The 72,089-nt window shown below is 43.0% G+C and overlaps 1 protein-coding gene and 1 long non-coding RNA gene across 5 annotated transcripts in view; one reads left to right on the plus strand and one right to left on the minus strand.

Annotated features, from left to right (window-relative positions):
• The window catches only part of LOC137371153 (P2Y purinoceptor 8-like), a 15,735-nt gene extending 13,316 nt beyond the window's left edge, over window positions 1-2,419 (plus strand). For all 4 annotated transcript variants that reach the window (XM_068033191.1, XM_068033189.1, XM_068033192.1 and 1 more), the window contains one exon: window positions 1-2,419. This exon is cut by the window's left edge. The gene's annotated coding sequence lies outside the window, so the exon portion shown is untranslated.
• A 26,033-nt stretch (window positions 2,420-28,452) lies between these two features.
• On the minus strand, window positions 28,453-55,629 carry LOC137371155 (uncharacterized). The gene is made up of 3 exons (XR_010975188.1): window positions 55,283-55,629; window positions 40,302-40,471; window positions 28,453-28,521 (listed from the first exon to the last, which is right to left on the minus strand). It is a non-coding gene; the product is annotated as an uncharacterized lncRNA (long non-coding RNA).
• Between the last annotated feature and the right edge of the window lie 16,460 nt (window positions 55,630-72,089).

Consider the following 72,089-nt stretch of genomic DNA (forward strand, 5'->3'; position numbering starts at 1 on the left):
TGGAAAACATTTTGAGGGACAGGATTAATCTCCACTTCGAGAGGCAGGGATTAATCAGGGATAGTCAGCATGGCTTTGTCAGGGGGAGATCATGTCTGACTAACTTGATTAAATTTTTTGAGGCAGTGATGAAATGTGTAGATGAGGGTAAAGCAGTTGATGTAGTCTATATGGACTTCGGTAAGGCTTTTGATAAGGTATACAAAATTATGAGGGGCATTGACAAGTTAAATAGGAAGAAAATTTTTCCCTTAGCAGAGGGGTCAATAACCAGGGGGCATAGATTTAAGGTAAGGGGCAGGAGGTTTAGAGGGATTTGAGGAAAAAAAATTTCACCCAGAGGGTGGTTGGAATCTGGAACACACTGCCTGAAGAGGTGGTAGAGGCAGGAACTCTCACAACATTTAAGAAGTATTTAGATGAACAATTGAAATGCCATAGCATACAAGGCTACGGGCCTTGTGCTGGAAAATGGGATTAGAATAGTTAGGTGCTTGATGGCTGGCACAGGCACGATGGGCCGAAGGGCCTGTTTCTGTGCTGTATAACTCTATGACTGAGCTCAGGACGACTCAGCTTGCAACCTGAGATTGCCAACCTTCTTCCAATCTCAGTGGGAGAATTGTCAGTCAGAAATGATGCACTTTGCTGAAGGAGGAAACAACTCTGAAATAAATGGCCTTAGAGTTGCATCAGTCAAGGTACAGCCACTACCAAGTGGCAATAGAACAGCATTAATGGAGGCCTGAGGGAGCTCACTCAATAACCTCCTAGTCACGGTTTCAAGGGAAGGGATGAGAGACTTAACACAAAGAGCAAAATATTGCACAAGTGAAGGATAAAAACAAGTTTAAAATCAAATATTTTTAAAAATTCATTCATGGGATGTAAGTGTCAAGACTAACATTTATTGCCCATCCCAAAATGTCCTTAATAAGGTGGTGATGAAGCCACCTTTTTGAACTGCTGCAGTCTGTGTGAATGTATCCCCACAGTGCTGTTAGGTAGGGGATTCCAGTTGTAAATTTATTGTGACATTTATGAATATGACACATCCAGTCTTGTAATACCACACGTGTGAGCTGAGCTTATCACTCATGACTACATCGCCCATGCACTGTTACAGGACTCACACAGATATTTATTATCACATGTGTTTTTTTTATTATTTTACCAAGTTTATGAATTTTTTTAAAGGATAAGGAAGTGCTGAGATATTCTGAAACTCATGTTTAGCGTGAGATGGTGCCCTGGACGGATATTGCTGTGGGACACACAGTGCTAAAAAGCCTCAAATAACATCTATTTATTCTGTGATCAACATCAAAGAAGTCAGTGAAAAAAAAATCTTGATGCCAGTGCTGCGGCCACAAGCCAGATACTCTCATACCTTGCTATCCATGGCAATGGTTAGTTGGCGCTATTATCGCCCCTCCATACTGCTACCGCCCCACCCCCTCCCAACCCCCGTTTCACCCCTCAGCTCTCCTTTCTCTGTTCAGCCCCTAATGGTCCTGTATGTGACATCTCGCTTGTAATATTTCACAATTTGTTCTGGAATTGCTTTCTTACATTTTAGCCGCTGGAAGAATCTGTTGGAAGTATTTTGCAAAGTAGATCTAATGGAGGTAAGGTGGCGTAGGATATTGTGGAATTACATAGAATTATCTATAATTACATAGAATTTATGGGACAGAAATAGGCCATTTGACCCAACTGGCCCAAATTTATGCTCCACATATGCCTCTTCCCACACCTTTTCATCAGCATAACCTTCGATTCCTTTTCCCTTCATGTTTTATCTACCTGCCCCTTAAATGCAGCTATGTTATTTACCTGAACTACTGCCTGTGGTAGTGAGTTCTACATCCTAACCACTCTCTAGGTAAATTTGGATTAGCCAATGTGCTGCTTTTAGTGATTAAGACAAGTGATTTGCCATGATGTGGCATCACGTGACATTCTGTGAATTCCTACACTTATTGAAGGTAGCAGGATTTGTGGGATGAATACTGTAAATTTGCATTAAACATTCCAAATCTCAGCTGAATTAAGTCAAGGCTTAGATGAATTTGGGTGTGAGGGCATGGAGCATAAACGCTAGTATATAGACCAGTTGGGCCGAATGGCTTGTTTCTGTGTTGTAAGTTCTTTGTAATTCTATGTAACTTTCCCTTTGATAGTGTAAGCAACTGTTCCATTGCAACCATCTATTGTTAGCCTGAATTACTGTGAAGAACAAATGATTGTGTAACCCTCCGCACTTCCCAGTGCTTACTGTGTCAGCTGTATCTGCATTTGCATGTGTTGTTTATGGATTTCTCTTGCTACTCATTGTAAATGAGTCAGAACCTCTGAGTTTGCAAGTGTTATAAAATAGTCTGCATTAAGATTTGTAAAATAAAAGATTTGATGAAAGTGCAATGCTATATATTATTGTATTGTATAATTCTTGGGCTTCCATATGGTAGTGTTCAATTTTAGTTTTAATGGTGTTTCTAAGCAGTAACATTTATTTAAACAGTGTTCCAAGAAACCGTTGGACTGGAGTTTTCCCACCGAGTGGTGAGGTGAAGAATTCCTCTATGGAGCAACATTGTAAATGTGTTTTTGCTGATTTACTGTTCTCTATTTCTGACAAATGTGAAGGTTACTCTACTCTTAGCCAGGCCTTGCTGGCTGAGGTGCTGTGCAGAGGTGAGATGTTTCCTTGGGAGAACTGGGAATCAGATCAATTAGCTGAAGAAATGCATGGAAAAAACATTGTAAAATTGTCTCAAGAGAGACCTGAGAGCATAAAATAACATCTAGAATAGAATATTAAAATCAACAGTATCAAATAATTAACTAAGGACTCTCAGCCTGTCTAAGGCTGTCACTAATCTGGGAACAAATTATTTCCATGTATCACTCTGACAGTTCCAGTCTTCTAGCTGACAATGACTGCCTTTTCCATAGAAAGAGAGAGAGAGAGAGAAAATGACAACACTTGACCTCTAACCCACATGGAGAAGTGGAACCACTCTTGCCTCTGTGTCAGAATGTTGTAGGTTTAAATGCCACTCCAGCAACTCGAGCTAACCCTCTACTGCAGTACTGAGGGAGTGTTGCAGTGTCAGAGGTGCCATCTTTAGAATGAGATGTTAAACCAAGGCCTTGCCCTCCCTCTCAGGACAAAGAGAGCCCACAACACTATTTTGAAGAAGAGCAGGGAAGTGTTCCCTAGTCTCCTGGTCAATATTTATCTTTCAGCCAACATCATTACAATATATTAACTGGTCATTATCAAATTGTGGCTTGTGGGACCTTGCTGTGTGAAAATTGGTTGTCCTGTTTTCTACATTGTAACTGTGACCAAACTTCAGAAGTACTCCATTGATTGTAAAGCACTTTGAAATGTCCAGGGGTCATAAAAAGCATAATATAAATGCACATTTTCCTTTCTCTCTGTCCCAAGGATTGACGAGCTAAGCTGTCAATGAAGCTTATATTTGAATTATAAATCTTTCCCCCTTGATGTGCAAGCATGGCAATCACATTCTCAGCTTAGTTAGCTTCCCAACTGGGTGCCCTGAATGAAAATTTAGCAACATTAATGTGATATTGACCATCTCCCTCCATTGCCTCCAAAGTAATACGAACAACATTTTTCCATAGAATTTACAGCACAGAAACAGGTCCAACTGGTCTAATTCGGCATTTATGCCTCACATGAGCTTTGTCTCATGCCTCTTCATTGAACCTTATCTGTATATTTTCTATTCCTTTTTCCTCATGTGCTTATCTAACTTCCCTGTAAATGCATATATGCCATTCACCTCAACTACTTCTTGTTCCACATTCCTACCATTCTTGGGTAAAGAAATGTCTCCTGAATTCCCTATTAGATTTATTGGTGACTATTTTGATGGCCCCTAATTTTGGTTTCTCCCCGAAGTGGAAACACCTTCTCTACATTAACTCTATTAAACCCTTCATAATCTTAAAGACCTCAATCTGGTCGCCTCCTAGCCTTATCTCTTACAGAGAAAAGAGCCCCAGCCAGCTCAGCCTTTCCTTTTAGGAATAACCTCAGTTCTGGTGTCATAATTTCAATTGACTAACTCATTTCCTCTCAGGAGAGCACATCAAAATTCCTCACTACTCTTTGTTCAGTGTCTTCAGGCATTTGTCTATCAAATCAGAACAGCATGCCCACATTTCCTACTTCTTTATAAGGAGTGCGCACAGCACCAAAATATACTTCCTTATAAGGAGAACACAGCATGAAAACCTGAGATTGCTAACTCAACTTGAATAAAGTTATTGGCTTCTTCACATATCTCAGCAAATTTTCACAAGTAACAAAAAACAGTATGTGAATAAGTAACAATTTGACCTTGCTGGTCAAAAGAAAGTTTGTTCACTAGATTATTTCATATATATATAGAGGTCCAGTGCCTTTTAGCCTGTACTTTTTGTGCATTCAGTTGTTTAAAGGTGAATCAAATCACTTTCTCCTGATATATTTTGCAGATATACAACACAGAGAGCTTAGTAAACTCGAAACCAATGCAAAGAGGGACAATCAACTGCACTTTTTCAACTGGCCACCTACTTTCTAAATGTGTATGCATGTTCATATTCATCCAAGGCAATATGTAATGTTGCCATATCAATATGTTGACTATGTGACCCATTAAATGTGCGAAGTAATAAGCACTAAGTCGGAATGAAATCAAATTTGCACACTCCCAGAAAGTGTTTGCTTGTCTGGGTGGCACACATCTAATCTCATGTTCTCCTCTTCAACACGTGCTGAACTTTTGCACATTTGCTCCCATGATCTATGGAGATGGGGGAATGCATTCATTCCTGCTACCACCAATAGACATCTGCTATTTTAGGAGGATCTCCTCAGCTCCAAAAATGATCGTTCTCATCATTGTTATTTACTGTGGAAAGACCTCCACGCTGTCTTCAGCAAAGGGGGCAGTTCTTGAAGCTCCTCCAGCCATCTTCTTTGAATAGCAGTCGGCATCATATGGGGGAACTGCACTAAGTGAATTGCTCATTAGAAGAGCTGGTGTAGACATGATGGGCTGAATGGCCTCCATCTGCAATGTAACAGGTCTGTGATTCTGTGAACTAAACAGGGTCCTCCTCACTTTAAACACAGCTGCCCTTTAAGAACTGTTCCTTGCCCCAAATCTGCTGTGAAGCTGGTTTTACCAGCAGACAGGGAAATAGAGTTGAAAGAAGAGGCACCATATGCTGCATTCATGGCGAAATCGAGTGCAAATTTCATAGCATCACTGGCAGAAGTCTGGGAGTTTATCACTTGCTCACCCAATGTTAGTGACACAAGACTCCAGTGATGGGCCTGGGAGGAAAAACTTTAGAGTAAGGAACCAGAACCACTTTTACACTTGTCACTAGCTTAATTTGGACAGTTAGGGTGTGATGCCCACACGCTGGCTCCCACACTTATGTTGTTGCATCCAGCTTCCTCATCCCTGAAGCAGAGGTTTGGACACAGATATTTATGCGTCTATCATTCTGCTATTGTGATGAGAGAATCGGTTTTAGTAATGTAAACACAGAGGGATCGACCGCCAGGACGTTGTGCTGCTGCAATCTGAATTAAACAAGCAGCAAATATGTGTAATTGGCAAATGAATTTCAATGTAGACGAGTGTGAGGTGTTATATTTTGGTAGGAAGTCCATGTACTGCTTGGGAAATAAGAGACTGAATGGGGTAGAGGTGCAAAGGGATCTAGGGGTACAGATACACAATTCACTAAAAGGAGCGACGCAGGCTACTAAGGCCATAAATAAGAACAGGCATTGACGTTCATTTTTAGAGGGATAGAATCGAAAAGCAGACAAGTTTTTTTTTCATTCGGGGGACGTGGGCATCGCTGGCTAGGTTAGCATTTATTGCCCATCCCTAATTGCCCTTGAGAAGGTGGTGGTTAAACCTGTATCGAACTTTGATTAGACCACACTTAAGATTGCTTTGAATATTTCTGGTCTCTATAGTATAAAAAGGAGAGGGTGGAAAAAATTATTCACGAGGACTATACCAGAACATAGAGGATATATGTATCAGGAAAGACAAAGTAGACTGAGGCTCTTTTCTCTAGAAAAGAGGGGGTCTTTAAAATTACGATGGAATTTGAAAGGGTAGGCATAGAGAAAATAATTCTGATTGCGGGGAGACAAAACTTAGTGCCATAAATATAAGATAGTCAGCAATAAATTTGATGGGAATAAAGGAGAAACTGCTTTACCCAAAGAGTGTTTTCATTGCAGCAGCTTATTCGGGAGCAGAGAGTGCGAGCGAGTGAGCAGCTGGGAAGGTCAGTTTCAGCTTAAACTTAATTTCCTTTTGTTTTCGGCGGACCAAGGGGCTGCTGGGTAAGTAAAACCCTATATATTTGGGCCGTTTAAAATAACTTGCCTTTCATTGCAGCAGCTTATTCGGGAGAAGAGAGTGCGAGCGAGTGAGCAGCTGGGAAGGTCAGTTTCAGCTTAAACTTAATTTCCTTTTGTTATCGGCGGACCAAGGAGCTGCTGGGTAAGTAAAACCCTATATATTTGGGCCGTTTCTGAACCCGAGTCACTACACGGGTAGTGTCTCCCACCTGCCCTCCTCCTCTAACCAAAAAAAAAGGACTCGGTGGTGTGTAGATAAGGTAAGGCTTTTTCTACTTTGTTTTTTATCGTGTGATTGGTAAAAACGTTTCGTTCCTTTTTCATTTATCTACGTTTCAGACCAAGTTAAGCTTAAGATTAAAAATGGCAGGAGATCTCAGACCCGTGTTATGCTCCTCTTGCTCAATGTGGGAGCTCAGGGACACGGCTGATGTCCCTGACTCCTTCACGTGCAGGAAGTGTGTCCAGCTGCAGCTCTTGTTAGGCCGCATGACGGCTCTGGAGCTGCGGATGGACTCACTTTGGAGCATCCGCAATGCTGAGGAGGTAGTGGATAGCACGTTTAGCGAATTGGTCACACCGCAGATTAGGATTGCTGAGGGAGAAAGGGAATGGGTGACCAAAAGGCAGAGAAAGAGCAGGAAGGCAGCGCAGGTGTCCCCTGCGGTCATCTCCCTCCACAACAGGTATACCGTTTTGGATACTGTTGAGGGAGATGGCTCACCAGGGGAAGGCAGCAGTAGCCAGGTTCATGGCACCGTGGCTGGCTCTGCTGTTCAGAAGGGCGGGAAAAAGAGTGGAAGGGCGATAGTCATAGGGGATTCGATTGTAAGGGGAGTAGATAGGCGGTTCTCTGGTCGAAAACGAGACTCCCGAATGGTATGTTGCCTCCCAGGTGCACGGGTCAGGGATGTCTCAGATCGGCTGCAGAACATTCTGAAGGGGGACGGTGAACAGCCAGTTGTCATTGTGCACATCGGCACCAATGATATAGGTAAAAAACGGGATGAGGTCCTACAAGCAGAATTTAGGGAGTTAGGAGCCAAGTTAAAAAGTAAGACCTCAGAGGTAGTAATCTCAGGATTGCTACCAGTGCCACGTGATAGTCAGAGTAGAAATGAAAGAATAGTCAGGATGAATAGCGTGGCTTGAGAGATGGTGCAGGAGGGAGGGGTTCAGATTTTTGGGACATCGGGACCGGTTCTGGGGGAGGTGGGACTATTACAAATTGGATGGTCTACATCTGGGCTGGACTGGAACCAATGTCCTTGGGGGTGCTTTTGCTAATGCTGTTGGGGAGGGTTTAAACTAATGTGGCAGGGGGATGGGAACCAAATGAGGTCAGTGGACAGTAAGGAGGTAGTAACTAAAGCCTGTAAGGAACTAGATAATGAAGTCAGCGTGACTAAGGGAAAGAGTAGGCAGGGAGCAGATGATGAAAGCAAAGGGACTGGTGGTCTGAGGTGCATTTATTTTCATGCAAGAAGTGTAGTAGGTAAGGCAGATGAACTTAGGGCTTGGATTAGTACCTGGGAGTATGATGTTATTGCTATTACTGAGACTTGGTTGAGGGAAGGGCATGATTGGCAACTAAATATCCCAGGATACCGATGCTTCAGGCGGGATAGAGAGGGAGGTAAAAGGGGTGGAGGAGTTGCATTACTGGTCAAAGAGGATATCACAGCTGTGCTGAAGGAGGGCACTATGGAGGACTCGAGCTGTGAGGCAATATGGGCAGAACTCAGAAATAGGAAGGGTGCGGTAACAATGTTGGGGCTGTACTACAGGCCTCCCAACAGCGAGCGTGAGATAGAGGTACAAATATATAAACAGATTATGGAAAGATGTAGGAGCAACAGGATGGTGGTGATAGGAGATTTTAATTTTCCCAACATTGACTGGGATTCACTTAGTGTTGGAGGTCTAGATGGAGCAGAATTTGTAAGGAGCATCCAAGAGGGTTTTCGAGAGCAGTATGTAAATAGTCCAACTCGGGAAGGGGCCATACTGGACCTGGTGATGGGGAATGAGCCCGGCCAGGTGGTTGAAGTTTCAGTAGGGGACTACTTTGGGAATAGTGATCACAATTCCGTAAGCTTTAAAATACTCATGGACAAAGACGAGAGTGGTCCTAAAGGAAGAGTGCTAAATTGGGGGAAGGCCAACTATACCAAAATTCGGCAGGAGCTGGGGAATGTAGATTGGGAGCAGCTGTTTGAAGGTAAATCCACATTTGATATGTGGGAGGCTTTTAAAGAGAGGTTGATTAGCGTGCAGGAGAGACATGTTCCTGTGAAAATGAAGGACAGAAATGGCAAGATTAGGGAACCATGGCTGACAGGTGAAATTGTGAGACTAGCTAAGAGGAAAAAGGAAGCATACATAAGGTCTAGGCGGCTGAAGAAAGACGAAGCTTTGAAAGAATATCGGGATTGTAGGCGCAATCTGAAACGAGGAATTAAGAGGGCTAAAAGGGGTCATGAAATATCTTTAGCAAACAGGGTTAAGGAAAATCCCAAAGCCTTTTATTCATATATAAGGAGCAAGAGGGTAACTAGAGAAAGGATTGGCCTACTCAAGGACAAAGGAGGAAAGTTATGCGTGGAGTCAGAGAAAATGGGTGAGATTCTAAACGAGTACTTTGCATCGGTATTCACCAAGGAGAGGGACATGACGGATGTTGAGGTTAGGAACAGATGTTTGATTACTCTAGGTCAAGTCGGCATAAGGAGTGAGGAAGTGTTGGGTATTCTAAAAGGAATTAAGGTGGACAAGTCCCCAGGTCCGGATGGGATCTATCCCAGGTTACTGTGGGAAGCGAGAGAGGAAATAGCTGGGGCCTTAACAGATATCTTTGCAACATCCTTAAACACGGGTGAGGTCCCGGAGGACTGGAGAATTGCTAATGTTGTCCCCTTGTTTAAGAAGGGTAGCAGGGATAAACCAGGTAATTATAGACTGGTGAGCCTGACGTCAGTGGTAGGGAAGCTGCTGGAGAAGATACTGAGGGATAGGATCTATTCCCATTTGGAAGAAAATGGGCTTATCAGTGATAGGCAACATGGTTTTGTGCAGGGAAGGTCATGTCTTACCAACTTAATAGAATTCTTTGAGGAAGTGACAAAGTTGATTGATGAGGGAAGGGCTGTAGATATCATATATATGGACTTCAGTAAGGCGTTTGATAAGGTTCCCCTTGGTAGGCTGATGGAGAAGGTAAAGGCGCATGGGGTCCAAGGTGTACTAGCTAGATGGATAAAGAACTGGCTGGGCAACAGGAGACAGAGAGTAGCAGTGGAAGGGAGTTTCTCAAAATGGAGACGTGTAACCAGTGGTGTTCCACAGGGATCCGTGCTGGGACCACTGTTGTTTGTGATATACATAAATGATTTGGAAGAAAGTATAGGTGGTCTGATTAGCAAGTTTGCAGACGACACTAAGATTGGTGGAGTAGCAGATAGTGAAGGGGACTGTCAGAGAATACAGCAGAATATAGATAGATTGGAGAGTTGGGCAGAGAAATGGCAGATGGAGTTCAATCAGGGCAAATGCGAGGTGATGCATTTTGGAAGATCCAATTCAAGAGTGAACTATACAGTAAATGGAAAAGTCCTGGGGAAAATTGATGTACAGAGAGATTTGGGTGTTCAGGTCCATTGTTCCCTGAAGGTGGCAACGCAGGTCAATAGAGTGGTCAAGAAGGCATACGGCATGCTTTCCTTCATCGAACGGGGTATTGAGTACAAGATTTGGCAGGTCATGTTACAGTTGTATAGGACTTTGGTTCGGCCACATTTGGAATACTGCGTGCAGTTCTGGTCGCCACATTACCAAAAGGATGTGGATGCTTTGGAGAGGGTGCAGAGGAGGTTCACCAGGATGTTGCCTGGTATGGAGGGCGCTAGCTATGAAGAGAGGTTGAGTAGATTAGGATTATTTTAATTAGAAAGATGGAGGTTGAGGGGGGACCTGATTGAGGTGTACAAAATCATGAGAGGTATAGACAGGGTGGATAGCAAGAAGCTTTTTCCCAGAGTGGGGGATTCAATTACTAGGGGACACGAGTTCAAAGTGAAAGGGGAAAAGTTTAGGGGGGATATGCGTGGAAAGTTCTTTACGCACAGGGTGGTGGGTGCTTGGAACGCGTTGCCAGCGGAGGTGGTAGACGCGGGCATGATAGCGTCTTTTAAGATGTATCTAGACAGATACATGAATGGACAGGAAGTAAAGAGATACAGACCCTTCTAAAATAGGCGACAGGTTTAGATAGAGGATCTGGATCGGCGCAGGCTTGGAGGGCCGAAGGGCTTGTTTCCTGTGCTGTAATTTTCTTTGTTCTTTTTTTTTTGTAGTGGTTCGAATATGAAACTCGCTACAATGAGGAGCAGTTAGGGTGAATAGCATAGATGCATTTAAAGGGAAGCTATATAAATAAATGAGGGAGAAAGAAATGGAAGGATATGTTGATAGGGTTGGAGGAAGCAGGGTGGGAGGAAAGAACAAAATTGCATTTCTAGAACGACTTGTACAACCTTAGGATGTCCCAAAGCACTTTCCAGCCAATGAAGTGCTTTTGAAGTGTAGTCACTATTGTAATGCAGGAAATGCAGCAGCCAGGAACCCACAAACGGCAATTTGATCATGAAAAAATAATCTATTTGTCTTTAGTGATGCTGCTCGAGGGATAAATATTGACCAGGACACAGGGGAGAGCTCTCTTGTTTTTCTTCCAATGGGATCATGGTGAATGCCTACAACTTCCCAGCACTGACATATTATCATAAACTAACATTTAGCTTTAGTAGAACCTTTCTTTGTAGTATGGTTAAAGTGGAAAAACATAGGAAATAGGGCACAGTATAGACAAGATTTCAAGATAGAGGGATTCTGGGAGATTATTTCAAGTTTTAAAATGCTTACTTGCAGTAAAAGGGTGAGACCTTGAGAACAGACAGTGAAAACAGCTGCTGCATAGATTTGTCTCGAAGTAGGATAAAGAACATCGAAATGTAAAAGCATTGAGATAAAGTAGTCAACACAAAGGGATATTACTTGTGCAAATCTGAAACTAATCATGACAAAATGAGTCATAGAGTCATAGACTTATACAGCACAGAAACAGGCCCTTCGACCCACCATGTCTGCACCGGCCATCAACCCTATCTATTCTAATCCCATTTTGCAGCACTTGGTCCGTAGCCTTGTATGTTATGGCGTTTGAAGTGCTCATCTAAATACTTCTTAAATGTTGTGAGGGTTCCTACCTCTACCACCTCTTCAGACAGTGTGTTCCCGATTCCAACCATCCTCTGGGTGAAAACTTTTTTCCTCAAATCCCCTCTAAACCTCCTGCCCCTTACCTTAAATATATGCCTCCTGGTTATTGACACCTCTGCTAAGGGAAAAAGTTTTTTCCTATCTACTGTTCGGGAGGGTTTAAACTAGTTTGGGAGGGGGATGGGAACCGGACTTGTAATCCAGGGACCAGTGGGTCCACTCAGAAAGACAAAGAGTGTAGTGAGGTATTGGGGAAGGTAGCACTGTCACAGAGGACAGATGGGCACGGAGAAGGGTTAAAGTGCGTATACTTCAACGCAAGAAGCATCAGGAATAAGGTGAGTGAATTGAAGGCGTGGATGGGCACTTGGGACTACGATGTTGTGGCCATCACTGAAACGTGGATAGGTGAGGGGGAGGAATGGTTTTTGGAGGTACCTGGTTATAGATGTTTTCATAAGATTAGGAATGGTGGTAAAAGAGGTGGGGGGGTGGCATTGTTAGTTAGAAATAGTGTAACAACTGCTGAAAGAATTTTCGAGGAGGATCTGCCGACTGAGGCACTGTGGGTTGAGGTCAGGAACAGGAAAGGAGCAGTCACCTTGATGGGAGTTTTCTATAGGCCCCCCAATAGCAGCAGGGAGGTGGAAGAGCAGATTGGGAAACAGATTTTGGAAAGGAGCAGAAGTCACAGGGTAGTAATTATGGGGGATTTCAACTTCCCAAATATTGATTGGCAACTCTTTAGATCGAATAGTTTGGATGGGGTAGTGTTTGTGCAGTATGTCCAGGAAGCTTTTCTGACTCAGTATGTAGACTGCCCGACCAGAGGGGAGGCAATATTGGATTTGGTACTAGGTAATGAACCAGGGCAAGTGATAGAGCTGTTGGTGGGCGAGCACTTTGGAGATAGTGATCACAATTCTGTAGCATTCACTGTGGTAATGGAGAGGGATAGGTATGTGCAACAGGGCAAGGTTTACAATTGGGGGAAGGGTAGATATGATGCTGTCAGGCAGGAACTGAGGAGCATAAGTTGGGAGCATATGCTGGCAGGGAAGGGCACGGTCGAAATGTGGAACTTTTTCAAGGAGCAGATAGTAGGGGCCATTGATAAGCATGTCCCTGTCAGACAGGGAAGGGATGGTCATGTGAGGGAACCGTGGTTGACAAGAGAGGTTGAGAGTCTTGTTAGGAAGAAGAAGGATGCGTATATAAAGTTGAGGAAAAAGGGCACAGGCATAGCTCTGGAGGGATACAAGATGGCCAGGAAGGATCTGAAGAAAGGGATTAGGAGAGCTAAGAGAGGGCATGAAAAATGCTTGGCGGGTAGGATAAAAGAAAACCCCAAGGCCTTTTACGCGTATGTCAGAAATATGAGGATGACTAGGGGGACCGTAGGTCCGGTCAAGGACAATAGCGGGAGACTGTGTGTTGAGCCGGAAGAGATAAGTGAGGTTTTGAATGAGTACTTCTCTTCGGTATTTACGAATGAGAAGGGGTGTATTACTGAAGAGGACGGTGGGAAGCAGACTGGTAAGCTCGAGGAAGTGCTCGTTAGGAGGGAAGATGTGTTGGGGTTTTTGAATAACTTGAAGATAGACAAGTCTCCCGGGCCTGACGGGGTATATCCAAGGATGTTATGGGAAGCAAGGGATGAAATTGCAGAGCCGCTGGCAATGATCTTTTCATCTTCTCTGCTGACGGGGGTGGTACCAGGTGATTGGAGGGTGGCAAATGTTGTGCCCCTGTTCAAGAAAGGGAATAGGAACAACCCTGGGAATTACAGGCCAGTTAGTCTTACTTCAGTGGTAGGCAAGTTGATGGAAAAGGTGCTGAGGGATAGGATTTCTGAGCATCTGGAAAGACACTGCTTGATTCGGGACAGTCAGCACGGTTTTGTGAGGGGTAGGTCTTGCCTCACAAGCCTGATTGAATTCTTTGAGCAGGTGACCAAGCAAGTGGATGAGGGTAAACCAGTGGATGTGGTGTACATGGATTTTAGTAAGGCATTTGATAAGGTCCCCCATGGTAGACTTATGGAGAAAGTCAGGAGGCATGGGATAGTGGGGAATGTGGCCAATTGGATTAAGAATTGGCTAACTGATAGAAGGCAGAGAGTGGTCTTAGATGGTAAATACTCAGCCTGGAGCCCAGTTACCAGTGGCGTGCCGCAGGGATCAGTTCTGGGTCCTCTCCTGTTTGTGATTTTTATTAACGACTTGGATGAGGAAGTCGAAGGGTGGGTCAGTAAATTTGCAGATGATACAAAGGTTGGTGGAGTTGTGGATACCGAGGAGGGCTATTGTCGTCTGCAAAGGGACTTGGATAGGTTGCAGTGCTGGGCTGAAAAGTGGCAGATGGAGTTTAACCCTGAAAAGTGTGAGGTCGTCCATTTTGGAAGGACAAACATGAATGCAAAATACTGGGTTAACGGTAGGGTTCTTGGGCATGTGGAGGAGCAGAGAGACCTTGGGGTCTATGTGCATAGATCATTGAAAGTTGCAACTCAAGTGGATAGGGCTGTGAAGAAGGCATATGGGGTGTTAGCGTTCATTAGCAGAGGGATTGAATTTAAGAGCCGTGAGGTGATGATGCAGCTGTACAGGACCTTGGTAAGGCCTCATTTGGAGTACTGTGTGCAGTTCTGGTCGCCTCATTTTAGGAAGGATGTGGAAGCCTTGGAGAGGGTGCAGAGGAGATTTACCAGGATGTTGCCTGGAATGGAGAATAAGTCTTACGAGGAAAGGCTGAACATTCTAGGCCTCTTCTCATTAGAAAGGAGAAGGATGAGGGGTGACATGATAGAGGTTTATAAGATGATCAGGGGAATAGATAGGGTAGACAGTCAGAAACTTTTTCCCCGGGTGGAGCAAAGCGTTACAAGGGGTCATAAATTTAAGGTGAAGGGTGGGAGATATAAGGGGGATGTCAGGGGAAGGTTCTTTACCCAGAGAGTGGTCGAGGCATGGAATGCCTTGCCCGGGGAAGTTGTTGAGTCAGAAACTTTAGGGACTTTCAAAAGGCTTTTGGATAGGTATATGGATAAAGGAGAATGATGGGGTATAGATTAAATTGTCCTTGACAGAGGACAAAGGATCGGCACAACATTGTGGGCCGAAGGGCCTGTTCTGTGCTGTATGTTCTATGTTCTATGTTCTATGTACCCTATCTATGCCCCTCATACTTCTGTATACCTCAATCAGGTCCCCGCTTAGCCTTCTCTGCTCGAAGGAAAACAACCTTAGCTTATCCAGTCTCTTTTCATAGCTGAAATGCTCCAGCCCAGGCAACATCCTGGTGAATCTCCTCTGCACCCTCTCCAGTGCAATCACATCCTTCCTATAGTGTGGTGCCCAGAACTGTACACAGTACTCCAGCTGTGGCCTAAATGGCGTTTTATACAGCTCTATCATAACCTCTCTGCTGTTATATTCTATGCCTCGGCTAATAAAGGCAAGTATCCCATATGCCTTCCTAACCACCTTATCTACCGGTGCTGCTGCCTTCAGTGATCTATGGACAAGTACACCAAGGTCCCTCTGACCCTCTGTACATCCTAGGGTCCTACCATCCATTGTATATTCCCTTGCCTTGTTAGTCCTACCAAAATGCATCACCTCACACTTCTCAGGATTAAATTCCATTTGTCACTGCTTTGCCCATTTAGTTTAGTTTGGTTTAGAGATACAGCACTGAAACAGGCCCTTCAGCCCACCGAGTCTGTGCCGACCATCAACTACCCATTTATACTAATCCTACACTAATTCCATATTCCTACCACATCCCCACCCGTCCCTACATTTCCCTACCACCTACCTATACTAGGAACAATTGCTAATTGCCAATTTACCTATCAACCTGCAAGTCTTTGGCATGTGGGAGGAAACCGGAGCACCCGGAGGAAACCCACGCAGACACAGGGAGAACTTGCAAACTCCACACAGGCAGTACCCAGAATTGAACCCGGGTTGCTGGAGCTGTGAGGCTATGGTGCTAACCACTGCGCCACTGTGCCGCCCATCTTACCAGCCCATCTACATTGGCCTGCAACTTAAGGCTTTCCTCCTCACTATTTACGACACCACCAATTTTCGTGTCATCTGTGAACTTACTGATCATACCTCCTATATTCACATCTAAATCATTAATGTATGCTACAAACAGCAAGGGTCCCAGCACCGATCCCTGCGGTACACCACCAGTCACAGGCTTCCAATCGCAAAAACAACCCTCGATCATGGTCCTCCTACATTCAACATAGGATGTTTATTAAGAAGATGGAAGCCTTTGGAATTAAGGGGGAAGTGGTGGTATGACTACAAAATTGGCTCAGTGATTGGGAGCAAAGGGTGGTGGTGGATGTATGTTTTTCAGGCTGGGTGGTGGTTTGCAGTGGAGTTCCCCAATCATAAGTTTTGAGACCATTGCTCGTTTCAATTTTTATCAGCGACCTAGACTCAGGTTTTGGGTGCAGCATTATTAAATTTGCAGATTATACAAAATTTGGCAATGCAGTAGATGTGACAATGATAGTTAGAAGCTTCAGGATGACATAGATAGGATGGTGAAATGGGCAGAAGCATTTCAGATGGAGTTCAAAACAGAGAAGTATGAATTGATGCACTTTCGGAGGACTGGTATGGAAAAACTGTTCATTAAAAATGGCACAATTTTGTAAAGTGTAGATGAACAGAAAGACCTTGGTGACCTTAATGGTAGCAGGGCAAGTTGTTAAGGTAGTTAAAAAAAAGCATATGCGTTAATTAGGTTTAAAAGTCACGGAGTAGAATATGAAAGCAAAGAAATCATGTTACAACTTTTTAAATCAATGGCTCAGTCTCAATTGGAGTACTGTGGACAATTCTGTGCACCACATTTCAGGAATGATGTGAAGACCTTAGGAAAGATACAGAGGAGGTTTACCAGGATGTTATCAGGGATGAGGGACTTCAGTTATCAGAAGAGGTTGGGAAAAAGGTTAAGTAATGACTGATAGAGGTTTTCAAGATGATGAGTGGTTTTGCTAGAGTAGATAAAGGAACATTATTCCCTTTTGTGAGTGGGTCAATAACTAGAGGTCATACTTTTAAAACAATTGGCAAAAGAGGGGAGATGAGGAAAACATTTTTTTTACTCAGAGAGTTGTCGGGATCTGGAATGCTCTACCTGAAAAGGTGATGGAAGAAGATTGCATAAATCATTTTAAAAGGGAGTTGGACAGGTATTTGAGGAGGAAAAACTTACAGGGCTATGGACAAAAAGTGGGACTAGACACAACTGCTCTTTTAAAGAGCCAGAACAGGCAGGATGGGCCAAATGGCCTCCTTCTGTGCTATAAGTTTCTATGATTCTATGATTACCATGGGTTAGTCAGACTAGTATAAGCATGCTAAGGGTTAAATGATAAGCAGCCTGTACATCAAGAGAAGTGGAACTCTGTTGGTGTGAATGATGTAAAGGAACTTTGCAACTCTGAACCGCTTAATGCATCTATAAATAATTGAAAAAATTAGATTGAAAGTTCAGAAGGTCCTGTACACTAAAGTGTGCTACCATCTTGTTAATTTTGTGTTCTTCTAATAACCAGATAAATCAATGCAGCTATGAAAAATAACATTATTAAAATTAGGACTGTCTGTGGTTTGCGAATGACACAAAGCATAACTGAATGGTTAGAACAATGATATGGTTATTTGGCTGAAACAGTCACATCCCATCTGGTACATTTCACCTCATGTGTGGGAAATCACAAAATGTAAATGAATTTACACTTGCTTAATAAATAAAATAGCTATTTTGAACAAGAGCTTCAACTCATACCAGTGGAAAATACTTGACATTGCAAACTGTGAAATGAATGGGCGTTTTACTCTACATATCGTAGGTTTGCATTTGATGACCTAGTTAATTGCATTTCTGGTTAATCTGGTAGATTAGTGAAGACATAAAGAGTAATAGCATCATCTTCTGATGATTCAGGTTCAGTTCAAGCAAAATCAGATATTTTACCATTCAGACACTTCAAATTATTCATCACCTACGATGGCTTATCAGAAGTTTATCTGCAGTTGATCAGTTCTGAAGCTAACTACCAACAATCTCTACCAAGCACAACTCATAACTAACACTCATAGCTTCACCTCACCCTCATGCATTTAGCACCACTGCAAACCTTACACCCATGTCTCACAGCTTTCACACACATATTCAACTATGACAGGCACATCACCCAAACAGATTGCACCACACTTGCTGACACCCTTCCCTTGCTCTTGTAGGACAAGGTGGCACACAACTGCAGGCAACTGCACCCAACGGGCAAAGGGTATGGTTGCATGTCCTCATCCTAATGGAGGGCGTCGTGTTCATCATCATTGGAGTAGCCAGACTGAGGCCATGACCAGTGGCAGGGATTAAACCATCGAAGATGGCGGTATGCTCATAGCCATATCCCAATTCCCCATCATCCCACAATCTCTTCTAATACACAAGCTGAAGATGGTATAAACATGCACTTCTTGCTTTCCTCCCGCTTCTGTCACCACAACCCTACTCTTGTGCCTTTTTCCTTTCCGATACCCAAGAACTGACACCTTGCCAGGCAGTGGTGCAGGAGCATGGGCGTTACACAGCTAAATTTGCTACCATAATCTTTGTTATGCAATGCCCATTTCTGAATACATGCTGTTGTTCATCCAAAATCATAAGGTGATAACTGGGACTGCTATTTACTGGATACTTCACAATATGGGGATCTGCCCATCCCACCTCTGCACTGAACCTAATGCCACATGGCTTTATCGCAACAGTGGCTGTGTATCATGGGATATACACCAGTTTTCCATCAGCGTAAGTCAATAAAGAACAAAGTGATGCTTCTGGCTCACTGCTTAAAATAAATTTACATAAGCTCAGCATCAGTTAATGCGGCATAGAAACAAGACACAGGAAGGGACTTGGTTTATGTATAATTAAGTCACTGATTCACTGAAGACTTTGGGCCCTTGAGCTAATCACCTGATAGACTTGGAGGTAAACCGCTGAGCCTCTATATCCTCTGTGCAAAAAGCAGTTAAAGGAGAGATTTCCTCCTGCCCATCAAAATGCTACAGGCCAAAACAAAGCATTAAAAGTACACTCAATGAGGGGTTTTGATAGAATAAATAGAGAGAAACTGTTTCCACAAGCAGGAGGGTCAGTAACCCAAGGACAGAGCTTTAAGATAATTGGCTAAAGAACCAGAGGGGGAGATGAGGAGAATTTCTTTTTATGCAGAGGTTTTTTTAATGATCTGGAATCCACCGCCTGAAAGAGTGCAGGACACAGATTCAATAGTAACTTTCGACTGGGAAATGTATATAAACTTAAAAAGGAGACATTTGCAAGGCTACAGGAAAAGAGCAAGGGGGTGGGAGTAATTTGATTGCTCTTTCAAAGAGCTGGCACAGGCATGATGAACGAAATGGCCTCCTTCGGTGTTGTATCATTCTATGATTTAGAATTTTTACACATATTGGCAACATATATTGTATCAAATCGCATAATATATACTCAATATATCTGTTAATATTCATGTGACTGATGCACAGGAATCAACAGTGTTATGCCCAGGTGAGAAAGGGGTCACGGGGTTCCCTCTCAGCCTTTGCCTGGTTTGACCATTACAGGGTTTAATTTTTAAAACACGGTGCTTTTAGCTCTCCCTCAGTGAATCCTTGTTCACTGCTCTCCAATTGTGAGGCAAAGAAATCAATCAGACAGGTTTTCTTAGATTTAAACAAGAGAAGTGTAAGTTTATTAACCTTAAAACTCTAATTGGGTTAAAACTACTACGTATACACGATGCGACCATGTTAGCATGCATATGCGATAAACACACGTGCAGATAGCGACAGTAAAGGAAAAGCAATAAAGGGGAAACATTTGAAGCAATAGCTGGAGTTCATTTACTATCTTTTGAGTTCTATGTAGAGTCTTTGATTGTAGTTAAATCTTGCCATTTCGTTGGGGCCCAGTGCACGCTTTCAAACATGTTTCGATGTAGGAGTCTTCTCTCTTGAGGTTTACGTGGCTTCAGTGGTTCTGAAAATTCTTGAGAGAGAGAGAGAGCCGCGGAGAGAAGCTCTTTCTTCAAGTTCAGTTACAGTCTCTGTCTTCAAACTGTCTGTGAACACAATTCAAAAACCCTGGGCCAGCAGGTTCAAAAAACACCCCTGCGTTTTTTGTGGATTCTGCATCTTAGCAGACACCTCAGTGGAGGGGCGGTGGTGGGGGTGGGGTGGGGGGGTGGTGGTGGCGAATGGTGAATGGATGGAATGCTGGCTTGTTACACATTTAATGTCTGGAGATCAAAATCCATTTGGGCTCATAGGATCAGGAAGCAGTTCCATTGTCTCTCCAGGCAACTGTCTCTTAGTGTGCAAATGTTCCCAGCCACTCCTGTTATCTCTTTAGACAAGTCATCTTTTCAGTCCAACAACAGTTTAAAATTAATGTTCATATGACGAAATTAATATGCCTCATTTTTGGCAGGTGGGGTCTTCATAACAACAGCAAATTGTTGTGCTGTATTGTCACTTGAATCGTAGGTGAAAGACAAATGTCCATAGTTTAGGATACCAGCAAGGGTGAAAACAGTGGAAGAGAAAACAAAGTGAATTAGGAAGTAACCTATAGATTGAAGGGAATATCGAGGAGGGTAAAAGGTTTCATAGTTTTGAAATTCAAGCAGAAGACAGAGCAATGAGTACTGGTTTCAACATAAAGTGCAGGGAGGAGGTAAAGCAGAAAAGGTTGGTGTTTTCGCTTAGGAAGTCAAGAACATGACAAACTTCTGCATATCATTTTGCAATGAGTCATTAAACAACATGAATGGTTCTTGTGCAGCACCAGCAAGTAAAAAGTAGGACATTCAGTTGGCAAGCAGTTGGACCCCCATATTGCAGCGAGTTTGTTGCTTTTACACCCAGAGGGGTTCAAAGCAGAAGTTACTAATTTAGCTGCAAAAGCCTCCTCGGAGTCTCAGCATTTTATTGCTTTCAACAGTTTGTGCTGAATGTTTATTGAAATTGGATGTATCTTTTTCGTTGTTTGTGGTATTTTTGTGAGCATGTAGTAAACCGACTAAACCTTCTAAGAAGGTCAAAGTAATAATATTAAGGTAGGGCCATGGTGTATGCGTCCAAAAATTATAAATGTAACCATGATGTAAACGTTACTTAGAAGGACAGAATTTAAGAAAAATCATTTTGAATCATAAGCGAGCGTTTGCAGAGCATGTGTAAAACATAAGATTAGTGAAAATATACGTTCGCAGATTGATTTACACCAAACCTTTGCTAATTCAGTTCAAAATGTAAGATTTCCAAATTTATCAACTATGATCAGAAGTGAAAAAAGCAGATCTGTCACAACGATAATGCATCGATTCAGAGTGGCATTGTTCTTCGTTATTGAATTTTGAAAGAAATTGTTTCAATTTAATCTTTAAATGCAGCAATCTAGTCTGCGCTTTATTTGCCTGCATGCTGGATATATTTGTAATTTTTAGGTTTTGATATGACCAGAAATAGTCATTTTAAATCACACTGATATTCGAGTTTTCATTCGTAGTCTGTTCAGCTGCAAGGCGCTATTTTCAACTCTATTATTATAAATGTAGCATTTCAAGGAAAGGTGGCTCGTAATTCTTCTAAGACAGCTCAGTTAGATTTATTTATGATATTTAATAAAAAATATTCAAAAAACCGTTTACCTTTGTTTTGTTGCGCTTTTAAATCTTTGAGGGGTTTTGTTTAAATCGAAGTGTGATGGGCTCGACCTTTCATGATTGACCTAAAAATAGCAAGTTTAAAATAAAAGTGCCTCTCTTCCCTGGTTTGGTAGCACTCTGTTCTCCTCATTTTGACACCGCATCTGTTACTTTATCTTGCAAGCACCTCTGTAACCTTCCTTGTGAACATTGTATCCCGCAGCAATCTGCGTCCTCCAAGTGCTCCAGATCGATCAGTGAGATCGTGTATATGATTCATAGCTATACTGTTGGCATCTTGTCTGTTAAACTTTTAACTGCTTTCATACTGGATGTAACTTATCTGTAATGTCTGGGTTTTCGACATCTGTGTTGTTTGCCGTTTAATTCATGTTACATTCTTATAAATAGTTTAAGAAAAGACATAAAAGATAAAAAGGAATCAATGGAAATTTGATATGCTTCTGAGAAGTGGCACAAAACTACAAACAATACGTGAAAGAAGGGCTGATGGAAGGGTTAAATGTTGGATTAAAAAATACAAATGATGGCAAACTGAAATTTTAAAAATGCACATGAGGGCAATCGGAAATAAAAACGGAAAATGCTGGAGATACACACAGTAGCATTCTCAGTCATTGTCAAAAGACAGGTTAACATTTTGACAGGCTATTAATCAGAACCAGAAACTGGGACTGTTACAGGACTAAACAAAGCTGAGAAAAGCAACGGGAAAGAGAACATGTAGAGTTAAGCACATTGATTTCATGTCATCAAGTAACAGTTAACAGATCTAATAACGTGTGCAAGTTTTCAAAAAGCAGTAAAGTAGTGCAAAATGCTGGATTATGAATTACATCGTCAGAATAAGCGGGTGGACTGTTCCTCAGCGGAAATGACAGTGTATGATGATAAAGCTAATTAGATTCAGATGTGGAAAATATTTACATTGAAAATATGTATCACATAGCATTTACAGCATAGGAGCAGGCCATTCGGCCCAACTGCTTCATGTCAGTGTTTATGCTCCAAACAAGTCTTCCCCCACCTTATTTCATTTAACTCCATCAGCATAACCTTCTATTCCTTTCTCCCACATGTTTATCTGCTTCCCCTGAAATGCATCATGTGACTCACCTCAGCTACTCCATCATGTGACTCACCTCAGCTACTCCTTGTTCTAGCACAAGGAGTTCCACATTCTAATCATTCTTTGGTAAAGATGCTTCTCCTGAGTTCCCTGTTGAATGTATTAGTGGCTATCATATATTTAATGGCCTCTAGTTATGGTCTCCCCTGTAGTTGGAAACATCTTCTCTATGCCTATCTTATTAAACCCTTTCATAATCTTGACATCTATCAGGTCACTTTTCTCTTAGTCTTTTCTTTTCTACAGAAAAGAGCCCACATGTAAGTGTGTAAGTTAGGCTTTATTGAAATTTGTAATATCCTTTAACCCACCACAATCATGATTGAGTTCCCGACAACTGAAGAGACTACTTCAAAGTGCTGAAGAGTTTAACCAACTTAAAAAGCACGGCATGTTGTTGCAGCATGTCACACTATTGCTCATTTTAAGAAAATATGCAACAGTAATATTTTCTGATCTCTTCCACTATTATAGAAACACACAAAGAGCTTTATGCATCCAATGAAGCAGTGCAGTACTTTGTCAGCACTGAAATATCTCGATGGTTGGTGGTAATTACCATCATTCAGTTTTCTTCCTGAGAGACATAGATGAAAACAAAGGATGTTCAATTACTAGGGGTTTTTTTCAGTCAAAACTAAAAGCAAATTTCCAGGAGATTTAAAAAAAAATATTTTGCACAAACTGATTTGACAAGTGCGCCACTATTCTAATAAATGAAACCACATTTCAGCTTGGATAAGATTGGGCTGTAAACATTCTCCAAATATCATTGTAGATTTCAAAACGTCATGCAAAGCTTGTGGCTCACACAATTTATGTTACTGAATCTGTATATTTTTATACTCTACACTGAAATGCATATATTTTTAGAATGTAGGGTACATGTCAGTGTATATGTTGGGTTGCATGATACAATTTCTCCTTTTTTGTATATGCATGATTCATCAGTTTGCATGTGTATGTTTTTGTACTGTACAAGTCATCTTTCTGAATGTGCTTTTCAATACTGTACTGTTTATATTTCTGAACTTGTATATTTATCTTGTATAATTCATGTTTCCAAACATGTATTTTACAATATGCAATTTGTGTTCCTGAATGTATATTTTTAGACTATACAGTTCATGTGTGTGCATGTATTTATAATGGATTGCATGATTTTCATTTATGGTTGATCCAATACTGCACAATGTCTCTTTTTGAATGTGTTTTTAAATACTGCGCAATTTATGATCCTGATAAGGTATTTTAAGAAGTACAATTTGTGCTGCTGAATACATACATTACAATCTACAAGTCATGCTTCTGAATGTGCATATTTTTATCATGTAGTTTATTTCCATTTGTCTATTTATATTGCATTGCATAATGCACATTTCTGTTTTGAACTGCAACATTTAAGTTTCTATGTCTGTATATTCATATACTGTGGAAGTTGTCTTTCTGAATGTGTATTTTTATACAGTACATGTTTCTGAATATGTTTCTGTACAATGCATATTTGGGAATTGTATTTACATATTGCACAGTTTCTGTTTCTCAATTTGTATGTTTATACTGTACACTTTATGTTTCTAAATGTGTATTTTGATATTGTACGCGTATTTATACTTTATTATTTCTATGTGTTTCTAACCCTTACTGAATGATAGATGTTTCTGTATTAGTTTTGCTTTACTGTACTGGAAACAGGGGAAGTCCTGTTACTAGTCATGATGTGTGGAAAAGAGATGTGTGGGCTTCCTATGTTCTAAAATAACAAAGATTAAACTGTTCAATTCACGATTGCAAACTGGGATTTGCAATGTCTCAAAAAAGGTGTCAAGGTGTATATAGCAAACAAATTGATTTAAAACAAATGTGTTTTCTGCCATTTGTATTTTCTTTTGATAATTGGAAAAAGCACCATTATTATTACTGAAAGAAAATTTTGTTTGTATGAATTTACTAAGTCATTATCTGCTGTTCATGCACACATTTATAATAACTCAGGTTTATAAACACTGAGAAATGAATTTATGATTTTTATTTTAAAGGTATTTATGAAGTATAAGCACCAAATAATAAAAATAAATCCTGGTACGGTGTGACTTTTTTAAATGCTTAAATTCTTCCCAAAAATTCAGTGAAAGAAATGATATTCAAGTTTGATGTGCTTTTATTATCCTCATAACACTGTGTCAGCTTGGCTCAGTTAACACTCTTATCCAGGATTGGGCACATATTCTATGTTGACCCCACTCTAATACTAAGCTGAGGGAAAGTTACCTTATTGCACTTTGGATGAGATGTTAAACCATGGACTGTGTTCAGATGGATATTATGGATCCATGGGAAAATTTTAGGAAGAGCAGGGGATTCACCTGGAGCCCTGCCAATATTCCTCCCTGAGCGAAGACTATCAAAAACAATTATCTGATCATTTGTTCCATTGGTGCTTGCAAATTCTTGCCCTGCAAAAAATGACTGTTGTGTTTTTCTACCCAACAATGTTCAAAGAAAATCATTTGGTAGCAGTCAGTGGTCAGGGTGATTCATGTCTCTAAATCAGAAGGCGTGAGTTCATAATCTAGGCTGGAACTCCGATGCAGTTGTGAGGGAGTGCTGAACTGACAGAGGAGCTGTCTTTTGAATGAGGCATTAAACTGAAGCCCTGTCTGCCTTCTGAGGTGAACAAACAAGATCCCATGGCACCATTTCGAAGAGCAGGGAAACTATCACCCATATAGTGGTCAATATTTAACCCTCAAACCAATATCGCTAAAGCAGATAATCTGGTCATTATCACATTACTGTTTGTGGGATTTGGCTATATGCATATTGGCTGCATTTTTCCTACCCTAGAACAGTGGCTACGCTTTAAAACTACTTCATCGGCTGTAAGCACTTGGAATGTCCTGAGGTTGTGAAAGGCGCTATATAAATGTAAGTTCTTTATTTTATGTGAAATGCTTTGAGATGTTCCTGAGAGGTGTCTCAATATAAATGCAACTATGTTTCTTTTTTAACCTTTTTAAAGTTTTGAAGCTGTGGGCTCAGATGATTCCCTTTTGATTATATGTGTTATAGTAAATAATTTCTGTCTCCTCCTTCTTTCCTCCTTTGTCTTGATGGCCTGCATCACTCATTTAATAAGTGCTTGAGACACTTACATTAACATGAGAAGTGCCTTAAAATGTAGGCTGTTGCTATCAGCCAAGAGGTTTTTGCTCCCCCTTTACCACATATCAGCAGAGTTGAGCAGTGTCACAACTAACTAGGACAGCACATGTAGTCAGAAAGGAGGTTTTAGTGAAGAATAGAGAATTTGATTGCAGGCTGCAGCAACCACAGTGGTACAATAATGCAGCCGCTGAGAGACCGCACCTATGAGGTTATCGTGTAATCGAGACTGACTGAGGCTCTCCACTAGAGAATAGTGTAGGGCTGCTATGCAATATGCACCTAAAACATGTTTGTTCCATTGGTACAAATATCCACTGGGATAAATAAAACCGAAAATGTTGGAAATACTCAGCAGGTCAGGCAATATCTGTGGGAGCATTCAGGTGGATGACCTTTCATTAGACTCTTGACAAATGCTGTCTGTCCTGCTGAGTATTACCAGCATCTTCTGATTTTATTTTAGATTTCCAGCATCTGCAGTAATTTGCTTTTCCTCGGGAAGTAAGCTTAGCTTACATAATATATTTGCAGCAGTGGATTAATCTATTACGTGAGCCACACTTTCTCCATTCAGGCAACAAGCCACTGTTATAGTTCAAACATTTTTCCCAACACCTTTATTCCTGTTCATGCCTAGATAATAGTTTCCATAAGCAGATCAAGTTTTGAATAACAGAAATCTGTGACTCTAATCTCTGTATGGGTAAGTACACCCTGAGTTTACACTAAACCCCCACATTTTTTTATTCTTTCATGGGATGTGGGCATCACTGGCAAGGCCAACAGTTGTTGCCCATCCCTGATTGCCCTTGAACTGAGTGGCTTGCTATGCTATTTCAGAGGGTATATAAGATTCAACCGCATTGCTGTAGGTCTGGAATCACATGAAGGCAGACCAGGTAAGGATGGCAGATTTCCTTCCGCAAAAGACATTAGTGAACCAGATGGGTTTTTAGGACAATCGATGATAGTTTCATGGTCACCATTACTAAGACTAGCTTTCAATTCCGCAGGCTCGAGTAGATGAATGGCATACTCCTGCTCCTATTCCTTATGATCAGTTGGTAGCACTCTCCCCTCTGAGTCATATGGTTGTGGTTTCAAGTCCCACTCTAGAGACTGAAAAAAGTGTGAAACCTTGGTTGACACTTCAGTGCAGTGCTAAAGGAATGCTGAACTGTTGTAGCTGGTGTCCTTCGGATGAGCCGTTAAAGCAAGCCTGCATCTGCCTTCTTGGGTGGATGTAACAGATCTCATGGCACTTGTCACAAAAGGTTTTATTTTTGTATTAAACTCTTGGACTTCTGTGTTTCAATAAAAAACTGAAAAAAGGAGTTTGCTCAGTGAAAGACACCTGCAAAAATAATTGGAATTCCTGCAATGTTTTGAAAGGAAGTTAATCTTGTAAAAGGACATGAAGGCCAGCAGCTTCAAGAAAACCCGAAGGGTTTGACCTTTCTTCAGAGCTGCTTTTGAAGTGGGGGAGACACTGTGTCTGCAGATGTGACCATGTTCAGAAAGGTTCTTTGTTCACTTTGGACCCTTTAAAAAGCCTGTGAATTGGACAAAGGGCAGGCATTTGAAATCTTTGCTTGACCTGCCTGGAGCAAGAGAGAAAAGACCCAGAAAAGTGCTACCTCTCTCTCTGTAAAGGAAACTCGCATCTCTTGAAAAGGAATCCTGCATTTGAAAGGTGGCCGATTCCTGTTGCCTCCGGTGTCTGAAGAATTTCTGCATCCAGTGAGATTCCTGCTGCCTCCTGTTTCTAAGAAATCCTGAAATCTGAAGAATTCTTCCAGTGCTAGACTGCTGCTTCAACACCCCAATAAGACCTGTTGCTACACTTCCAATGGAAGACCTGTATGATGCCTGCTACAGTTAAATTGCCGTAAACACCTACCCATCACAGACTGTTAATCAACCTCGCCTGGAAAGACTTTGAGTGTGAACTTACTATTCAACTCTGGGACACCTCACCATACTGAAAACATCCCACCAGAACACGAACCTCAATTTTTTTTAATTGTTATTCCTTCTATTCCTAAGAAACAACTGTACCAAAAATCCTTTTCCCCAGTTAACCGGTTTCTTTTTGCATGTATCTGCGTGTGCATGAGGATTAAGGGAATAAGGGTTTTTGTTCACGTATAGATTTATCTCGTTTTTAGTTAAGACCTATTACTACTTTTCTAATAAACAGTTAATTTTGTTGTTGTTTAATGAAACCTGGTTTGGTGTGCTTTATTCTGGGGGAAAAATACAGTGTTTAATTTGGCTAGTCTTTGGTAGGTGGGAAACTTTATTTGATATGCTATGACCTGTGGAGTAATGGGACTGAAATAACAGTGCATTACTCCCGCCTTGGTCATAACGCATTATTTTGAGGAACAGCAGGGAAGTTCACCTCAGTGTCCTGGCCAATATTTATCCCTCAACCAACACCATTAAAACAGATTACATGGTCATTATCCCATTGCTGTTTGTGAGATCTTGCTGTGTGAAAATTGGCTGCTGTGTTTCCTATGTTTCAAAAATTCATCATTGGCTTTAAGTCACATTGGGATATCCTGAGGGCATGAAAGGTGCTATATAGATACAAGTTCTTTCCTAAAGGTAGCATCAAACGTACATTGCCTGCAGTTCTCACTCTTCTACCCATCATGGTTACCATGCCTGGCACAACGACTGGAATCAACTGAAGAGCAGTGCCTTAGGAGATTGCCATTCAGCAGTGAGGTTGTACAATGAGAAGACCTGTAATCCAAGAGCACACCTAACGCATTAAAAGTCAACGTTTATGTTTCAAATTCTTTCCAAACTAATGCTGGGAACATCAACAGTGTTACCAATCTTGATACTCCATGCATCAGGAAAATAACTTGCTTTATTCAGGAATGTCAAAGAGTTCACCCTTCATCACTCACCAACAGCAGCAACGTGAGATATAATGGTATGATTTTCCATGGGCAAAGGGAATGCCTGATTGCACCGATGTAACCCTTTAAATCCCTGTTCAGAACAGTCCAACCTCCACAAGCAGAATGCTGCCCTACTCACTAATTGTCCAGCGAGTCAAATAGCCACTCGACTATTCCAATGCTTTTCTGGATGGCCTCCCATTTCCCACTCTTAATAAACTTCCAAAACTCATCCAAAACTCTGCTGCCCGTATCTTAACCCTTCGCAGTTGGGTTTCTATAATAATCAGCAGCTTTCATGGTCATTTCTTTCCTGGTACTAGCCCACCCATTATCCGATTCATTGATTTCATGATGGAATCTGATCTCCCAAACTCTGGGTTGCTTGACCAGGTATCATAACCACGAGGCTACCATGCAGAAAATATGTTTTTATTTATTTACATGTAATATACGAGAATTGGTTCCAGATTCACATAATCATTTTATGATAGTAAATCAAACTGCATAAACATGAGGTTAGGAAATGATTATCTTAAACAGGCTAAAATCTCAGTTAAAATAGTGGACAAAAGAATTTAGTCTAACAGATAAAACATTTGTATGGTAACATTTGCAAAACATAACTTGTAAGTTTGCATGTTAGCATTGTAATAAGATTAGAAGGTTTTATATTATTTACCCACTTAAGAGTTTGGATAAGACGTAAAAGAGCCCGTGGCACTATTCGAAAAAGAGCGGGGAGGGGGGTGGGGAGCGGTTTGATCAATATTTATCCCACAACCAGCATCAAAAACAAATGGTCTAGCCATTATCTCAGTGCTGTTTGTGGGAACTTGCTACGTGAAAATTGGCTTCTGCTTTTCCTACATTACGGGAGTGATTACACTTCAAAAGTACTTCATTGGTTCTAAAGCATCTTGGGATGTCCTGAGGTCATGAAAGGTATTATGTAAATGTACGTCTTTTTTTCTTTAAGATTTGTATCCTGAAGCACATTAGCCTTATTGATTGGACACTGAGATAGTGATACCTTTGCGCAGCAATCTCCCAAATTTTGAATTGCAACTTCTTGTACCATTTCTTCTCCGTATGCTATATGCTGATTTGCAAGGCAGAGGACTATTTCAATGAGTTTACATGAGTGCATTAAAATCATGACATCATAACGTCCAGTTCTGGTCACCACACTTTAGGAAGGATATGAGCGTCCTTGAGAGGATGCAGAGGAGATTTACCAGAATGATTGCAGGAATTTTAGTTACAAACTTAGGTTGGAGAAGCTGGGGTTGTTCTCCTTGGAGCAAAGGAGATTGAGGGGGATTTGATAGAAGTGAACAAGATTTTGACAGGTTTGGATAGGGTAGAAAAAGAAAAACTATTCCCATAAACTGATGGCACAAGGACTAGGGAACACAGATTTAAGGTTTTGGGCAAGAGATGTAGGGGGAATGTGAGGAAGAACTTTTTTATCCAGGGAGTGGTAATGACCTGAAACTTGCTGCCTACGAGGATGGTGGAAGGGGAGACGATAAATGATTTCAAAAGGAAATTGGATGGGCACTTGAGGGAAATAAACTCACAGGGCTATGGGTTTAGAGCTGGGGAATTGAATTGCTCTACAGAGAGCTGATATGGCCTCCTTCTATGACTCTGTGACATATCACTGCAGTCTAGAAACATTAACATAAATTACCTAAAGATAAAAATTTCCCCAACTAGCAGTTTGAGGTTTTAAACACAGCCAGCCTCTAAAAATACCTTACATTTCTTTAGAAATGGAATCTTACAGGCCGGTAACATGGCTTTGTATGTCTATGTGATCTTATCACACAAAGGGTTGTTTGGCAGGAGATGGCACAATGATAATGTCACTAGACGAGTAACGCAGAGCCCCAGGCTAATACGCTGGGGACATGGGTTTGAATCCCACCGTGGCAGATGAGCCAGCAAAGGGAGCCGAAAGAGAAAGTGAAAGTAAAGCAGAATAAAAAAGACTGCATTATGTTCCACACATGCTGCTTCTGTCTCAGTCTTTGCCTCATATTTCTTACTAAACTCAACTAAACCCCACTCCAGTCCTGAGAATATCAAAATGGCAACGAGGTAAAAAAGAAAACGGATGGCGAAAAACCAGAAACATTGGCCGGGATCTTCTTCTCTCCCAACGTCGGGCTCCGTGGCGAGGGGGGCCATAAGATCGGAGCAGTAGTGGCTCACCGTGGACCCTGATGTTAGGATTGCTAGCTCCGACCTTCCTGGCAGTGAGGGAAGCTCCATGGTGGATCCTCTGCCACTCTGCGATGGGACCTGACTACATATTTAAATTACCTGTATGCATAAATTAAAATGTAATCCACAGCGATCTTACCTGCAGTTCCGGATCTTCATTACGATGTGCAGCACTCACACGCCTTCATTTTCCTGTCCAGGGAAAGCTGGTGCCACCGAGGTGCAGAAGGGGAGAACTCTGCATTTGTTGGACAGTGGGGGAGAAAGGGGTCAACTCTGCATTGGTAGTGTAGTTGACGGGTGGGACCGGGGCAACTCTGCAGCTTCTTTACGGTGCTGGCAATCCTTTAAAAATGGCGCCAGTGCCCATGTAGAAACAGCTGATGTTGTTCACGGCCACATGATTGGGGGAGACCTCCGTCCTGCATATGATAATGAGCCGCCGGGCTCAAGATCGTGGCCGTGCATAGCCCATGTGTGCCAGGCACCATTTTTTATGCCTGCCACAGCTCCCAGCGGAAGGATGGCAAGATGCAGCCCGTTGCATTCAGGTATGGGTTGTTTGGAAGGTTTTTGTCTGCTTTTCTGAAGAGAGTATTTTAAATTGGAAACTGTTTGATTGACACACAGGAAGCTTATACAGTGTATATATACACACACACTGATCTCTCAAAAATAACCATCCAATCAAAACAAAAAATATAATCTTGGATCATTGCAGAGAGGTTTTCTCTGAAAAGGAACACAATCCTGGATCCCTGATCACATATTATCGCTGCGTTGCTGATCAGTATGGTGTTGTCTATGCCCAACCTACCACATTTTGACGTGCATTCAGAGCCGTCATCTGTATCCCCAAATTGGCAAAAGTGGCTGCAACGTTTCAAAGGCGTGATGGCAGGTTTCACAATCACAGATGAGGTAAGAAAAGAGGCCCTACTTCTACAGTATGGAGATGAAGAATTTGAAGATATCTTTGAGACACTTACGCTTGAGCAAAATGATTACAAATCAGCAGAAAATGTGCTAATAACCTACTTCACATCTCAGAAAAGCACCACATACAAAACCATTGTCTTCAGATGCATTAAGTAAGAAGCAAATGAGTCATAGAGTCATAGAGTTATACAGCACAGAAACAGGCCCTTTGGCCCGTTGTGTCCATGCCGGCCATAAAGCACCTATCTATTCTAATCCCATTTTACAGCACTTGGCCTGTAGCTATGGCATTTCAAATGCTCATCTAAATACTTCTTAAATGTTGTGAGGGTTCCTGCCTCTACCACCTCTTCAGGCAGTACGTTCCAGATTCCAACCACCCTCTGGATGAAAATGTTTTTCCTCAAATCCCCTCTAAACCTCCTGCCCCTTACCTTAAATCTATGCCCCCTGGTTATTGATGCCTCCCGCTAAGGGAAAAAAATTCTTCCTATCCACCTCATCTATGCCCCTCATAATTTTGTATACCTCAATCAGGTTCCTCCTCGGCTTTCTCTGTTCTAAGCAAAACAACCTCAGCCTATACAGTCTCGCTTCATAGCTGAAATGCTCTAGCCCAGGCAACATCCTGGTGAATCTTCTCTGCACCCTCTCCAGTGCAACCGCATCCTTCCTATAGTGTGGTGCCCAGAACTGTACACAGTACTCCAGCTGTGGTCTAACTAGCATTTTATACAGCTCCATCATAACCTCCCTTGCTAATAAAGGCAAGTGTCCCACATGCCTTCCCAACCACCTTATCTACCTGTGCTGCTGCCTTCAGTGATCCATGGACAAGTACACCAAGGTCCCTCTGACCTCTGTACTTCCGAGGGTTCTACCATCCATTGTATATTCCCTTGCCTTGTTAGTTCATCCAAAATGCATCACCTCACACTTCTCAGGATTAATTCCATTTGCCACTGCTCTGCCCATCTTACCAGCCCATCTATGTCGTCCCATAATCTAATGTTTTCCTCCTCACTATTTATGACACCACCAATTTTCGTATCATCTGCGATCTTACTCATCATACCTCCTATATTCACATCTAAATCGTTAATGGACACTACAAACAGCAAGGATCCCAGCACCAATCCCTGCGGTACATCACTGGTCTCAGGTTTCCACTCACAAAAACAACCCTCGAACATTACCCTCTGCCTCCTGCCACTAAGCCAATTTTGGATCCAATTTGCCAAATTGCCCTGGATCCCATGGGCTCTTACCTTCTTAACCAATCTCCCATGTGGGACCTTATCAAAAGCCTTACTGAAGTCCATATAGACTATAACAACTGCTTCACCCTCATCTACACATCTAGTCACCTCCTCGAAAAATTCAATCAAGTTTGTTAGACATGATCTCCCCCTGACAAAGCCATGCTGACTATCCCTGATTAATCCCTGCCTCTCTAAGTGGAGATTAATCCTGTCCCTCAGAATTGTTTTCAATAGTTTCCCTACCACTGATCTTAGACTCACTGGCCTGTAATTACCTGGTTTATCCCTGCTACCCTTCTTGAATAATGGTACCACATTCGCTGTCCTCCAATCCTCTGGTACCTCTCCTGAGGTCAGAGAGGATATGAAAATTTATGTCAAAGCCCCTGCTATCTCCTCCCTTGCCTCACATAACAGTTTGGGATACATCTCATCCTTGCCTGGGGATTTATCCACTTTTAAGCCCGCTAAAACAGCAAATATTTCCTCCCTTTCAATGCTAATATGTTCAAGTATATCACAATCCCCCTCCCTGATCTCTACACCTACATCGTTCTTCTCCATAGTGAACAGTGATGAAAAGTAATCATTTAAAACCTCACTTATGTCCTCCGGCTCCACACACAGATTGCCCCTTTTGTCCCTAATGGACCCTTCTCTTTCCCTGGTTATCCTCTTGCCCTTAATATACTTATAAAATGCCTTGGGATTTTCCTTTATCTTGCACACAATTGAGAGAACTAGCAACCAAAAGTGACCTCAGTGATGTTTTAACATGTCAAATGGGAAATCAAAGCAAATAGTCGAAGAATTCTTTGCATTCCTTTGGATTCCTTTGCATGACAAAAACATTTTTGGACTGTATGCTGATTGCTTCACTGTGTTACATCCAGAGGAGCAATGTGTCTAGGGGTCTTTTGTTATCTTTACCTGGTATTGTAACAGGGTTTAATTTTTAAACACATTGTATTTTGAGCTCCCCTTTGTGTGAATCCTTGTTCACAGTTTCCAATTATAAGGCAAAGAACTGAGCACAAACAGGCTTTCTTTGGTTTAAAGCAGAAAAATGAAATTTATTAAACCTTAAACTTAAACCCTACTATGGTTCACACCTAAGGACATACGATGCGCTCATGCTAGCAGGCCCATGCGATATAAACATGAAAAATAGGGACAGAAAAGAGCAGAAGAAAAGATAAATAGAATAGTTTGAGGCAAAATCTTGTAACTGTTTCTCGAGCTCACTGTAGTCCTTGATTGAAGATATAGTCTTGCGTTTCGTTGAGGCCCAGTAATCTTCTTAAAACTTTATTCATGTGGCAAACCTTTCTCTCTTTGAGTTTCACATATTTTCACAAGATTCAGTTCCGTGCGAAGAGATGAAGGCAGGCAGACAGACAGACAGACAAGCAGAGAAGATCTTTTCAGTCCATGAGCACGCGGCACTCTCTGAGTTCAAATCCCTTTGATGGGAGTTCAAATTACAAAAAAACTGCCAGGTTGCCCTGCAGGTTTGTCATCTGACTAGTTCCTTATATGGATTGATGGAAAGATGAAGCTATTGCAAATGCTGCAGATCCTACAAACGTACAAGAAGTCTGAAGTCTGCTAGGATTTGTCACGTATTGTAGTCAGTTCATTCTTGGCCTTGCTACGCTATCTGCTCCCATATGCAATCTGACACCAATTGGGAATGGACTAAATCACACCAACAGGCACTGCACCAGATCAAATGATGTTTGTCAGCAAGTTGCAGAAGTGCCCATTTTGACCCTGAGAAAACCATCCTGCTAGTCATGGATGGAAGCCCGGTTAGCTTAGGTGCAGTTCTCATACAGAAAGACAAGACAGGTAACCCATCAATTGTTGCGATGGCAGGCAGATCGTTAACACCTTGTACAGCAATGCTATTTGCAAACAGAGAGAAAAACGCTCTCAATCACATGGGGTATCTTACATTTTCATCTTTACTTGTATGGAAGCAAGTTTAAAGTAATAACTGATCATAGACCACTAGCTTGTTCAACAATCCACATAACACACCCATTTGAATAGAACGTTCAATACTCAAACTACAAGAGTATGGGTTCCATGTTGAGTGTCAGCCAGGCAAGCTCAACCCAGCAGATTATCTTTCACGACATCTGTTACCAATAGTCAGTCCTACTAGCCACGAGGAAAAGGTTGCTACGTAAAAATAAATGCGGTGCCAAAGTCGCTAAAATTAGCCAACATGAAAGTAGCAAAAAAACAAGATGAAGCTTTTCAATTATGTATGAAGGCTATATGGAATCCCAAAACTGGGAAGACATGATTGAGAAAGCCAACAAATGAAATTGCTCACACACCACAAGGTCTTCACAATGTTCAAAATGAGCTCACTGCTATCACCATATCTGATCTCATATTACGCAACAACTGAATTGTCATAAATAAAAACAAGAAATGCTGGAAATACTCAGTAGATCTGGCAGCATCTGTGGAGAGAGAAGCAGAGTTAACGTTTCAGGTCAGTGACCCTTCTTCAGAACTGACAAATGAACTGTAAAAGGCTTTAAGCAAGCATGGGTGGCACAGTGGTTAGCACTGCAGCCTCACAGCTCCAGCAACCCAGGTTCAGTTCTGGGTGCTACCTGTGTGGAGGTTGTAAGTTCTTCCTGTGACTGTGGGGGTTTCTGCTAGGTGTGCTGGTTTTCCCCCACAGCCAAAGACTTGCAGGTTGATAGGTAAATTGGCCATTGTAAATTGCCCCTAGTGCAGGTAGGTGATAGGAGAATTGTGGGGATGTGGTAGGGAATATGGGATTAATGTAGGATTAGTATAAATGGGTGGTTGATTGTAAGCACAGATTTAGTGGGTCAAAGGGCCTGTTTCAATGGAGTATCTCTCTATGACTAAGTAAAGTGGGGCACAAGATAACAAAAGAGGTGTTGATAGGACAAGATCATGGAACAAAGGCAAATGGTATGTTAATAGTGTGCTGAAAGACAAAGCATTAATGCACTGAAGGTGTGAATTGACTGCAAAGCACAAACATTAAAATTTTTTTGAAAAAACAGAAGCAGTGGGGTCGGCACAGTAGAAACAAAGTAACAAACCAAAAAAAAACTAAAATAAAATAACCAAACAAAAAAGAAAAAAAGAAAAAATAACACCATAAAAAGGGGTGGCCCCGTCATGCTCTGAAATTATTGAACTCAACGTTCAGTCCGGCAGGCTGTAGTGTGCCTAATCGGTAAATCAGATGCTGTTCCTCGAGCTTGCGTTGATGTTCGCTGGAACACTGCAGCAATCCCAGGACAGAGATGTGAGCATGAGAGCGGGGGAGGAGTGGGATGGGGGCCAGAAACCGGAAGCTCAGGGTCATGCTTACGGACTGAGCGCAAAGCGGTCACCCAATCTGCGTTTGGTCTCCCCAATGTAGAGGAGACCACATTGTGAGCCTCGAATACAGTATACTAAATTGAAAGAAGTACAAATAAATCGCTGCTTCACCTGAAAGGAGTGTTTGGGGCCTGGGATAGTGAGGAAAGAGGAGGTAAATGGGGAGGTATTACACCTCCTGCAATTGCAGGGGAAGGTGCCGTGGGAAGGGGATGAGGTGGTGGGGTAATGGAGGAGTGGACGAGGATGTTGTGGAGGAACGATCCCTTCAGAATGCTGTCAGGGGAAGGGAGGAGAAGATGCATTTGGTAGTGGCATCACGCTGAATGTAGCGGAAGTGGCAGAGGATGATCCTTTGGATCTGGAGGTTGGTGAGGTGGAAAGTGAGGACAAGGGGAACCCTGTCGCGGTTCTGGGAGGGAGGGGAAGGGGTGAGGGTAGAGGTGCAGGAAATGGGCCGGACACGATTGAGGGCCCTGTCAACCACAGTGGGGGGAATCCTCGATTGAATAAAGGAAGACAAATCAGAAGCACTGTCGTGGAAGGTAGCATCATCAGAGCAGATGCGTCGGAGACGGAGAAACTGGGAGAATGGAATGGAGTCCTTACAAGAGGCAGGGTATGAAGAAGTGTAGTCGAGGTAGCTGTGGGAGTCGGTGGGCTTATAATGGATATTAGTAAACAGCCTATCCCCAGAGATGGAGATAGAGAAGTCGAGGAAGGGAAGGGAAGTGTCAGAGATGGACCACGTGAAGATGAGAGAAGGGTGGAAATTGGAAGCAAAGTTGATCAAGTTTTCCAGTTCGGGGCGGGAGCAGGAAACGGCACCGATACAGTCATCAATGTACCAGAAAAAGAGTTGGGGGAGGCCTGAGTAGGACTGGAACAAGGAATGTTCGACATATCCCACAAAAAGATAGGCATAACTAGGACCCATGCAGGTACCCATAGCAACACTTTTTTCTTGAAGGAAGTGAGTGGAGTTGAAGGAGAAGTTGCTCAATGTGAGAACAAGTTCAGCCAGGCGGAGGAGGGTGGTGGTGGATGGGGACTTGTTGGGCCTCTGTTCAGGGAAGAAGCTGAGAGGCCTCAAATCGTCCTGGTGGGGGATGGAGGTGTAGAGAGATTGGATGTCCATACTGACGAGGATGCAGTTAGGGCCGGGAAACTGGAAATTGTCAAAATGACGTAGGGCATCAGAAGAGTCACGGATATAATTGGGAATAGATTAGACCAGGGGAGAAAAGATCGAGTCAAGATAGGAAGAAATAAGTTCAGTGGGGCAGGAACAGGCCGACACAATGGGTCTGCTGAGACAGTCCTGTTTGTAGATTATGGGAAGGAAGTAGAAGTGGACTGTCCAGGGTTGCGGGACTATGAGGTTGGAAGCTGTAGAGGGAAGATCTCCAGAGGAGATGAGATCAGTGACAGTCCTGTGGACAGTAGCTTGATGTTCGGTGGTGGGGTCATGGTCCAGGGGGAGGTAGGAAGAAGTGTCTGAGAATTGGCACTGAGCCTCTGCAAGGTATAGGTCAGTACGCCAGACAACAACAGCACCACCCTTATCTGCAGGTTTGATGACAATGTTGGGGTTCGACCTGAGAGAACGGAGTGCGGCAAGTTCAGAGGAGAGCAGGTTAGAGTGAGTGAGGGGGGCAGAGAAAATGAGACAGCCGATGTCTCGCCAACAGTTTTCAATGAAAAGATCAAGAGCAGGTAAGAGGCCAGAGGGAGGGGTCCAGGTAGAGGAAGAATGCTGGAGGCAGGTGAATGGATCTGCTGGTTGGGGGGAGGACTCCTGGTCAAAGGCTCATTGAGGGAATATGTTGCTGATATAGCACATGAAGGACACCAGGGAATAGTCAAAACCAAACAACTCCTTAGGGAAAAGGCATGGGTCCCAGCAACTGACAGGATGATAGAGCACAAAATCAATCAGTGTTTGCCATGTTAAGCAACCACAATGTCAAATCTTCATGATCCTCTCAAGATGTCCGAACTATCTGCAGGACCATGGATTGAAGTTAGCGTTGACTTTGCAGATTTGCCTACAGATGAACACCTGTTTGTTGTCACTGATGACTACAGCAGATTCCCAATCGTGAATAGTTACGTCAACTTCAACAAAAGCAGTCATCCCAAAGCGTGACTAGATCTTCGCCTTGTTTGGAATCCCTCAAACGGTAAGAAGTGACAATGGATCCCCATTCAATAGCGATGAGTTCAGTAAATTTGTAAACTACCTAGGGTTTGCTTATAGGAAAATCACACCCTATTGGTCAAGAGCTAATGGAGAAGTCAAATGATTTATGCAAACCTTGAAAAAAAGCAAAAAGTACAGCTACAGCTGGGAACAAATCAGGGAAGCAAGAGCTATATCACTCCTCACTCGACTACTGGAAAACCTCCAGCTACACATCTTTGTACATCCTATGCACGCATGTCTTCCTGAGGTACCCTGCGGAGCTAATGATCGCGGCACAGTGGCGCAGTGGTTAGCACTGCAGCCTCACAGCTCCAGGGACCCGGGTTCGATTCTGGGTACTGCCTGTGTGGAGTTTGCAAGTTCTCCCTGTGTCTGCGTGGGTTTTCTCCGGGTGCTCCGGTTTCCTCCCACAAGCCAAAAGACTTGCAGGTTGATAGGTAAATTGGCCATTATAAATTGTCACTAGTATAGGTAGGTGGTAGGGAAATATAGGGACAGGTGGGGATGTTTGGTAGGAATATGGGATTAGTGTAGGATTAGTATAAATGGGTGGTTGATGGTCGGCACAGACTCGGTGGGCCGAAGGGCCTGTTTCAGTGCTGTATCTCTAATCTAATCTAATATACATGAACACGATTGGGAACAAAAGGATCGAATGGAGGTAAATGTAGAGCGAAATATGAAATTTAGAGCTACACTGCTAAAGCCAGGAGATAAAGTACTTGTGAAGTACTTGATGGTCATGTTATAAAACATACAACCCCTTATGACATCCAACCATTTGTTGTGACCAACGCAAAGGATCAATGGTCACTGCTTAGCACGGTTCACAAATCATCACATGAAACGCATCATTCTTCAAAGCACTGAAAACACCACTCGTAAGCATTGAATCCGATTGCAACATCGACATCTCAGATGAAGAATGAGACTACACCTAATGTCAGACGATATCCTACTTGTGAGAGAAAACATCCTCCATACTTAAGTGTCAGTGTTCTGAAGTGAAATATTTATGTTTAAGTTTATTGTTCACACTTTTGGAAACAAACCATTGAAACACACTATGGCTCTCATTTACTAAGAAGGGGAGAGATGTCGTGTTTTGAGAATTGCATTGTACATATTGTTCACTTGAGGCTACCATGCACACATGAGCCAACAGAGGGAGCTGAAAGAGAAAGTGAATGTAAAACAGAATAAAGAAGACTCCATTATGCTGCTTCTGTCTCAGTTTTTGCCTTATATTTCTGACTAAACTCAGCTAAACCTCACTCCAGGCTCAAGAACATCAGAATAACCTATTCTTAAATGTTGATACAGTCTCTGCTTCTACTGTTCTCTGTGTTAAAAGTTTCTTCTGCTCGCCAGCCAAATCTTGTATGCTAAGTCTTATTTCTATACCTTCTCTTTCTGGGTCTCTCAATTACTTAAGATAGTTGTGTTGCTATCTACTCTGTCCAATCCTTTCATCATTTTAAACACCTTTATCAAAGAAACCTTGTAACCACCTCAGTTCTCATAAAAAGAGCCCCTTTTAAAAAATTAGTTCTTGCGAGTGAGCAAAGTTAGCAAAATTGCATTCCTATTTACCCTGAGAAGCTCTGCACTGTTGTTGTGATGGTGTTCCCAGGATTTTGAGCCAGCAACAATATATCCAAGACAGGATGGTGTGTGACGTGATAAGGAACTTGGAGGTGATGGGATTCCCATGATACTGCTGCCCTTATCCTCAGCATTAGAGGTCATGAGGCTTGAAGCTCCTGTCAAAATAAATTTGATGAGTGTTTTAGTGCATCCTGTAGATAACATATTGCAGTTACAACAACTCCGTTAATTAATCATAGTAAAAGAAGCACATAAAAAAAGCTACTTGGAAATCAGGCTTAAAATTTTCATTTCTGTTCGATCAGGGATTATGGTGATCCATTTGTGAATTTTAAACTAATCTACTTCCTCCCAGCTGAACTGCTCAAGCACGGAAAGTCCCATCTATTACCACAACTTTATGACCTTCTCCTTCTCTGCTGGAAAGTAGGCTCTGTTCCACAGGAGATACCTGATGCAAAAATCATCGCACGATACAAAAATAAAGGTGACAGAGGAGACTGCAAGAACTACAGGGACATTTCACTCTTTAGCGTCACAGGGAAGGCCTTTGCCAGGGTCATACTTAAAAGACTCCATTTACAAGATTTTGGTAAAAATTGGCTGTCCATGAAGCTCTCCAGTCTCATCCACTCGTTCCATGACAACATGCACTGCACTGTACAGTTTCATGGCTCCACTTCCAACAGTTTCAGAGTAAAGAATGGAGTGAAACAGAGTTGTCTCCTGATCCCCACCCTGTTTGGCATCTTCTTCTCCATACTGCTGACCTTTGCCTTCCTTGAAGATATGGAAGGAGTCTACTTACACACGAGGTCAGATGGCAAGCCCTACAAACTATCAAGGCTGAAAGTGAAGACAAAAACACATCACTTCCTGATCAGTGAACCCCTCTACGCTAATAATTGTGCGCTAGTCTCTCACACAGAAACTCAGCTGCAAAGACTCATGGACTTTCTCTCCCGTGCCTGTAACTTGCTCTCCTTGACTATAAGTGTCAAGAAAACCGTGGTCATGGGACAAAGTGTTGCATCTCTGTTCACTAAATAACACCCCACTGTAAGTGGTTAGCAAATTCTGCTACCTTGAATCCAGTGTGACTGACAATTTGTCCCTTGATGCAGATACACACTTAGAGAAAGCAGTTACCACCTTTGGCCCCCTTGCGAAAGGTGCTTGGGATAACACCAAGCTGACCCTTCGGACCAAGCTGATTTTTTATAAGGCCTGTGTTCTTAGCACTTTGCTGTATGGCTGTGATACATGGATGATTTATAGCTACCAGGAAAAGAAGCTCAACAATTTCCCTCTTCGCTGTCTGCGGCACATTATGGGTATATCCTGGCAGGACAAAATCATAAATGTGGCAGCCATCTCAAAGGCAGAGCTTCCAATTATATTGGCACCAATCAAATGGAGACAGCTTTGGTGGATCAGACATGTCCACAAGATGGAAGACAGTCAACTACCCAAGGAGCTTCTGTATGGTGAGGTAGCCGGCGCCAGATGGCCAGTGGGCGCCCAAAGTTCCACTTCAAGAATGCTTGCAAACGTAACATGAAGGCCCTAAATGTCGACTATTGCACCTGGGAGTCAATAGCAGGCGAAGGAGGGAAATGGCGACACATCCTGTGGACTGGTGTGCACTACAACGATAACCAGTTGCTACAGCAGCTTGGCAACAGGCGTCAAGGTCAAAAACAACAACTCGCAGGGTCACTTGGCAGCTTCATGTGCAGCACTTGTGGGAGAACCTGCCTCTCAAAAATTGGTCTTCACAGCAATCAGCAAAGGTGCGCCAAGAGAAGACACCCCATCTAAATGGATTGTTTGCTGTGTGCCCATCATCTTTCATAGATGGAAGGATGCCAACCCTGAAACCCTACTAAAATCGACTGACAGGCTGTGTAGCCTAATGATTGCATTGTTACACCAAGTACCAGCTAATCGCTATGGAACATCTTCTATAATAATCTTATTCAAATCTTAGAACCTTATGTATTCTTTACAGTATTGATTTTTGCCCTTCCCCGTTCTCTCCCTTCATGAAGGTGCTGAGGGGCTAAGCAATCCCAAAACCAATGGGTCAAATCTAAGCTCTGCAGTCCTGCCACGTTCAGTCATGAATGGTGGAGGACAATTAAACAACTGACAGGAGGAGAAGAATCCACAAATATCCCCATCCTCAATGATGGGGGAGCCCAGCACATTAGTGCAAAAGGGAAGGCTGAAGCATTTGCATCCATCTGCAGCCAGAAGTGCTGAGTGGATGATCCATCTCGGCCTCCTCCTGAGTCCCCAGCATCACAGAAGCCAGTCTTCAACCAATTCAATTCACTCCACGTGATATCAAGAAATAGCTGAAGGCACTAGCTACTGCAAAGGCTATGGGCCCTAATAACATTCTGGCAATAGTACTGAAGACTTGTGCTCCAGAACTAGTCGTGCCCCTAGCCAAGCTGTTCCAGTACGGCTACAACACCGGCATCTACCTGGCAATGTGGAAAATTGCCCAGGTATATCCTGTACACAAAAAGCAGGACAAATTCAACCTGGCCAATTACCGCCCCATCAGTCTACTCTTGATCATCAGTCAAGTGATAGAAGGTGTCATCAACAATGCCATCAAGCAGGACTTGCTCAGCAATAACCTGCTCACTGACACTCAGTTTGGGTTCTGCCAGGGCCATTCAACTCCTGACCTCATGACAGCCTTGGTTCAAACAGAGACAAAAGAGCTGAACTCCAGAGGTGAGGTGAAAGTGACTGCTTGATATCAAAGCAGCATTTGACCAAGTATGGTATCAAGGAGCCCTAGCAAAATTGGAGTCAGTGGGAATCAGGGGGAAAACTCTCCACTGTTTTAGTTTTAGAGATACAGCACTGAAACAGGCCCTTCGGCCCACCGAGTCTGTGCCGACCATCAACCACCCATTTATACTAATCCTACACTAATCCCATATTCCTACCACATCCCCACCTGTCCCTATATTTCCCTACCATCTACCTATACTAGGGGCAATTTATAATGGCCAATTTACCTACCAACCTGCAAGTCTTTTGGCTTGTGGGAGGAAACCGGAGCACCCGGAGAAAACCCACGCAGACACAGGGAGAACTTGCAAACTCCACACAGGCAGTACCCAGAATTGAACCCGGGTCGCTGGAGCTGTGAGGCTGCGGTGCTAACCACTGCGCCCACTGGTTGGAGTCATACCTAGCACAAAGGAAGATGGTTGTGGTTGTTGGAGGTCAATCATCTCAGTCCCAGGACATCACTGCAGGAGTTCCTCAGGGTAATGTCCAAGACCCAACCATCTTCAGCTGCTTCATCAATGACCTTCCTTCAATCATAAGGTCAGAAGTGGGGATGTTCGCTGATGATTGCACAATCTTCAGCACCATTCATGACTCCTCAGATACTGAAGCAGCCCATGCCCATATACAGTAAGACCTGGACAACATCCAGGCTTGGGCTGATAAGTGACCACCCACCACCGGCGCAAAGTGGCCGCAGTGTGTACCATCTACAAGATGCCCTGCAGCAACTCACCAAGGTTCCTTCAACAGCATCTTCCAAACCTGTGACCTCTACCACCTAGAAGGGCAAGGGCAGCAGTTGCATGGGAACACCTGCAAGTTCTCCTCCAAGCTACACACCATCCTGACTTGGGACTATATTGCCGGTTCTTCACTGTTGCTGGGTCAAACTACTGGAAATTCTTTCTTAACAGCACTGTGGATATGCCTACACTCCAAAAACTGCAGAGGTTCAAGAAGGCAGCTCACTACCACCTTCTCAAGGGGAAATTAGAGATGGGCAATAAATGCTGGCTGAGCCACATCCCACGAACAAATAAAAAAATACACCACAGTGGAGGTCAGCTCTCGGCATCAAATGAAGCTTTATGGGTGGAGTTTAGGAATACAAAAGGGACAGCCACATTGCTAGGTGTTTATTATAGACCCCCAGACAGTCAGCGGGAAATTGAGGAGCAAATATGTGCGCAATTCGCAGAGGTGTGTAAAAATAATAATAGGGTAATTGTATTAGGTGATTTCAACTTTCCCAACATTAATTGGGATAGTCATCATGTTAAGGGCTTAGATAGAGTGGAGTTCTTAAAATGTGTACAGGAGAACTTTTTAGCTCAATATGTAGAGGATCCAACAAGGGAGAGTGCAGTGCTGCACCTAATTCTGGGGAATGAAGCCAGATAGGTGGTTGATGTGTTGGTGGGGGCGCATTTTGGTGATAGTGACCACAACATGGTACAATTTAAGCTTGTTATGGAGAAAGAAATAGACAAGTTACAAAAAAAGGTTTTGGATTGGGGGAGAGCGAATTTTAGTAAAATAAGACAGGATCTGACCATGGTAGACTGGAAAGAGTTACTTGTCGGGAAATCTACAGAAGAGCAGTGGGGGGCATTCAAAAAGGAAATGGGGAGGGTACAGGCCCAACATGTTTCCTCTAGGGTGATAGGTCAGAACAACAAGCCCAGAGAACCATGGATGACCAGAAACATTCAGGGTACGATGAGAAGGAAAAGAGAGGCTTTTAGCAAATACAAAGAGAGCAAATCAATGGAAGCATTAGTGGAGTACAGAAAGTGTAGGATGGAGCTTACGAAAGCAATTAGGAGAGCAAATCTAAAAAATCAAAGAGGGGACATGAGAACGCTCTGGCTGGTAAAAGTAGGGAAAATCCCAAGATATTCTATAATTACATCAATGGGAAGAGGATAACCAGGGAAGGAGTAGGACCCTTTAGGGACCAAGGGGGAAATCTGTGGGTGGAGCCAGAGGACATTGGTAGGGTGTTGAATGAATACTTCACATCTGTCTTCACCCAAGAGAATGAGGAAGTAGATACGGAACTCAGAGAGAGAGACTGTGAGGTTCTTGAGCAAATTGTCACAGGGAGTGTCAAAGTATTGGAGGTATTTGGCAGGCTTAAAGGTAGACAAATCTCCAGTTCCGGATGATTTGTGTCCCAGGATTCTGTGGGAGGCGTGGGTGGAGATTGCAGGGGCGCTGACCCCAATTTTTAATTCCTCTCTGGCCACCGGGGAGGGGTCAGAGGACTGGAGAACAGCCAATGTGGTCCCACTATTTAAGAAAGGTTGTAGAGATAAGCCAGGGAACTATGAACCAGTGAGTCTCACATCAGTGGTTGGGAAACTATTGGAGAAAATTCTGAAGGAGAGAATCTATCTCCACTCGGAGAGGCAAAATTTGATTAGGAATAGTCAGCATGGCTTTGTCAGAGGGAGGTCATGCCTAACAAATTTGATTGATTTTTTTGAGCATGTGACCAGGTGTGAAGATGAGGGTAGTGCAGTTGATGTAGTTTACATGGATTTCAGCAAAGTCTTTGACAAGGTCCCACATGGGAGACTTATCAAGAAAGCAAATGCACATGTGATACAGGGTAACTTGATAAGGTGGATTCAAAATTGGCTTAGCTGTAGGAGACAGAGAGTGATGACAGACAGCTGTTTTAGTGACTGGAAGCCAGTGTCCAGTGGCGTACCACAGGGATCTGTGCTGGGTCCCCTATCGTTTGTCATTTATATAAATGACATAGATGACTATGTGGGGGGTAGGATCAGTAAGTTCGCGGATGACACAAAGATTGGCCGAGTGGTTAACAGTGAGGTTGAGTGTCTTGGGTTACAGGAAGATACAGACGGGATGGTCAAATGGGCAGAAAAGTGGCAGATGGAATTTAACCCTGAAAAGTGTGAGGTGATACACTTTGGAAGAAGTAATATGACATGGAAGTATTCAATGAATGGCCTGGCACTAGGACGTTCCGAGTAACAAAGGGACCTTGGCGTGTTTGTCCATAGATCCCTGAAGGCAGAAGGGCAGGTTAATAGGGTGGTGAAAAAGGCATATGGGACACTTGCCTTTATCAATCGAGGCATAGATTACAAAAGCAGGGAGGTCATGTTGGAGTTGTATAGAACTTTGGTAAGGCCACAGCTGGAGTACTGTGTGCAATTCTGGTCACCACATTATAGGAAGGATGTGATTGCACTGGAGGGGGTGCAGAGGCGATTCACCAGGATGGTGCCTGTGATGGAACATTTAAGCTATGAAGAGAGGTTGTATAGGCTTGGGTTGTTTTCGCTGGAGCAGAGAAGATTGAGGGGTGACATGATCGAGGTGTACAAGATTATGAGGGGCATGGACAGGGTGGATAGGGAGCAGCTGTTCCCCTTAGTTGAAGGGTCAGTTACTAGGGGACACAAGTTTAAGGTGAGGGGCAGGAGGTTTAAGGGGGATTTGAGGAAGAACTTTTTTACCCAGAGGGTGGTGACGGTCTGGAATGCACTGCCTGGGAGGGTGGGAGAGGCGGGTTGCCTCACATCCATTAAAAAGTACCTGGATGAGCACTTGGCATGTCATAACATTCAAGGCTATGGGCCAAGTGCTGGCAAATGGGATTAGGTAGACAGGTCAGGTGTCTTTAATGCATCAGTGCAGACCCTATGGGCCGAAGGGCCTCTTCCGCGCTGTGTTATTCTGTGATTCTATGATAAATACTTGTCGCATCCTCCAGTATCTTGCCCCAAGTAACTGTCTTTCGTGAGAGTGAAAGTCAATCGAAAAAGAAAATCAGGTGGACTATAAAACCTAGCTGCCAATGTGCTATTATCTGTTTGGTGTTGCACCCAAGACAAATTTCAGGACCCAGACGTTACCTGTGACAGAGGCTGTTCGCCAGTGAATTACAACAGAATCAAAACTGAGCTTGATTTGGACTACTTTGATGGTTGCAGCAATATGCACTTCCAATGCAGGGATCACTATTTACCAATTAGTGAGAGCCATGGCTAATCTCCCCATTGCTAACCCAGAGTCACTCCATTCAGTGGGTAACATACCTATTGCCGATATATTAATAAGATTAGCTGACTCAGTACAGACCAGGGATGAAACCTGGGTCATTCCTGGTCTGTATTGCTCAGCCACTCACTGGAGAAATGTGCTGAACTGTAATTTAGCTTTCGGACAAGCTGAATCTTTCTGTCTATCAAGTTGGCAATATCAGCACGAGGGAATGGAAGATCTTTCCATTTTGTGTGCTCAGTGTAACTATCAAACATTGTCATGTCAGCCATAGTGCAATTCAATGCTCTTTCTATTTTGCTTGCCCCAAACAATTTATCTTATCCCCATCTTATATGAATGATGGTCACATTGACGTCAGTGGAACAGAAATTTGTGTGAGATGTGAAATAGCCTGCCAATACACTGTAGTCCGTTTCACGCTACCAATTTCATATCCAGTGAGCATAATGTTATTCAATCTAGCATTACATGACTGTCAATCAACTGAGCTCAAAGGGGAAGAAATCGTACATTGTTACACCCGTTTTGTGGACAGAAGATCAATGTTGGAGGACAAATTTTGCGACAAAATGTCTGATCTTCCATGTCAATGTGGTGGCTGCCAAATTGAACCTCACGCACTATGCCGAGTAGTTCCAGGAATTTGGTGGCCTTATCAGCAACTAAAAGGACCACAGAGGGCTGCCTATGAAAAGCTAAAATAACATTTTTATAGCTTCATTAAGGACCTATCTACAGGCTTGCTCAGCACAGAAATTCCTAAGCCCCCAACTGACAAGTTGCTTTGGGATATATGATTGGCATACACAGTTCACTAGTGTAATTGAAATGCTTAATTTGGCTCAACCCTCTTGACAATGTCTTTGAGTGCATGTTCGGATCGCGCTCCCCATCTTCTGCTGGTAACTGCCTATTGTATTTACTGCTATGATCACTGCTGCTCTAAAGTTCCCTCCCTTACTCCCAGTAAACTGTTAATAAGTCGTGCTATGCAGTCTTCTGCCTCCCTACATTTTCAACGTATTGAAGGCTCATTAGTTTGCCGAACTTATTCTGTGGTTTCTTTACTTTCCTTAGTCTTTCCTTCCTCAACAACAACAACTATAATTTATACAGCACCTTTAATGTAGTAAAAAGTTCCAAGGTTCCTCACAGGAGCCTTATCAAACAAGGTTTGACACTGAACCAAGGAGCTATTAGGGCAGATGACTAAAAGCTTAGTTAAAGAGGTAGGTTTTAAGGAGCGTCTTAAAGGAAGAAAGAGTGGTAGAGAGGTGGAGTGATTTAGGGAGGGAATTCCAGAGCTTAGGGCTCAGGCAGCTGAAGGCAAGGCTGCCAATGTTGGATCAATTAAAATCAAGGATACTCAAGAGGCTAGAGTTAGAGGAGCACAGATAACTCAGACTATTGTAGGGTTGAAGGATGTTACAGAGATAAGTGTGATTCATAAGTTCTAAAAACACAATTTGGACATCATGGTAAGATTTATTTCCTCTTTTATTTCCAAAGTTTTCAGTTACCTTGGCCCTTCTCTCTGGAATTCCTTCTTTAAAAGCCCTTCATCTCTCCATTTCTCTGTTTTGTTTTCAAAAACAACTTTGTTTAAATCCACTTTTTGATTTTTCCTTCAGTCCCCTTGCCTACACTCTCTCACATGGCTTTGACTCTGTTTGCTTAATTATACCGTTGTAATGTGCCTCGCAATGTCTAGTATGTTAAAGAGGCTACATAAATACAGGTTATCATTGTAGATCCATTGCATCAAGACCTGGAGGTGATTAATTTTTCAACTGTCTCAAAAGTTCGAACTGATTCTTTCAGAGATTTCAGGCTGCACTCCCTGGCAACTGTTTGAGGCAGAACCAAACTGTTCAGAAACTTGCTGTCATATTTCACCCCAAGTTGAGCTTCTGACCACACAGCTGCACCATCACGAAAACTGCCTATTTTCACCTCTGTAATATCACCCGACTTTGCTCCTGCCTCAGCGTATCTGCTGCTGAAACCCTCATCCATACCTTTGTTACCGATAGACTTGTTATTCCAATGCACTCCTGGCTGGTCTCCCACATTCAACCCTCCATAAACTTGAGGCCATCCAAAACTCTGCTGCCCGAGTCTTTACTTGCACCAAGTCGTGATCACCTGTTATCCCTGTGCTTGCTGACTTATATCAGCTCTCGATCAAGCAATGTCCCAATTTTAAAATTCTCATCCTTGTTTTCAAATCCTTTCATGGCCTCACCATTCCTATCTCTGTAATCTCCACCAGCCCCACAGCCCTCCGAGATATCTGCGCTCCTCTAATTCTGGCCTCTTGAACAATCCCGATTTTAATTGCTCCATCATTGGTGACCATGATTTTAGCTGCCAAGGACCAAAGCTCTGGAATTCCCTCCCTAAATCTCTCCACCTTGCTACCTCTCTTTCCTCCTTTAAGACGTTCCTTAAAACCTACCTCTATGAGCAAGCTTTTGGTCGTCTGACCTAATATCTCCTTTTGTGGTTCAGTGTCAAGTTTTGCTTTATAATGATCCTGTGAAGTGCCTTGGGATGTTTTAAAAGTTAAAGGTGCCACAGTTGTAGAGACTAAACTAAAAAGTTGAAGTTTCTAGTAAGTGAAAAAGTTACCTAGGAGTTCAGGAAAATACTGCTCACCAAATACCATACAAGGTATTTTTTTTTATCACTAAAACATCTTCAGATTCATTGGATTTTACAGAATTCTAAGAGAATCATTCTTTTTATGTAAGTTATTGCAGCTTCACCAAATCTACATACTCATAACTGGATGAATATGATAGTGATTGCTACGTCAAGAGTGACTATTATTTCCATGACTGAAGCTTATCACATGCACAGGAAAAACCTTTACTTCAAATTACCAGAGTTTTATCAGACAACAGTTATTCAACTTAGAGAAGTTCGTAACAATCATCAGTTTTATATCCTGTTCACAAGATAAGCCTGGGTCTGAAAGACCATTTCCCAATCTTAGCTCACTCTATGTCCACTAGAAACCATTCACTAGCCACAGGTGCAGCTGTGGTGACACTATTTTAGCCACATGCACCAATATTAGTGGAAAATGTGTTGCACACAATACAGGGAAATATATTTCATGTGTTTATTTCTTGAAGAAACGTCTTATAGAGTCATGGAGTCATTACAGCACAGAAGGAGGCCATTCAGTCCTTCGAGTCCATGCCCACTCTCTGTAGAGCAATCCAGTCAGTCCCATTCTTTCGCTTTATCTTCAAAGCCTGAAAGTATATTTCCCCCAAATGCCTATCTAATTTCCTTTTGAAATTATTGATTGTCTCCACTTCCACCATCCTCATAAGCAGCAAGTTCTTGGTCATTACCACTCACAGTGTAAAAAAGTTCTTCCTCACATCCCCACTATATCGTTTGTCCAAAACATTAACTCTGTGTTCCCTCGTCCTTGTGCCATCAGTTAACAGGAACAGCTTTTCTTTGTCTACCTTATCGAAACCTGTTATCATCTTGTACACCTCTATCAGATCTCTCCTCAATCTCCATTGCTGCAAGGAGAACAACCCCAGTTTCTCCAACCTAACCTTATAGCTAAATTCCATCATCCCTGGCACCATTCTGGTAAATCTCTCCTGCACCCTCTCAAGGACCTTTACATCCTTACTAAAGTGTGGGGACCAGAAATGGACATAATACTTTACTTGTGGCCGAACCAGAACTTTATAAAGGTTCAGCATTACGACCCTGTTTTTGTACTCAATATCTCTACTTATGAAGACGAAGATCCCATACGCTTTGCTAACCACTCTCTCAATATGTCCTGCCATCTTTAAAGATCTGTGCACATGGAGCCCAGGTCCCTCTGTCCCTGTACACTCTCTAAAACTGTGCTATTTAATCTATATTGTCTTTCTTTATCCCTTCTGTCAAAATGCTCCACCTCACACTTATAGAGTCACAGAGTTATAGAGTCGTACAGCATAGAAACAGGCCCTTCGGCCCACCACGTCCATGCTGACCATAATGCCTATCTACACTAATCCCACCTGCCTGCATTAATTCCATATTCCTCTATGCCTTGCTCATTCAAGTACCTGTCCAGATGCCTCTTAAATGTTGCTACTGTTCCTGCCTCCACCACCTCCTCTGGCAGCTCATTCCAGATACCCACTATTATTTGTGTGAAAAATTTACCCCTTTAATCCCCTTTAAACCTCCTCCCTCTCACTTTAAATCTATGCCCTCTACTTTTAGTCACCTCTACCATGGGAAACAGACTCTGGCTATCTACGCTTCTCATAATTTTATATACCTCTATCATGTCCCCTCTCAGTCTCCTTCGCTCCAGGGTAAACTTACCCAGCCTATCCAATCTCTCTTTATAACTCAAGCCCTCCAAACCAGGCAACATCCTTGTGAATCTTTTCTGCACCCTCTCTAGTTTAATCACATCTTTCCTGTAGTGCGGCGATCAGAACTGCACACAGTACTCCAAATGTGGCCTAACCAACGTTAGGTACAACTGCAACATGACGTCCCAACTCTTGTACTCAGTGCCTTGGCCGATGAAGGCAGGCATGCCATACGCCTTCTTCACCACCCTGTCTACCTGTGTTGCCACTTTCAGGGAACTATGTACTTGCACCCCAAGGTCTCTCTGCTCAACAACACTCCCCAGGGCCCTGCCATTCACTGTATATGTCCTGCCCTGGTTTAACTTCCCAAAATGCATCACTTCACACTTGTCTACATTAAATTCCATTTGCCATTCCCTTGCCTACTTTCCCAGTTGATCTAGATCCTGTTATAACCTTAGACAACCTTCTTCACTGTCCACTATATCACCAATTTTGGTGTCATCTGCAAACTTACTAATCATGCCCCTTACATTCACATCCAAGTCATTAATATATATGACAAACAACAGAGGGCCCAGCACCGATCCCTGCGGCACACTACTGGTCACCGGCCTCCAATCTGAAAAACAACCATCCACTATCACCCTTTGCCTCCTATCACCAAGCCAATATTGTATCCAGTTTGCTAGCTCACCCTGGATCCCATGTGTTCGAACTTTCTGGACCAGCCTACCATGCGGGACCTTGTCAAAGGCCTTGCTAAAGTTCATGTAGACAACGTCCATCGCCCTGCCCTCGTCAATCCTCTCGGTCACCTCCTCGAAAAACTCAATTAAATTCGTGAGACATGATTTCCCACGCACAAAGCCATGCTGACTATCCCTAATCAGACCATGCCTTTCCGGATGCAGATAAATCCTGTCTTTCAGAATCCCTTCCAATAACTTTCCCACCACTGATGTAAGGCTCACCAGCCTGTAGTTCCCTGGCTTATCCTTGCTGCCCTTCTGAATAAAGGCACAACATAAGCTATCCTCCAGTCTTCCGGTACCTCACCCATGGCTAATGATGATACAAAAATCTCTGCCAGGGCCCCAGCAATCTCCTCCCTTGCTTCCCATAGCATCCTAGGATACACCTGGTCATGCCCTGGGGATTCATCCACCTTGATGTGCTTCAATACCTCCAACACCTCCTCCTTTGTAATGTTGATATGCTGCAGGATATCGGTGTTCCCTCCCTTGAACTCACTAGCTTCCATGACCTTCTCCACGGTAAATACGGACAAGAAATATTCATTTAAGACCTCGCCCATTTCCCCTGGCTCCACCAATAGATTGCCACACTGATCCTTAAGGGAACCTACTCTCTCCCTAGCTACCCTTTAACTCTTAATATACTTATAGAATCTTTTAGGATTCTCCTTTATCTTATCTGCCAGGGAAATCTCATGGCCTCTTTTCATCCTCCTAATTTCCTTCTTAAGTGTAGTCCTACATCCCCTATACTCCTCGAGGGACTCGCTCGATCCTAGCTGCCTATACCTGACATATGCCTCCTTCTTTGTCCTGACCAGACCCTCAATATCCCTCGTCAACCAAGGTTCCCTAAACTTGCCAGCCTTGCCCTTCCATCTAACAGGAACATGCCGGTCCTGAACTCTTCCTATCTCACTTTTAAAAGCCTCCCACTTGCCAGAGGTCCCTTTGCCGTAAGCAGCCTCTCCCATTCAACTTTTGAGAGTTCCTGTCTGATGCCATCGAAATTAGCATTCCCCCAATTTAGGACTTCAGCCTGAGGACCAGTCCTATCCTTTTCCATAACTATCTTGAAGCTAATAGAGTTATGGTCACTGGTCCCAAAGTGCTCCCCCACTGACACATCAACCACCTGCCCATCCTCATTTCCTAAGAGGAGGTCGAGTGTAGCCCCTTCTCTAGTAGGGCCATCCACAGACTGCTTCAGAAAACTATCCTGGACACACTTAACTTATTCTTCCCCATCTGATTCCTTAGCAATAAGGCAGTCCCAGTCAATATTAGGAAAGTTAAAATCACCTACTATTACAACCCGATAATTCCTACACCTATCTGTGATTTCCCGACATATATGCTCCTTCACTTCCCTCTGACTATTGGGGGGCCTATAGTATAATCCCATCAAAGTGATCACCACTTTCTTATTTCTAAGTTCTACCCATATGGCCTCGCTGGACATTCCCCCCAGGATATCCTCTCTCAGTACTGCTGTGATGTTCTCCCTAATCAATAGTACAACTCCCCCTCCTCTCTTACCTCCACCTCTGTCACGCCGGAAGGATAGGTACCCCGGAACATTGAGCTGCCAGTCCTGCCCATCCCTCAACCACGTTTCCATAATAGCTATAATATCACAATCCCGTGTACCGATCCATGCTCTTGAGTTCATCTGCCTTACCTGTAAGGCTTCTTGCATTAAAGTAAATGCAGTTTAGCCTACCACGCTCCCTGTCCTGCCCCTGCACGGCCTGCCTACTGGACTTGCTTGCTTTAACCTCTACATTTGCCTCAACTATCTCCTCTGAGAGACTACTACTTTGGGTCCCACCCCCCTGCAAGACTAGTTTAAACCCTCCTGAGTGGTACTAGCAAACCTCCCCGCAATGATATTGGTCCCCCTCCAGTTTAGATGCAACCCGTCCTTCTTGTACAGCTCACCTCTGCACCAGAAGAGATTCCAATGATCAAAGCAGCTGAAGCCCTCCCGCCGACACCAGCTCTTCAGCCACGCATTCATTTGCCTAATCCTCCTATTCCTACCCTCACTAGCACATGGCACAGGGAGTAATCCTGAGATTACAACCCTCGAGGTCCTGCTTTTTAACCTTCTACCTAACTCCTTATATTCACTTTGCAGGACCTCATCTCTCTTCCTGCCGATGTCGTTAGTACCAATATGGACCACGACCTCTGGCTGCTCACCCTCCCCTTTCAGAATGTCCTGCAGCCGCTCCGAGACATCCTTGACCCTAGCACCAGGGAGGCAACATACCATCCTGGACTCTCGTTTGTGGCCACAGAAACGCCTTTCTGAACCCCTTACGATAGAGTCCCTCTCACTATAGCTCTTCCAACCCTTTTCCTCCCCTGCTGTGCAGCAGAGCCCTCCGTGGTGCCACGAACTTGGCTGTTGCTGCTTTCCCCTGTGAGGTCACCCCCCCCCAACAGTATCCAAAGCGGTATATCTGTCTAAGAGGGGCATGGCCACAGGGGACTCCTGCACTACCTATCTGCGCCTACTACTCCGTCTGGTGGTCACCCATCTCTTTTCTGCCAGTGCCGCCATTACCTGCGGTGTGGCCACCTCACTAAACGTGCTATCCATGACTTCCTCAGCATCGCGGATGCTCCACAGTGAATCCACCCACAGCTCCAGCTCCGTAATGAGGGTAGTCAGTAGCTGCAGCTGGATACACTTCCTGCACACATGGTCGGCAGGGACACTGGAAGCGTCCCTGATTTCCCACATAGCGCAGGAGTAGCATATCACGGGGCTGAACTCTCCTGCCATGACTTACCCTTAGGTTAATTAGTTACTCCCTTAATTAAAAAATACTAATTATACTAGGGGCCTTGTTCTGCCCACTACAATCTAAAGTCCTTAAAAAAAATACTTTAGTAGTACTCACCTTAACACCAGAGGTTTTTTTTCCAACAAAAAAAAACAACTTCCCCTTCTTTTTAAGATATTCTAACAGCTGCTACTCACCAACCAATCAGTATGCAGCTCTCCTCTGACGATACTGTTTGCCTTTTTTTTTCAAAACTCCGGTGCGCTGGAAGATCCGCTCCGCTCCCGGAAGGTAAGAGACTGGGCCTCGATCCTCGGGGTCGATTTCTCTGTATTAAATTCCATCTGTTACTTGTCTGCCCAATCTGCTAGCCTATCTATATCCTGTTGCAATTGATCGGTATCATCCTCACTGTCTGCCACACCTCCAAGTTTGGTATCACCAGCAAATTTTGAAATTTTACTCTGTATTCCAATATCCCAGTCATTTATACATATGTTTCTTTATCACCAAAGTTTGGAAATCTGATTTGAATTTATCAGGCACAGCACATTAGAAGCTTCGAGGAGTTTGTCCAGAAGTCGTGCGCAGTGCGCTGACTTCAGCAAAGTGATGGCTGACGATACTGACTTGTACAATGAGTGGTGCCAGGCTGCAAGCACCACCCCCACACCCCCCAACCTCCACTCTCCATCTAGACCCATCCTTTATGCATGGTGATCAAAAAGTTAAAAATACCTCCAATTTTTCAATGAACACAATCAGTGAGAATCAGACTAAAACTGTAAAAGAAGTAGGATGTAAGCGAAACCAATAGCTGCTTCATTTTGCTTGAATGCAAAGCTCTTTACAACAATGACAAATTTAGATGTTATCACATTTAATATTGGGTTATAGGGGATTCTAAAATAATATGTCACATACAAGGCACTGCCTCAAGCTATTAGAAATGTTAATTTGTTCTGCCTATCACCTGAAAAAGAGCTCCCTATGGCTCAAAAGATTATGTGAATTGTACTGTCACTGTGAAAATTACTTCCTGTGCACAATTCAAGGAAAGGCAAGTTCTTGAGTATTTTTAATTAACTAGGCTCCCCCATTTTAAGGGACATAGCTAGAATCAGAATCTGGCAGATTTCAATAAGCTTGCTTATTTCCCATAAAAAATGGAGCAGTAGTTTGGAATAAAAGTGACTGCCCTAAGACTGAATTTTCCCTTTAACGCTTTCTATGTTAATGTTCTTATTCTACAACTACTGTGTACAAAGAACAAAGAACAAAGAACAGTACAGCACAGGAACAGGCCATTCAGCCCTCCAAGCCTGCGCCGATCTTGATGCCTGCCTAAACTAAAACCTTCTGAACTTCCAGGGACCGTATCCCTCTATTCCCATCCTATCCATGTATTTGTCAAGATGCCTCTTAAATGTCGCTACCGTACCTGCTTCCACCACCTCCACCGGCAGCAAGTTCCAGGCACTCACCACCCTCTGAGTAAAGAACTTGCCTCGCACATCCCCTCTAAACTTTGCCCCTCTCACCTTAAATCTATGTCCCCTAGTAACTGACTCTTCCACCCTGGGAAAAAGCTTCTGACTATCCACTCTGTCCATGACACTCATAACTTTGTAAACCTCTATCATGTCGCCCCTCCACCTCCGTCGTTGCAGTGAAAACAATCCGAGTTTATCCAACCTCTCCTCATAGCTAATGCCCTCCAGACCAGGCAACATCCTGGTAAACCTCTTCTGTACCCTCTCCAAAGCCTCCACGTCCTTCTGATAGTGTGGCGACCAGAATTGCATGCAATATTCTAAGTGTGGCCTAACTAAAGTTCTGTACAGCTGCAGCATGACTTGCCAATTTTTATACTCTATGCCCCGACCGATGAAGGCAAGCATGCCATATGCCTTCTTGACTACCTTATCCACCTGCGTTGCAACTTTCAATGACCTGCGGACCTGTACGCCCAGATCTCTCTGCCTGTCAATACTCCTAAGGGTTCTGCCATTTACTGTATACTTCCCACCTGCATTAGACCTTCCAAAATGAATTACCTCACATTTATTTATTTATTTTTTATTTATTTTTTTATTTTTACTTATTTAGAGATACAGCACTGAAACAGGCCCTTCGGCCCACCGAGTCTGTGCCGACCATCGACCACCCATTTACACTAATCCTACACTAATCCCATATTCCTACCATGTCTGGATTAAACTCCATCTGCCATTTCTCCACCCAAGTCTCCAACCGATCTATATCCTGGTGTATCCTCTGACAATCCTCATCACTATCCACAATTCCTCCAACCTGTGTCGTCCGCAAACTTACTAATCAGACCAGCTACATTTTCCTCCAAATCATTTATATATACTACAAACAGCAAAGGTCCCAGCACTGATCCCTGCGGAACACCTCCATTCAGAAAAGCACCCTTCCACTGCTACCCTCTGTCTTCTATGACTGAGCCAGTTCTGTATCCATCTTGCCAGCTCACCTCTGATCCTGTGTGACTTCACCTTTTGTACCAGTCTGCCATGAGGGACCTTGTCAAAGGCTTTACTGAAGTCCATATAGATAACATCCACTGCCCTTCCTTCATCAATCATCTTCGTCACTTCCTCAAAAAACTCAATCAAATTAGTGAGACACGACCTCCCCCACACAAAACCATGCTGCCTCTCGCTAATAAGTTTGTTTGTTTCCAAATGGGAGTAAATCCTGTCCCAAAGAATCCTCTCTAATAATTTCACTACCACTGGCTCACCGGCTTATAATTTCCTGGATTATCCTTGCTACCCTTCTTAAACAAAGAACAACATTGGCTATTCTCCAGTCCTCTGGGACCTCACCTGTAGCCAATGAGGATGCAAAGATTTCTGTCAAGGCCCCAGCAATTTCTTCCCTTGCCTCCCTTAGTATTCTGGGGTAGATCCCATCAGGCCCTGGGGACTTATCTACCTTAATGCTTTGCAAGACACCCAACACCTCCTCCTTTTCGATAATGAGATGACTGAGACTATCTACACTCCCTTCCCTAGGCTCATCATCCACCAAGTCCTTCTCTTTGGTGAATACTGATGCAAAGTACTCATTTAGTACCTCACCTATTTCCTCTGGCTCCATGCATAGATTCCCTCCTCTGTCCTTGAGTGGGCCAACCCTTTCCCTGGCTATCCTCTTGCTCTTTATATATGTATAAAAAGCCTTGGGATTCTCCTTAATCCTGTTTGCCAATGACTTTTCATGACCCCTTTTAGCCCTCCTGACGCCTTGCTTAAGTTCCTTCCTACTGTCTTTATATTCCTCAAGGGACTCGTCTGTTCCTAGCCTTCCAGCCCTTACGAATGCTTCCTTTTTCTTTTTGGCAAGGCTCACAATATCCCGTGTTATCCAAGGTTCCTGAAACTTGCCAAACTTATCCTTCTTCCTCACCGGAACATACTGGTCCTGGATTGTAATCAACTGACATTTGAAATGACATTTGAAATTTGTAAATGATTAAAATATATTTTTTGTCATAAAGTTTGCTAACCACTCAAAGTACACATCCTACCACTGCCACAATCCATGTAGACAAGAAAGACAGCTGCTCGTTTACCAGGTTATGACTTCATTCTAACTTTCAATAACAGGAAGAAATGCCCTTTTGCATTGTATAGCAACTACACACACTGCTGACAGTTCCTGAACCAAATAACATTTGTGGTCGTTTCCCCACCAGTGTTCTGGTGCTTAGATTTCAGCATGAGTTTTGTATGATATCCCTCTGTCCTCTATTTTAACAAATAGTGAACAAACAAATTTAATGCAAACATAACAACACTATTCCTAATAATATTGCTTATATTAACTTGTTTATAACCTATTACGTTTAAAATATTTGTCAGTTCTGAAGAAGGGTCACTGACCTGAAACGTTAACTCTGCTTCTCTCTCCACAGATGTTGCCAGACCTGCTGAGTATTTCCAGCATTTCTTGTTTTTATTTCAGATTTCCAGCATCCGCAGTATTTTGCTTTTATTTAGTGTTTCATTCACTGCCACTTCTCTTCCAGGAATGCCTACCTTGAAGAAGTTCTGCTCTTCTCTCTGACGGGATTTTCATTTGTCTTTTTTACCTTGTTCACCTTCATTGCTTTCTATTTCCCTCCTCGTGTTTGATAAAGTGTCTACCAAAACTCATTTTCACAGCCACATCTCCTTCCTCAGTGACTGTCTCCGGCTCCGACTTATTCGATGTGGATTCCAACTGCAGTTTCACCCATCATGTTTCGAATCCACCTAGGATTACAGGTATCTCCGAGAAATACAACGTTCCTCGGACTGCTATTCTTGCCGCATCATGAGATCCACACTCAGTGCTATGCGCCGCCACATGCACACACTGGACCACTCTCTCCAGCAGCACCGCCTCACCTTATCTCAAAGCTGTTCTACTCCACAGTTTCATTTCATCTTTTGTCTTATCCGATGCATTAACAAAAAACTTTTTTTCTTCCTTTCAGGTGTCAAGGAACGCAAGCTCCAGCAGATGATGGGGACTAATGCCCCTCCAGATCCTTCTTCCACTTCACTTCCCTCTGACCTCACCCTTTCTGATCTGACCCCTTACCGTGTATTCATTATACCCTCTGACCTTCCCCTCTCTGACGTTGAACGTTCTGTACTCAGCAAAGGACTCAGTTTTATCCCCTTACGTCCCCACCTCAATGAATTTCTCGCACGGCATGACATTGAGCTCTTCCTCCGTCAGCTCCACCTCCAGGCTCACTTCTTTGACCAGGAGTCCTTCCCCCAATCAGTAGACCCATTCATCCGCCTCCAGTATTCTCCCTCTACCTGGACTCCTTCCCCTGCCCTCTTACCCACTCTTGGTCTTTTCATTGAAAAGTGTTGGCGAGATATTGGTCATCTCAATTTCTCTGCCCCCTCACTCACTCTAACCTGTTCCCCATTGAACTTGAGGCATTCCATTCTCTCAGGTCTAACCCCGACATGGTCATCAAACCTGCAGACAAGGATGGTGCTGTTGTTGTCTGGCGTACCGACCTCTACCTTGTGGAGGCTCAGCACCAACTCTCAGACACTTCTTTCTACCTCCCTCTGGACCATGACCCCACCACCGAACATCCACAGGTCTGTCACTGGCCTCATCTTCTCTGGAGATCTTCCCTGTACAGCTTCCAACCTCAGAGACCCACAACACCAGACAGCCCGCTTCTACCTCCTTCCCAAAATCCACAAACAGGACTGTCCCGGCAAACCCATTGTGTCAGCCTGCTCCTGCCCCACTGAACTTATTTCTTCCTCTGGTGAATCTATCTTTTCTCCCCTGGTCCAGTCTCTTCCCACCTACATCCGTGACTCTTCTGCTCTTCTGATGCCTTACGTTATTTTGACAATTTCCAGTTTCCTGGCCCCAACCGCCTCCTCTTCACTATGGACGTCCAATCACTCTACACCTCCATCCCCCACCAGGAAGGTTTGAGGGCTCTCCGCTTCTTCCTGGAACAGAGGCCCAACCAGTCCCCATCCACCACCACCCTCCTCCGCCTGGCTGAATTGTTCTTAAATTGAACAACTTCTCCTTCAACTCCACTCACTTCCTTCAAGTAAAAGGTGTCGCTATGGGTACCTGCATGGGTCCTAGTTATGCCTGTCTTTTTGAGGAATATGTCGAACATTCCTTGTTCCAGTCCTACTCAGGCCCCCTCCCCAAACTCTTTCTCCGGTCCATTGATGACTGTATCAGTGCCATTTCCTGCTCCCGCCCGGAACTGGAAAACTTTATCAACTTTGCTTCTAATTTCCACCCTTCTCTCACCTTTACATGGTCCATCTCCGACACTTCCCTTCTTTTCCTCGACCTCTCTATCTCCATCTCTGGGGAAAGGCTGTCCACTAATATCCATTATAAGCCCACTGACTCCCACAGCTACCTCGACTACACTTCTTCACACACTGCCTCCTGTAAGGACTCCATTCCATTCTCCCAGTTTCTCCGTCTCTGACACATCTGCTCTGATGATGCTACCTTCCACAACAGCGCATGTGATATGTCTTCCTTTTTCCTCAATCGAGGATTCCCCCCCCATTGTGGTTGACAGGGCCCTCAACTGTGTCCGGCCCATTTCCCGCACCTCTACCCTCACCCTTTTCCCTCCCTCCAAGAACCGCAACAGGGTTCCCCTTGTCCTCACTTTCCACCCCATCAGCCTCCATAGCCAAAGGATTATCCCCCGCCATTTCCGCCACCTCCAGCGTGATGCCACTACCAAATGCATCTACCCCTCCCTTCCCCTGTCAGCATTCCGAAGGGGTCATTCCCACCGTGACACCCTGGTCCACTCCACCATTACCCCCAACACCTCGTCCCCTTCCCATGGTACCTTCCCATGCAATCGCAGGATGTGTAATACCTACCCATTTACTTCCTCTCTCCTCACTATCCCAGGCCCCAAACACTCCTTTCAGGTGAAGCAGTGATTTACTTGTACCTCTTTCAATGTCGTATACTGTATTTGCTGCTCACAATGTGGTCTCCTCTACATTGGGGAGACCAAACACAGACTGAGTGACTGCTTTGCGGAACACCTCCGCTCAGTCCGCAAGCAGGATCCCGAGCTTTCGGTTGCTTGCCATTTCTAACACTCCCCCCTGCTCTCATGCTCACATCTCTGTACTGGGATTGCTGCAGTGTTCCAGTGAACATCAACACAAGCTCGAGGAACAGCATCTCATTTACCGATTAGGCACACTGCAGCCTGCCGGACTGAACATTGAGTTCAATAATTTCAGAGCATGACGGGCCCCCCATTTTACTTTTATTTTTAATTATTTTTTCCTTTTCCTTTTTTTATATATTTGTTGTGTTTATTTTATTTTATTTCATCTTAGTTTGTTCAGTTTGCTTACCCACTGTTTTTTTCATGTTTGTACTTGCGGCTGTTCAATTTTCAGTCTGTTAACACCCTATCTGCACTAATGCTTTTTCTTTCAACATACTATGAACATATTATTTGCCTTTGCTCCATGACCTTCTGACCAGCTATTCTGTGACCTTGTCCTATCTACACCTTCTCCTTTGTTATCTCTTGCCCCACCCCCGCTTTACTTGCTTATTACCTTTTATATTTCTAATATTTGCCAGTTCTGATGAAGGGTCACTGACCTGAAACATTAACTCTGCTTCTCCCTGCACAGATGCTGCCAGACCTGCTGAGTATTTCCAGCATTTCTTGTTTTTATTTCAGATTTCCAGCATCCGCAGTATTTTGTTTTTATTTTCCTATTCCTATTAACATGGTCGCCAGAAAGGGGTAAGTCGGTTTGATGAAGGGTATATTATAGAGTACTGGCTCTGTTGCTCAAGAGATCAAATGGCTTGTGTTAGCTTGGCCCAGTTGGCATATCTCTCACCTCTGCATTAGATGCCTCTGGGTTCCAGCTCCACTCCAGAATTTGAGAACATAATCTCGACTGATACTCCAATGCTAGTACTGGGTACTGCTTGAAGTGCATCTTTTGGATGAGTTGTTAAGCTGAAGCCTGCCTAACTGCTGTGAAGAATGGTAGAGTTTGAAGAGGAGCCTGTTCAACATTCATCCTAAAAATACCAGCCAATATTAACTGAACATTCATATTATTGTTATTTGTAGGATTTATGTACCATGAACTTTGCCTATGTAACAGTGACTGCAATTTGGAAATAATAGGCTTGTAATTTTTGGGATGTTTCTAAAGCACTGGGAATTTTATCTCTTTTTAATCTTAATCTGATGGTCTGGCAGAACATAGTAACTTTGGAACTCCATCCAGGCATTGACGTTCAACAAATTTAGGTATCCCCTAAATCAAGAGCACTTTGGGCAAAGGCTATTGACAATCGGACAAGTGGAAGCTGAGAAATGATCCCAGTTGTGAATGTACAGAGTTTAGACAAACAGTTGAACAAAGAGGTTGAGAGGAAAGAAGAGGAATAATGCACTGTCCTACTCCCACCATCACTGTCCAGGAGAATATTATTTGTATCTTGGATTTTCCCAACTTTCTTATTAAACAAATTCCTGTTTTCAATTATCTTCATATATTATTTTCAAAAAGCAATCTGTCTCCCTTCTGGTATTGATATGGAAGTCTATAAAACACCCCGAGTGTTTGCCTAGATTTTTCTTATTGGAATTATCTCACCAGTATGGCTTGTTTTATAGCTTTCTACCTTACACAGGAATAATTATATACGTATGACAGGTGAGCCCGACATATGGCAACCAAATATCCTTTTTGCTCTCTTTTGTTAGACTGGATACTGCAGAAAGTATCCTCTGATTCCAAATTACAGCTCACTTCCCATTCCCTCTGCTCCATCATCAACTGCTGCTCTGCCCTATGGAATTCTCTCCCAAAATCTCTTCTTGCTACCTCCTGGTTTGCTTAAAAAAACACTTTTTAAATCAGCTTTCCGCTGCCCCCTTGCCAACTTCTTTCCTCACCCTTTTCGCTGCTGTTCTGCAGCCTTCGCTTGCTTATAAAGCACTCTTGAACAGTTGCCTTAACTTGAGCAGCATGTGGAACTTTAAACGTTGTCGATCCTTGACACATTTGCAGGTTATGTACAGACTGCGGATTTATTCCAGACTAACTATCATAGATGTCAACAGCCAATGAGGAACCTATTTATCCCAATGTGCCCATGCTGGCTCTTTGCTAAAGTAATTCAAAACTAAACCCACTGTAACAATCTCTTTCCTTTGCCCAGTGTCTTGCACGACTTCAAATATCTATCCTAGCATGCAATGGTCTCAAACCACTCCCTATGGTAAAGTATTCCATGTGTCACCAACCCTCTGTGAAACAAATTTCTTGCAATGGGCAATCAATATCAGCCTTGCCTATGACACCCATATTCTGAGAACGATGTTACGATCAGGTGAGGAGGGGTTGAAAGGTTCTCGTCTTGTCCCTCTCCTTGTTGACAGCAACAGAGTTTCTTTATGTGCTTACCAATTCAGTGAGTGTTTAACCCTTTTAGGTGCTATGATCATAAAAGAACCAATTGGACAGGTTTTCTTAAACAAGAAAGAGGTTTGTTTATTGTACCTAAACCCAAAACCCCATCTAAGTAAAATAATAAGCTCCAACTTTCACGCGCATACACACACACACGAGACACACAAACACACACACGCGAATCACACATACACAAATAGGTTACAAAGTGAAGAAGGATAGATGGGTTGGATTAGAGTCCAGAACAAATAAAATAATATACAGTTTGTGGAGTCCGATAATTTAGTTGTCTTCCGGTTGAATTCATGGTCTTGAGGTTTCTGGCTGGTACAGGTGGCCACCTGGTTTAGGGTTTTCTTGAAGACAGTGATGTAGATGGTTTTCTTCCTGGAGACTCTGTCTGAAGAAATGGGAGACTTGGATGTTTTGCAGCCTGCAGACAGGGTTTGAAACTTACACTGGTACCTGCAGAGAGAGAGAGAGGCAGACCCACTTGGGCCCTGCACTGATTAAAACTCAGATGCTTGTCTGATGCAGTCAAAAGAAACTCCAAGTTTTCACACAGATGGAGAGACTGTCACATGATTGTCCTAGTGTATTGTCGTTTGCGCTTTAATGAGATCCAAGTCTAAGAATTCCAATCTCTCTCAGGTCTCATTGTTTCAGTGTTTACTCTCTAAGGTTCGTCTCCACTAGTGTTAATGTTCCAAGATGGCTTTGAATGTCTTGCTAATGAAAGCGATACCAGGGAGCTCATTTAAACTGCTCATGCCATTGTTCTGGATGAGGGCTCTTCAGGCATGCATCTCCACCTCAATACCTTGGAATGGGAAGTATTTCAATGCAAATTGTGGTAGCCATCTTAGCTTCTTTCTTTTTAAAAGCAGTATTTAGGTTTCCATCTTTCTTTTTAACATTTTAATTTAGATTTCCAATCGATGAATTGAAAATCATAATTCAGCATAACACATTCATGACAATGAATAAAAACAAACATGGACTTTGTTACTTGAATATTGACATTCGCCCCTCTTGTCCCCCAAGACTAGTAGTTGTTTTGATACTGTAAGATTGTAATTACTGTCATCGAGTCATAATCGCAGAGAAGAAGGACTTTTGGATCATCGAGTACATGATGGCTGTCTGTACTGTATGGTATTGTACTGAACGTTCACAACATCACCATCTTCTGACAGAGAAATAGTACTGCATTAATAAGCTATAAAATTAGAGTTGTACTAGTTACTGCTTATTATAGATTTAAAGTGGTTCAGAACAAAATGAAAAATTCATGCGAAGGAATACATTCATTATATTTTCACACTTTACCGATATTAGTTTTGAAAATTATCATGGTAATTGGAACACCTATTGTATATTAAATTTGGTCCATGGGGTGTGTGTTTCATTAAAAAAAAAACCCTTGTTACATCCTTCGACAATCCCTTAATCCTGCATGAAAGAATATTGAAACCATTCATATTTCCATATCAATGTCAATGCGAACTCAGATCGTTCGATGCGCTAGCTCACTGCATCAGACTGTACTTCTAAAGATGGTATGTTTAAGCCCAAACAAACATGATCCAAATTTGTATTTACTAACTCTGTAAAGTTGCTAAAATATAATCAAGTCATTGCCTTCAGTACAGTGACACTGGGTCAAGCTGAGCTGGTTAGTAATTTGCAAATTCTGTTTGCTCCATGTCAATATATGGCAGTGCAAAGTACAAGACAGCACAAGCATCCAGAGATTCACTTTTCATGAAAAAGCTGGATTTAAATCACCAGTGTATTGCCCCTACCTCAGCTCATCTGCTGTTGAAACAATTTTCTCTCCTGATTTTTATCCAATCACAACAACTAGCATTTATATAGTGCCTTTAATGAAGTAAAACTTCTCAAAGGGCTTTACAGAAGTGTTAGCAAACAAAATTTGACACTGAGGCACATAAGGAGATATTAGAACAGATGACCAAAAACTTGGTCAGAGGTAGGTTTTAAAGGAAGAGAGAGAGGTAGAGAGAACATAGAACATAGAACAGTACAGCACAGTACAGGCCCTTCGGCCCACGATGTTGTGCCGAACATTTAACCTACTCTCCCAAAGGCAATGATTTCCTCACTATCCTACAGTTCCACAGGCTCTGGGATTCCTTAGGCATCTCACCCAAGTGGTTATTATTGTGTAAGCTTTGATAGAAATGCCAACAGGCTATTTGACTGTGGGGGCCATCACAACCAAGCCTGATCCTCTTCCTACCTACCATCTGATCAAAACACTCCCAGTAAAAAGTTCACTGGCACGGGTGTGGGAGGGGGGGGGGGGGGAATGGGGTGGTGGTGCTGGTGGGGTAGCCCAGTGCGATGGCCCTCCACTGACAGGCATCTTGTCAACCATTGGCAATGTGTGTCTACCTGCTCCATTGGGAGAAGCTTTTGTTCCAGGAGGCTGCATTTGTTACAGGTACCTGCCATCAGAGCCTGAGCCTCCTGAGGCACTGGTGCTCATACATATTGAGAGAGCTGATCCTCGGCCTGCAGACCCTGTGGTGGGGTCTCACCTCCTTCTAGCTGGATCTCAGGGGGGGAGGAGGAGGTTGAGAAGAAGGCAACTGGTGCTGCTGGCAGTGTTGCTCCTGTTGCTGCTGGAGCAGTTGGCAGTGTCGTGGTCCCTGCTCTTCAGGAGAGGCGGAAGATTGAGCTGCATAAGCTGTTCCCATACCATGCTGAAGACTGGCAGCAGGAAAATGTATCTGAAGGTGGGTGAAGTTCTTGGACAGCTGAAATGCCTTCCAAGAAGTGGAAAATCACCTGTTAAGCAGTGAAAGCACCCTCTAAGAAGAAGAAAAGCTTTGAATAGCAGGCTGCTAGTAGCCAGGGCTGGAGCTCTTCACTGTTACTGTCTGAAGCTTTCCCAGCTTGTCAGTTCCACTGAAGAAGCTCTTCCCGCTCTGCACTCACCTGTGTGACCCAGGTCAGTTACTGACAGGTCAGGAAACAGGTCATCAGACAGGGAAATCTGAGGTTCACGATTAAAACAGGTGTTATTTGCCTTCCTTACTACCTCAACCACTTCTTAATTGCTTATCTGACAGATTCAAGGTAGTTCCCTGCTTGCCTTCAATCCTGCTCTAAGGAAAGCTGGAAGAGGGCAGGATGATGACGGGATCTCAATCCGATATTAATTTCCATGGCTTTCCCATCCCACATGCACCAGAAACCATCTCCATTGGACTTGGAAAATTCTGCCCAGTGTTTCCCCTGGCTGGGGAACCTGGAGCACAGATGCTGCCAGACCTGCTGAGTGAATCCAGCATTTCTTGTTTTTGCACAGAATAAGGAGTCGGCCATTTAAGACTGCGATGAAGAGAAATGTCTTCACTTATAGGGCTGTGAATCTTTGGAATTCTCTACCCCAGAGGGTTATGGATGCTCAGTCATTGAGTATATTCAAGATAGAGGTCGATTGGGTACTAAGGGAATTAAGGGATATGGGAATAGTGCGGGAAGATGGAGTTGAGGTAGAAGATCAGCCATGATCTTGTTGAATGGTGGAGCAGGCTTGAAGGGCCAAATGACCTACTCTAGTTCCTATTTCTTATGTTCTTATTATGGATGTACAAACATACCAACATACGAACCCATGAATTAGGACCAGGAGTAGGCCTCTCGACCCCTCGAGCCTGCTCCGCCATTCAATAAGTTCATGGCTGAACTGATTACATTCCCACCTATCCCCGGTATTTTATATAGACTTCCAGAGGGCCTTCGATAAGGTTCCGCATAAGAAGCTATTAGCTAAAATGAAAGCTTGTGGAATCGAAAGTGAATTATTGACTTAGTTAGGAGATTTTCTAGCCAAGAAGAAAAGAGTAGAAATAATGTGTGTGTACTTGAATTGGAAGGAAGTAATTAGTGGTATCTCACAAGGACTGAGTTGGGTCTCAACTATTCACTGTATTTATCAATAACATAATAGAGAGCCATATTCAAATCAAAGTTTACTGATGACACAAAGATAGGTAGTATATTAAGTTATGTAAACAAGAGCATAAAATTAACGTAGACATTGATAGTGAATGGGAAAAGTTGTAGCAGATGGACTTCAAAACAATTAACTTTGAGGTCATCATTTTGGACCAAAAAAATGATAGATCTAAGTATATTTTAAATGTCAAGAAACTAAAAACACTGGTGGTCCAAAGTGATTTAGGAGTCCATATACACAAATCACTAAACTGTAGTGCTCAGGTACAGAAAATAATCTAAAAGGCTAATGCAATGTGAGTCTTTATATCTAGAAGGATAGAATATAAAGGGGAAGAAGTGTTGCTCCAGCCATACAAACAAAGCCCTGGTTAGACTATATCTGGAGTACTGTATACAGTTCTGGGCATGCACCTTAAAAAGGATACATTGACCTTACATAGAATGGTTAGGGCGCTTGAGAGTTACAAGCTAGCCAGGAAGGATCTAAAGGGAGAGCTAAGAAGAGCGAGGAGAGGACACGAGAAGTCATTGGCGGATAGGATCAAGGAAAACCCTAAGGCTTTCTATAGGTATATCAGGAATAAAAGAATGACTAGAGTTAGATTAGGGCCAATCAAGGATAGTAGTGGGAAGTTGTGTGTGGAATCAGAGGAGATAGGGGAAGCGTTAAATGAATATTTTTCGTCAGTATTTACAGTAGAGAAAGAAAATGTTGTCGAGGAGAATACTGAGATACAGACTACTAGGCTAGATGGGATTGAGGTTCACAAGGAGGAGGTGTTAGCAATTTTGGAAAGTGTGAAAATAGATAAGTCCCCTGGGCCAGATGGGATTTATCCTAGGATTCTCTGGGAAGCCAGGGAGGAGATTGCAGAGCCTTTGTCCTTGATCTTTATGTCGTCATTGTCGACAGGAATAGTGCCGGAAGACTGGAGGAAAGCAAATGTTGTCCCCTTGTTCAAGAAGGGGAGTAGAGACAGCCCTGGTAATTATAGACCTGTGAGCCTTACTTCGGTTGTGGGTAAAATGTTGGAAAAGGTTATAAGAGACAGGATTTATAATCATCTTGAAAAGAATAAGTTCATTAGCGATAGTCAGCACGGTTTTGTGAAGGGTAGGTCGTGCCTCACAAACCTTATTGAGTTTTTCGAGAAGGTGACCAAACAGGTGGATGAGGGTAAAGCCGTGGATGTGGTGTATATGGATTTCAGTAAGGCGTTTGATAAGGTTCCCCACGGTAGGCTATTGCAGAAAATACCGAAGTATGGGATTGAAGGTGATTTCGAGCTTTGGATCAGAAATTGGCTAGCTGAAAGAAGACAGAGGGTGGTGGTTGATGGCAAATATTCATCCTGGAGTTTAGTTCCTAGTGGTGTACCACAAGGATCTGTTTTGGGGCCACTGCTGTTTGTCATTTTTATAAATGACCTGGATGAGGGTGTAGAAGGGTGGGTTAGTAAATTTGCGGATGACATGAAGGTCGGTGGAGTTGTGGATAGTGCCGACGGATGTTGTAGGTTACAGAGGGACATAGATAGGCTGCAGAGCTGGGCTGAGAGATGGCAAATGGAGTTTAATGCGGAAAAGTGTGAGGTGATTCACTTTGGAAGGAGTAACAGGAATGCAGAGTACTGGGCTAATGGGAAGATTCTTGGTAATGTAGATGAGCAGAGAGATCTTGGTGTCCAGGTACATAAATCCCTGAAAGTTGCCACCCAGGTTAATAGGGCTGTTAAGAAGGCATATGGTGTGTTAGCTTTTATTAGTAGGGGGATCGAGTTTAGGAGCCACGAGGTCATGCTGCAGCTGTACAGAACTCTGGTGCGGCCGCACCTGGAGTATTGTGTGCAGTTCTGGTCACCGCATTATAGGAAGGATGTGGAAGCTTTGGAAAGGGTGCAGAGGAAATTTACTAGGATGTTGCCTGGTATGGAGGGAAGGTCTTACGAGGAAAGGCTGAGGGACTTGAGGTTGTTTTCGTTGGAGAGAAGGAGGAGGAGAGGTGACTTAATAGAGACATATAAGATAATCAGAGGGTTAGATAGGGTGGATAGTGAGAGTCTTTTTCCTCGGATGGTGATGGCAAACACGAGGGGACATAGCTTTAAGTTGAGGGGTGATAGATATAGGACAGATGTTAGAGGTAGTTTCTTTACTCAGCGAGTAGTAGGGGCGTGGAACGCCCTGCCTGCAGCAGTAGTAGACTCGCCAACTTTAAGGGCATTTAAGTGGTCATTGGATAGACATATGGATGAAAATGGAATAGTGTAGGTCAGATGGTTTCACAGGTCGGCGCAACATCGAGGGCCGAAGGGCCTGTACTGCGCTGTAATGTTCTATGTTCTAATGACATAGAATATACAGCAAAGAAACAGACCATTCAGCCCATCCAGTCCATACCGGCATTTACACGCCACTCGAGGCTGTTCAATCTTTCCTCATCTAAACTTATCAACATAACCCTCAATTCCCTTCCCCCTCATATACTTATCTAGCTTACCCTTAAATGCATCTATACTCTTCTCCTCAACTACACCTTGTAGTAGGTAGTTCCACATTCTTGCTCTCTCTGAGTAAAGAAGTTTATTCTGAATTACTTGTATGATTTCTTGGTGTCTAACGTATATTGATGGCCTCTCGTATTGCTCAAGTGGAAACACTGTTTCTGCATCTACTCTATCAAAAGCATTTATCACTTTAAAGACCTACATCTGGCCACCCCTCAGCCTTCTCTTTACAAAAGAAAAGAGACCCAGTTTGTTCACCCTTTCTTGATAGATATAACCTTGCGTTTCTGGTAACATCTCCTGTGCCTCTATATCTTTTTTATAATATGGAGACTAAAACTATATACAGTACTTGAAGTGCGGTCTAACCAAAGTTTGATACATGATTGACATAACCTCTCTAATTTTCAATTCTATCCCTCTCGAAATAAACCCTCGTTTGCTTTTGTTTTTTTATGGCCTATTAATCTGCATCACAACTTCTCCGGATTTGTGTATTTTTACTCCCTTTCTTCCTTGACTCCAGTTAGATTCTTATTTTCCAAGTAATATTTGACCTCTTTATTTTTCTTATCAAAATGTAATATCGCACACTTATCTATGTTGAAATTAATTTTCCAATTGTACGCTCATTCTGCAAATTTATTAATGTGTTCTTGTAGCTTTGTTGGAGTCCTCCTTAGTATTGACTATTCCCCCAATTTACATAGAAATTGATTCCAAAGTCTAAATTGTTAATATAAATTGTGAACAACAGTGTCTGCTAATTGTCTCGACTCCACATACTCCGACCTTATTCATTAGTTCTTGGAAGGAGTGCAGAGCAGATCCACCAGAATGTTACCAAGATTTCAAGGGTTAATTATGAAGTGTTATGATCCTGTAGTTTTTTTTCAGGAAGAATGTGGTGTGCCTTTAAGGCTGGAAAAGGAGCCGTACTGTTTTAAGAACCAGCAAGCTTCAGGAGTTAGAGAAAGTGCATTTTGGTTGCTGTTAGATACAAGCATATGGAGAGGGAACCAACCAGCTTGAAAGAATGCATCCTGGTTACACGGCAACAGCCATTCAGAGACCAAGGACCGGATATACAATGTTGCAATTACCTTTTGAACTGGCTTTTTAGTTGAGACAGACTGTTCTAACTGGAGAAACAGTCAGGCAGCTGTGTGTTAGCACCTGAAAGAAGTGCTCTCAGACCATTTAAACTGAAGGAAGAGAATTTCGTCTGTTTATTTATTATTCTCACTCAAAATTCTAAAAAGTCAAACCAAAACAGAGATCTCTGATAATTTAAACTGAAGGAAGGGAAGTTAGACTGTGACAATTTTTTATCCCTCAAAAATTATAAAGCCAAATTGATTCATTAAAAAGTGTTTGCAAGTTGTTAATTGTTGAAATTCATCGCTGGAGAAGGAAAGCATCACTTACTGTTGAATTAGACTACGGACTGTTCTACTGTTGAAGAACCTTTTTTCCCCATCGGACACTTG

This window comes from Heterodontus francisci, chromosome 6 (assembly GCF_036365525.1).
Source record: "Heterodontus francisci isolate sHetFra1 chromosome 6, sHetFra1.hap1, whole genome shotgun sequence".
Taxonomy (NCBI): domain Eukaryota; kingdom Metazoa; phylum Chordata; class Chondrichthyes; order Heterodontiformes; family Heterodontidae; genus Heterodontus; species Heterodontus francisci.